Source organism: Diplotaxodon limnothrissa, linkage group LG2 (assembly GCF_057381915.1).
Source record: "Diplotaxodon limnothrissa isolate DT_005_m linkage group LG2, D_limnothrissa_male_GT1.1, whole genome shotgun sequence".
NCBI classification, from domain to species: Eukaryota; Metazoa; Chordata; class Actinopteri; order Cichliformes; family Cichlidae; genus Diplotaxodon; species Diplotaxodon limnothrissa.
This window is the reverse complement of record NC_140597.1, coordinates 39,887,352-39,959,440: the sequence shown is the minus strand read 5'-3', so window position 1 is coordinate 39,959,440 and position 72,089 is coordinate 39,887,352. Positions and strand designations below refer to the sequence as shown.

Here is a 72,089-nt window from a genome sequence, read left to right as displayed (position 1 = left end):
TCCAATTTTAGTGAGCCGTTGTGAATTGTAGCCTCAGTTTGCAGTGCAGGTATAGCACACGCTATGTTGTTTTGTGCTGCTGTAGCCCATCTGCTTCAAGGCCCATTCTCCTTTGACCTCTGGTATCAACAAGGCATTTTTGCCCAGAAAACAGCCCTTGACTGAATATTTTCTCTTTAAGCCCGGAAGACGATTGTGTAGTTGGGAAATCCCAGAAGAAAAGCAGTTTCTGAAATTCTCAAACCAGCTCATGTAGCACCAAAAACATGGCCATGGTTTGAAGTCATATTAAACCTATAACGCCCTTTGTATCATATTTGCTACATGAGTTTCTCCATCTCATCAACATGATCAATGACCAAGCAGCAAGGCATAAAGGTCACAGGTGTTCAATTAAAAAAAAAAGGGTTTTATTGACCCCAAAATATGAGAAGATATTTAACAAAGCCAAAAAAGACAAACTGACCTCCTGAAATGACACACAGAGGAACTTAAATACTGGTTTGGCAAAACCAAATGGAAAACCAAATGGCTGCCACATAGCCAACTAATACCAAACAATTAAACAAACTTGAAACACCCCCCAGGGAATGAAGCATGTGGTTTCATCCACTTAGGCTGTCAGTGGTACTTCAGCTCTCCCAGCCCTTTGCCACACCTTTTGCCAGACAGGAAGGAGAAGCCAAACCCCAGGTAACTCAAACAGAGAAGGATGTATTAATATAACATAAAACAGAACTTTGACCTTGCAGTGTTAATGTGTGCACGCCATATAAACATCAGAAGGTGTAATGGAAAAATAAATAAATTTAATATATTGGACAATAAGTAGAATATATTTAAAGTTGTGACTGCAAAGCAAACTAAAGCGAAGCCACTAATGGTGAGGTGTGGTGCTTACCCTGTGTGGCTTGCCATCACATCGCTATAATTTCAAAATATTACAGACAAAACTCTTTTTTTTTGTCTTAAATTAACATTGTTGTTAACAAAAAGTTGCCAAAACCACCAAATGTATCACATGCGATACAAAAAATATGTAATAAAAATATATCATACACAACATGATATAGCAAAAAACATTGTGGATTTTTTATAAGGGTTAATAAACATCTCAGTTCCAAAAAATCTGAATTTCCTGGCTATCTTTTGATGGGTTGGGTTTTACAGGATTAATCACCTTTTTTCGGCTTTCTGGTGTTTGGCTTAAATTTCAGCATCTTGTCCATGTCTACAGGCCTAAATTCTGCCATGTGATTGGCTGATTAGATATTTGGACAGTTGGAACAGTCGTACCTAACAAAGTAGTTGATGAATGCATACTTATATTTTACATCCAGTGTCAAAACTCTTTTTTTTTTTTTTTTTGTAATATCTCTTTGTAGACACTAATGTTTGGTAAGAGTAGAATTCCTCTCACAGTAACTGATGAGGTTTTGTTTTCCCTGCACACAGCCAGACTACGTGTTTCCCCATTTCCTATTTGTATTTAAGCACATTAGCCTTATAGAGTATCGACATACCTGTAATTGATACGAATCATCTCCTCTACGGCGAAGCAACAAAGTGTGTTAACTATCCCATCAAAACATTTTGGGTATGGCTAGAGAAAAATCATTATGTGTAGTAGTACTGTTTGCAATATAGCATACAGTAGTATAGGACTATAACACAATAGGAAATAATGCTGCTTTTTGTAACTCTAAACTGGCTCACTTTCCCATCGTCGCTCAACTCTTTGTGGTAACTTAAAGTTCTCCCTAATCATACCACATACATCCTAAATCCATATAATAAAAGGCTGGCTGGAATCAGGGATACCAAAACAAAAGGTTGACCTTTAGAAAAATCAGTATGAAGCTTGAGGAAAAACAATCCTCAATGAGTAGAAAACACACAGTGACAAAGACCACCAGAAAGCCGTCATCAAACGTCAAAAACTAGACTGATGAAGATCTACTGTTGGAGTCATAATTCAAGGCCAACAGCATGATAGATTTAACTTGACTTTAGGAACCTTGGAAATGATGCAGTGCAAATTTACCAACATAGGGGCCTTTTCTCATATTAGTGTTATATAGTAACTGACTGGAAACATTTACCAAATCTGAATGTTTTAGATCAGGGCTGCCCAATCCCAGTCCTCGAGAGCTACTATCCTGCAGCTTTTAGATGCATCCCAACTCCAACACAGCTGAATCAAATGGTTTGATTACCTCTTCAGCATGCCATCGTGTTTGGCAAAGGCCTGATAACAAGCCATTCATTTGATTTGGGTGTGTGGGAACAAGGATGCATCTAAAAGCTGCAGGACGGTAGCTCTCGAGGACCGGGATTGGGCACCCCTGTTTTAGATAAATGAAAACAGTACTAGAAATATGATAGAAGTACTTAGTAACTATGCAACATGCTAAAATTCAATGCATGGAAATAAATGGTTGGAGAAGAATCAAGAAATGACATTAACGTTAGTCTAAATAAGGTGCAAATTCCTGGAATTCTTAATGCTCTTGATGTGTTTGAGAACAATAACTTTACAGGAGAAAAACAGAATGCTGGCTGTATGCAAAGCAGGTGTAGAGCATGAAATTGAACACTCTGCAGCCTCTACATTTGGTTCTCACAAGATACATTGGCAATCAGCGGCTAACAGTGCAAACACCACTGCAATATCAATCTTGATTTGCACAAGAAGTGTCCTCTACCTTTCCTAAATTGTGCCCTGACTGGACCTGTTTGATGGAGTGCATATTGTGTTAGCAACAACTAGGCAGGTGGATTTGTTTCTCACCTTCACCACTTAATGGCATGTGAAGTAAGCTGATTCAATTCCCAGTACCCACGTCTAGCTGAGTACACCACAGAAGGACAGTGCTAAAAGATTTATTGGACAAGAGCGTGTTTGTGAAAGTTGTTGCTGTTGGCTTGATGTAAAACATTTAAGGCAAACTGTTAGAAAGTATGTAAAAGCGAAATACATTTAATATACGGTGATTATGTTTTAAGCTAAAAATGAGTCCATCTCTATGTGTGGGATGGGGTGGGGGTACTCATGACATTAAAGTCAGAAAAAGTGATGCAACACCTTCTTGTGAAGAAATATGGCTAATTTAGCATATTGGTACAACCTATTAACTTGGGACGAGTATTGCAGATCTGTGCTAAATTGGTAACAGTTTCAGGCTTCCAAAGGCAGTATTTATGCAGCGTTAATTTATTCTAACATAGATGGTGTTTTCACGTTGCTAACCTCCTTATTGTGAAAAAAAAATGTGCCAGTCATTAGGTGTGATGTTGATGATGAACTGTGTTGTGTGCTCTCAGTCATAGATGAAAGGGCAGGCTGTTTTAATGCAACGACTTTACTGCATGTAACTGCAGGTAAATTCAAAATATTGTTTGGGTTTTGGATCCAGCAACATGAGTTGCCACACAAGACTCTGGTTTAGGGAGACAATAGTTTGCATTTCATTTGGACCAACTACTTACTAATTGGTTAATTTTAGGGACAGACTCGTCAAGGACAAATTAAGCCTATCAAACTAGTAACGGCCCCATCTCACTTAAGCTGTAACAAATGCAAGACATCCCATCATGTTCTCAAGTGAGATACACCAGCGACTTTAGTAAATCCAGGCTGTTCTAATTCTTTGGGCATATAATAATAATAATAATAATAATAATAATAATAATAATAATAATTTTGTCAAAGTTAAACATAAGTGGTTTGATTTCAGGCCAACTTTGCACTTGCTGTCATTTTTATCAACAAGATTTTCCTCACGTTACAAAATCTTCCTGAAGCATAACACGCAAGGCAACATCAGTCAGATACAAGTTTAAATTACTAACTTAGTTACACGACTAGTTACTTCTATCAAAAGTAACTCAGTTACTTCAAGTTACTTGTTACTTTCAAAGTAACTAGCTACTAGGGAAAGTAACTTTAGTTTTACTGAGAATTCTCTTATTAATGTGTGGCTTCTCTAACTGAATGTACATATTCAGTCCGTCATCGACTGCCGCCATGATTCTAGCCTACGTCACAGCGTCACGTGCACTTTTTACATCCAACACGGAAACAGTTGTTGTGCTTTGATTGTATTTAGTAGTAACAAACGCAACACACAAAGTAACAAATAATGACCCTATATAAATCCCAGTAACAATAAACGCGTTCATAACAACTAGTTATGATAACATAACAACTATGCTCGTTACTACAATAATAACGTAGTTACTGTAACGCGTTAGTTAATAAGATGTTAGTCCCTACACTGTTTAGATCCAACACAATCACTATGTAAAAAACTAGACCAGAAAATAAAAGGAAGAAAAAGGTTTCTCAGGGCCGTCACGAATTTTGTTTCGAAAGATAAACCACTACTTAACTGAAGTGGAGTTAAGTTCTTTTAGGTATTAGGCACTCAAAACGACACTATAGCATAACAAGAACTGCTGTGAGGACGTTAGCTGAAGTTTATTCTTGAGCATTAATAGTGATCCAGTAACTAGATTTGAATTGCTCCAAGGTTGTTAATGCTTTCTGTAAGAGAGATTACCAGAGGGTTCAAGAGATCAAGAGACATGCATGTGGTTAAATTAATTAGTGATGTCAGTATGAATGGTTGTCTAGCTTAGCTATGCATTAGCCCTGCAAAAGTTGACGACCTGTCCAGAATGTAGCCTGCCTTTCCCTATGGTAGCTGCAATAGGCTTCAGCTACCTGCAACCCTGAAATGGCTAAATGGAAGAAATTGGACCGATGGAGATACCACAGATACAGACCAGAAACGCCCATGACCAAGCATCGTCATACCTGCTTGTCATTAAGATTAAGTGACCAATGGCAGAAGTTATTTTTCTTTTACACCAAAATGTTGAGTGTGCAGTAATATCAATAAAAGTATTCAGTAGTGCTGAAACCAATAGACAGCATCTGTTTTATTTTAAAACAATTACATCATACTTGGTGTTTCTCCAATAAAAATAAGAAAATTGCAAAACAAAACATTTCATGTTAATGATGAAGTACATAATTTATCAGCCTGTTTATTGTAAAATATACCATGTTTGTTGTTCCATGCACAAATTGTAATATTTACAGTTTCAAAAAATGCAATCCAATGATTTAAACAAAAGAAAATTCTCCACATGACTCTCTTTGCTCCACTTATTAATAACCAACATTAAGAAGCATTTAGAAGTAATTTATACTCTTTCTTCTATACAAATCAGACGAGTGAGAGAAATGACAGCAGCGGTTGAAATGTGCTTTGGGATGATTAACAGTCCTGATTCGAGGTGATGTCTTTGCCACAGTGTTGAACCCCCGGTTGCCATGTCTCATTATCCCCACCCTACTAATGGAAGGAGGAGACAAATAATTAATCTGCCCTGATGGTGACATAGAGCATACCAGGTCTCCCTGGGACAGACTGAGCAGCTTTTCAGCCGGAAGACCAAGGATTATAAAATAAGACTGACAGTAAAACGGTGGTTTAGTTCGCACTGCTGTATGGGGCCTTAAACTATTACAACCACTAACATATGAAATGAATAACACCGATTCATTTACTGTGTTTTGGTTAATCTGGTGATAGGTGCATATCACAGAGATGCAATATATTGCAATGTTGTATAAGAAAGACAATTTTTAAAATCTGATTTTAGAAAGTATAAAGAACAAGCCACTTTGGTGCATGCAAAAAATTTTCAGAATCACAACAATGGTCTGCATTGACTTTTATCATAGTTCCTGTAATATTCAACATCAACATCACTGTTTGTGCCATCCAAATATCTAAACGTCTAAAATTTGTCTGCATATGTAATAAAATTTGATTTAGAATTGAAACAGCAAAAAAAAAAAAAAGAAAAAAAAGAATTGATACAGCATTTTATTTGCCAAGTACACTTTCGGCAAATTCATAACTAGTCAATATTATTAGTCGATTCTCCCAAGTGTTGGACTGCAGGTAGATCTTACAGACTCTACATTAATAATAATAATAATAATGGATTGGATTTATATAGCGCTTTTCAAGGCACCCAAAGCGCTTTACAATGCCACTATTCATTCACTCTCACATTCACACACTGGTGGAGGCAGCTACAGTTGTAGCCACAGCTGCCCTGGGGCAGACTGACAGAAGCCAGGCTGCCATATCGCGCCATCGGCCCCTCTGGCCAACACCAGTAGGCAGTAGGGTAAAGTGTCTTGCCCAAGGACACAACGACCAGGACAGAGAGCCCAGGGATCGAACCGGCAACCTTCCGGTTACAGATACGCTTCCCAACCCCCTGAGCCACGGTCGCCAGTTCTCCACCTGCTGCATGATCTAATTATAGTGGGCTTCCAACCTGCTTCCACCAGCCACGGTGCAACACAGTGAAGTTAGAGAACATTTCAGATCCTTCTTGGAGAGGCCCAATGGTACTGATGAGTACCACAACAGAAATGTGTTTGTTGAGTGAGCCAGTAGCAAAGACCGGAGACAGGAAGGACCAGGGTCAGCTAGACTAGGAATGGAACTGAATGAGAGCAAGGAAAGTTTACACTAAATCAGTGATGGACTGAGTCCTTCTGTCAGACAGAAAAAAATGGAAAACCCCCAAACAAAAACATTAAAAACAATGACTTCATGATATATAGTGGGCAGAAATATTGCATTGTAACAGTGATTTCTGATAACTCCATTAGTCTGTAATGTTCTTCAATAACATCAACATGTCAAAAATAATAATGGCCAGACAACTGAGTGTTCAAAAATACTTGTGGGGTGCTTTAAATCAGCAGTCATGAGAACCTGAGAGTTGCTTGAAGAGACATTAACCATGAACCATCAGCAGTGAGTTGGGAGATAAGTCCGGAATAAACTTGATCCATGGTGGTTTCAACTTATAACTCCAAGGACTTAAAGGATCTGCTGCAAAACTCTAGGTCTGATATACCACATGGCACTTTCAGAGGTCTTCCCTATGCAGGTCTGAAGTGTTTTGATGACATGCAAAGCACATGCAGGATACTGTAGGCTCATCAGTTAAAGTTTTATCTGCATTTTTCATATACAAGTTTTATTTTGTTATTTTATTTTTACTATTAGAGGTTATGTGAAAAGTAGAGCTGTAGTACAATCTGCTGTGATATTGGACTCCACATATGCCTGTATGAAACTGCAAAGAAGCATCAACTGCAATAATTTATGCTGTTTCCTTAGTTCACTGTTGAATTTTGCAAATCTGCCAAACACGGGCTTCAGAAGGAACAGCTGGTACCTAGGCAGGAAATAGTGCTGAAACAAATAAATAATAAACTGGATGAAGTTGCAGCAGCTGTGAAACCATCTATGTCACAAGAACACACTGCAGGGGAGGAGGTTCAAAAAATTATCTTGCACAAATTTTAAACAGATCTCTATCTAGATTTTATATTTTTGGATCATTACTGATAAATATGCAAACTGCTGTTTTTATTTATTTAACCCTCTAGATGTTTTTGATACACCTGGATAAAGACCTGTAGTGGAAGACAACTAATCTCACAAGTGCAGTGTAACTGACACTGAAATCCTGCCTGTTACAAAAGCAAGAGCAGAGTGTTATTGACTTGCTGTCTGGAATATTGCAGTCTGTGGATCAAAACAGTTCAAAACTGGACACAGATTCATAAAACTGTACAAACTGCCCTGCTGTCAGATCTGTCCGCTGGAATAAGGGATGCAAGCATTCACCACTTCACTTTGTCAAAGTAAAAGTCAAGATAAATGTGGCTCCCTCTTTTCAACAGCTAATGTGTCAGAGCGTAAAGCAGAAAGAGGAAGACGCTTTAAAACAAACTCAGAATACAAAACATGGCCTCTCTAAATCGTACACTGTGAGAAAGAAGTTTAAGTGCTATCTTAAAGTTTAATAAAGACTGCAAACAAAAAAAATCCATGCTTTTTTGGGGGGAATATTTGTATTGATTTTGTAAACTTAAACATTTCCCAGACCTCCTCAGTTGCTTGTAACAGCACTTTGATGGATTCTTATTTAAAGAATGTCAAATGGCTCTCCACAAGAATACAAAGAATGTGACATTTAAACTCACTACCAGGCTCCTTGCGTCCACTACTAATGTCAACAAATGACAGGCTGGTACAGCAAAGGCACATAAGGACAGAAACACAAAAAGCGATGTGGCTCCAGAGAGTGGTTTGCAAGTGAGGAAGCAAATTAATGTTATACAGCTAGCTGCTGATTTATACTTAATTAAATAAATTATTTTAGCTCAAATTTAAAGATTTGCTGTTGTCCCAGTACATTTGCCTCAAAGAGAAGGCACATCGTACCGTACATCTTGGAGACAAATGTCTTTTGATGGAGATCAGAGTACAGAGAGATCACGGCACAGGAGTTCTTCTCAGAGCTGTTAAGGAACTATAGCAGGGGCCAAGGGAAACAGGGATTTTGTGTAGTTTCTGATCTGAAAGTAGCAAAATAGATGGGAGGGAGGTAGAGAGAAATTAGAGGATAAAACTGTGAATTTGTAAAGGTTTATGTAAAAGTTCTTAAACGATTTCAGGGCTCTATACCCGAGTATGTTCATGCCACTTTGAATAAGATGTAATTCACCATTTGCCACTTTTCAGATAGTATCCTCAAATAAACAGAACACCAATACACAAAAGGGCATCTCGGTGATCGCGCACCAAGCAAATGCAATTTCTCAGCGGTGTAATCGACTGTGTGAACAGCAAATAGTTAGCAGTGATTCTCGGTGGCTGACCTTTCGGGAATGATGAGTTGCTAATGCAGCGTTATGTACCCAACTTAAGTGTCAGACCTTCGTAAGCAAGAGATTATTCTACCTTTGTTCCCAAACCATTGCTGTGTGAAAACAGCATTGACTTGATAGAAGAAGGATGCACATGCTCTGCAGCTGAAGTGCTTCTCTCCTCACACTGAGAAAGTTTCCACCACTGAACGAGCTCATTTGTTTTCACAGGCTAAAAGACAATTGCCTCCTGAGCCCCGTGTCGGCTCGGTTGTTCTAAAGTATGTATGTGTGAGACTACATTCATATTTTTACATGCCATTGCATGCAGATCCTGTTTCTTGTATGCAGCAGTTTGTGCACCACCTGACAAAATATACATTTTGATCAATTTAAACAAAGCTCAGAAATTTTAAAAGAAAAATAAGATAAAAAAAAAAAACAACCTCTGTGACTCTTTTTGTAACAATAAAATAGTGACAGCATTTCAAACCTTAAATATTGAAATGTCATGAACTTTGTTATTGGGAAACACTTTTTTAATTGTGGCATGTGCTAAAGCTTCTATTTATGCACTAAAGCGTCAAGACTTCATTAATTAGGTCTTGGATTATTACCCCTTGTGAGGCAGGTCAGCATTTGTCAGAATAAACTGTCAGCTGTGGACAGTGTGCTTCTAAGCAACACACCAAGACTCTAAAATGAAGTTAATTGAAGCCTGCAAAAAAGAGAGTGAAGGCTATTAAAACATATAAAGTGCTTCCGCCTTGTTATTTCTGCTGTTCAAAATGCCATTAAGAAATGGGAGATATGTGAAAGTCAAGGCAAGACCTGGCAGCAAACATCATGCACAGCTTTATCACAAAACATCTAGTATAGAAAACAACATCTTGATAAGACATTTTCACCACAATGCTGTCACTGTCTAATAAAAACAAAAGCCATAGAAAAATCTTACATTTGACTGCAATCTGCAAAGATATATGTGAATAAAAACAGACCAGTGTTTAATGGAAACCACTGGCAAGCAGTCATTCTACTTTAAGGTTTGTGGCAGCCTGTGATACAGGTAACGCTGTACGCTGTACAAATAAAGTGGAGAGCGACATTAAATATCAAAAGACATATTCTGGATGAAAATGTCAGGTAGTTAATCAAGAAAGTGAGAAAGTGAAGAGGCTGAGCAATAATTCGAAGCAGAGTTCAAAATCGGTCCTTGACTTCAACATCCTTGAACATTTTTGGGGACATCTTAATGTTGCGCTACCAAGATGGTTTAAAATGTCTGAGTCCGAGTTAGAAAATACCGAATCCATTCCTTTTCTTTTCCTTTCAGCCTATCACTGCTAGCATAGAGCGAGAGGTAGGGTGCTCACTAATTTTAGACTCACCAATTAAGCTAGCATGCATGTGGGAGGAAGTCTGAGTACCTGGAGAATCAACGCGGGAGTTAGTTAGTAGTTACTGGTTGTTACATATTTTTGCCTCTCACCCTGATGACTATTCACAGCTCAAATATGTAGACAATGGCGTGCAAAGCCCTGCATAAGACCTACATACAACCCCGTCGGTCCTGTCAGAGGTGTGAGCCAACTTGAGCCTATGTCACAGTTATAATACATTTTCCATTTACGTTTTTATGTAATGCCCAAACTTGAATTTGTTGTTAATGAAGAAAATGTTTCCTTTAATATTACATTCTCTTTTTTTTTTTTTTGGCCTGTCCCGTTTGGCTCTTTTGCCATCAGAATTACAGGGCTAGACAGGAACCTCTGGAGATGTCCGGTGGTTTCTGGCACTCGGGTGCTGGCAGCGGAGCCTTTGGGTCCTGTGGGTTGCAGGGTGTGACCTTGGTGGATAGAGCTTGTTCTAGCACATCGTGTTCATGCTCGATCACCAGCTTAATGGCTTGTTCTCTGAGCAGGTTTTTGCAGCATGACAGGCAAATCATGTGCTGATTAGACTGCTGGGTTTGTCACTGCCATAGGGAGGTGTTTAATCTGCCACATTGTTTTTCCTTGATGCACTTCTTTTCTATCCATTCTTTCCTCTCACTCCCCCAACGAGGCACCAGACACGATTGCTCCTCTGAGCCTATTAATGCTACAGGTTTTTTCCTGATAAAAGAGATGTCTTCCCCTCAACAATACCAGTTGGTTCCTCATATGGGGTCACTGGGGTTCTTCCTACAGAGTCCCAAACTTACACTATCAAAACCTTCTGAAAGACCTTGAGAACTACTAGTGATCTATTCTGCAACACTTTAAAGAATAACTATAAAGTTTAAGTACTTTTCAGAATAACCCATTTACTGAGGGATCATTGAGACAAAACAGCCAGCCAAAGAAGAGCATGTTTGCACATTTCAACAAATCGCTGTACCCATCTCCCATTTTCTTAACAAGAAATCTGCTCAAGATTTTTGCACAGTCCTACACGTACCTCCATTCAAAACAAAAACAACCCCTTTTTGACCTGTTGGTATCTCATTAAGGAACATATTAGACATAAGGTGTCCTCTTTTCCTACATGAGCGGTGTTCTAACTAGGGCACAGCATGAGGTGTTTTAAGTCTTACCTCTCCTGTATTATCAGGGGAGACTTACCACACACTGCTGCACAACATTAAAAAAAATAAAATAAGAAGCATGAATCTGGTTATTTGGATTTGGGATGGATGTTTGGATAAGACGACAGAGGAGTTTAGTACCTGCAGGATAAAGAGATGAGGTTTGTCATGTCCCGCCTGTGGTGCTACTGCATGTGGCGATGGCTTTCACGCTAATTACACTGCATGTAATTCTCATGATAATAATAGGTGAGAGGCGTTTAAGGAATAAAACTGCTTTATCTCTCCTCTGAGACTAGAAAAGGTCTTGGGGAAATATTAAGAATTGAAGGATTGAAGATGTCTGTTCTTATAAAAACATCTGCGAGAAGAGATAAGAATAAATGCAAAGTGTGGCAGTGTGTGGAGAGAAGCTGTAATGAGATGGAGAAGCCCCGTCTAATAAAAGTTACATTCCCAATACAATTTATACAACAAATAAGTCTGGATGATTAAGATGTTTTAGGGTATAAGCATGGCACATATAGAAGAATGACAATGCATACATTTCCTGCACAAATATATTGCAATTATTTTACCACCAAAATATTCTTATCAGTTATAATTAAGCTCCACCCCCTCTGTAAGTATTATGAACTGGCCATGAGCCACATCTGTGCTGTGACCTCTGAAACCCTGTGTGTGTGTGTGTGTGTGTGTGTGTGTGTGTGTGTGTGTGTGTGTGTGTGTGTGTGTGTGTGTGTGTCAAACACATGATTGGAGCTGTTCAATTTGTATCATCCGTAACACAAAGTGCGTGTTAGCATTCAGAGTGTGTAGGTCCAGTTTAGGGAGGAGAAACACTGCCTGTGAGTGACCCTGTGGAAATAATGACTACAGACTTGTTTTTGATTTGCAGTGGTTGCCACCCTGCTTTAAACTCGGGGCTGAAACACAGCTTGTGTGTATTTTTAATAAGACAAATGGCCTTAGACACTTTACGCAGTGTCACAGTTTCTGTATTCCTGTGGCTTTATTTGCTGTATTTTGGCATGGACTGTAACTTCTCCCCACCATACACACTGCCTCCATAACACGAAATAATATAATCCTTCAAAAGAAGGGGGCATTACTGGTTTATGGACTTTTGAATGTAAGACTGCAAGACTGTAATAAACGGAGTCATATGCAGTGGATGTGTGTGGTCAGACTCAAAAGAAGAACACAACAACAAAAGCAACAAGAAAATTAAATCCGGAAGCAGATATAATTTGCTTTTTTCAAGTTCGGTGCAGAAGTGCTGTGCTCGGTGGAATTTCTGCAAGTTGTGGAATTAAATTGGCAAAAATGTTCTACTGTCCTTACAGTGACAAGTTCAATGACTATTCAATAACTCTTGGCCTAGTTAGAGTTTATTCAAAGAATAATACTAAAAATCTGTACTGTTGATGAGAATGAGAATTTGCAAACAGTTTCCAAACTCTTAATTGGAGCCCAGAGATGTAAAAGTACCTATTTTGGGCTGCTTTATGTCAGGAAACATGATGTACGGGAGGAGACACCAATCCCTTTGGATGCCCTTCCTGCTGAAACCCCAGAGTAAAAAAATAAATAAACACCTGCTATGATTGTTCCATATGAATAAGTGAGCAGCTGAAAGTAAACAACTATTGGAAACAGAAAAAATATGAAGAGAAAATTTTGAATCAGTTTGAAAAGCACATTTTCGCTGACCCCTGTGAGAATTTAGTTCACCATTTCCTCCAAATAAGCTCGCTGCAGGCATTTAAAAAACACATGACAGAAGTCCGGCACTAACTTCAAAATCTGGATTCAACTGGGTGACATCAGGGCGGCAATGTCTATCTATATGGGTGTAACCAGCTGCTTCCCAGTTACTCCACCTCTGCCATTACTGTCGCCTGAAAAGTTTTCCAGTAATAGAGAATCTGTTTTTCAGCCACACTAAGTTCAGCCTGACATGTTTTGTTTGTGTGTGTGTGTGTGTGTGTGTGTGTGTGTGTGTGTGTGTGTGTGTGTGTGTGTGTGTGCGTTTTACTGCACAGTGATGAAAGTTTGAAGGTTATTATTCTCTGTCAATATCCCAAGCCTTTGTGCCTCAAACATTCTCTGTAATTGTTTATTTTAAACATCACTATAGAAGATCTCACACAGCTGCTGCCAAACTGTATTTTTGTATTGATTTTTGCCTGTAATTGAGTTTAGATACACAATAGAGACAGAAAAATATCAAAAATATATAAAAACTGGGGAATTTGTTTTTCTTTGCAGAGTACAGTACAAACTCCGAGTGTCTAACAGCTACAGCTCCATAACGGCGTCTTACTATATGAGACATGAGAAGATATCCTACTTGTTTACCTTCATTTATTTATTTTATCAGTTTAAACTACACAACTTTCTGCACCGACTCCATTGTTCCAGCTCAGACTGTTCATTGTTACCCAAATAACAAGCCATGGGTGACTAAGGACATCAAAGCCCTCCTCAACAACCAGAAGAGGGCTTTCAGAGGGGGCAATAAAGAGGAGGTGAGGAAGGTCCAGGTGTTACTAAAGGACAAGATCAGAGAGGCTACGGACAATTACAGGAGGAAGCTGGAAACTCTAGCAGAACAGCATGAGAGAGGTGTGGAGGGGCATGAAGAAGGTGGTTGGATGCATCAGCAGGGATGATGAGACAGAGTACCGGGCTGTGGTCGACTCCTTTGTCACGTGTGTGAGCAGAATCATCTGCAGCTCAACGTGGCAAAGACCAAGGAACTGATCGTGGACTTCAGGAAGACCAGGAAACACTTGACCCCTGTTTCAATCCAGGGGGTCAGTGTTGACATTGTGGAGGACTATAAATACCTTGGAGTACACATTGACAATAAACTGGATTGGGCTAAAAACACCACAGCACTTTACAGGAAGGGCCAGAGTCGTCTCTATTTTTTTGAGGCGACTGAGGTCCTTCAACATCTGCCAGAAAATGCTGAGGATTTTCTATGAGTCTGTTGTGGCCAGTGCGATCCTCTATGCTGTTGCATGCTGGGGGAGCAGGCTGAGGGTCGCAGATGCCAACAGACTCGATAAACTGATTCGTAAGACCAGTGATGTTGTGGGGATGGAGCTGGACTCCCTCAAGGTGGTGTCGGAGAGGCGGATGCTGTCCAAGATAAAGACAATGTTGGATAACACCGCCCACCCACTCCATGACATGCTGGTCAGTCACAGGAGCTCGTTCAGTGAGAGACTGAGATTACCCATGATGCACCACTGAACGACACAGGAAATCATTCCTGCCTGTGGCTCCCTGTACAACTCCTCCACCTAACACACTGTTTACTGCTACAGCTACACCCTTCTTGCACATGTTCTTTTTCAGCTATTTATTAATAAGTGACTTATGTTATACACACACCCAGCACGCCCCTGCGGGCAGTTTATCCTTCAAACTCGGGTCGTGTGTGTGTGTGTGTGTGTGTGTGTGTGTGTGTGTGTGTGTGTGTGTGTATATATATATATCTATATCTCTCTATCTATCTATCTATCCGTGGTAATCGGAGCACTAGGTGCAGTGACTCCCAAGCTAGGCGAGTGGCTCCAGCAGATCCCGGGAATAACATCGGAGAACTCTGTCCAGAAGAGCGCAGTCCTGGGAACAGCTAAGATACTGCGCAGGACCCTCAAGCTCCCAGGCCTCTGGTAGAGGACCCGAGCTTGAAGGATAAACCGCCCGCAGGGGCGTGCTGGGTGTTTTGTTTTTTTTTTTATTAAAATATGCCTGTATATATGGTGCTATTCTTAGTTAGTGTCTTGTCTGTCTCTGTTAATGGTTGTTTATAATGGAGCACTGTAACGAAAATTTTTTTACCCCAGGGATCAATAAAGTATTCTGCTTCTGAAAATCTTCTTTTTGGTAAAAATGTCATGTCACACCACCAATTTCATTTTTCCCAGACTTATTTAGCCAAAGAAACAGCAGTCAACGTAACTCCAGCCGGGGGTACTCTTTACTTTGCTGGGCAGTCCGTGACTGCAAATAAAGCAAGCACATATCACTCAAAACAGAAGCCACCAGTAAGAAAGTGGTCTATGTGTAAGAAAATGTAAACCAATGTTTATGTACACGCTTGGAAACTGTGTCAAGACTCATGCTGAACTTTAAATTAATCATTGTGACTGGAAAAAAATACATACATCTAAGTTTTTCTTCATTTTCCAGCCATCTTTCAGATTAAGCGTCAAATGTTATTCTGCCACTGGGGCCTCTGAAGGTATCTGGATTGTGTGACAAGTATTTTGCCCCTACCTGCTTCCAAGCCACCTCTACAACCTGCTGCACTACTTAGTGACACAACTATAAAACTGCTGGAAGCTTCAGCTACTGAACTGTAGTTATTGATTGTTCAGGGACCACTGAAGGCCTGAGGTAGGTAATTGCATGATGGCCCCACGTGCCTGCAGGGACAGGCAGAGGCTAGGAAAGAAATGGTCACATTGTGTCCTTAATGAACACCAGCAGGATACCGCGAAACTTTGATAGCACGGAGTGGTGCCGTGCTGGACCTGCCTGCTTTGATAAGGGATTCAAAGAGCATATCCTGAATGTTTATTGGACCAAATAGAGTAAGACGTGTGTTTATCTTTCAGCAAGCAGTGAGACTTCAAACCTGGGTCACTGCCTTCAGGAAGAGAAATTAGATTTGAAGTGATATCAGCTGAGGATTTTGTTGCTGCAGGATGACAGTATACTCCAAAGATAATTGAATTTGGCATCTTCTCAAATGTTGTCAAAGTGCTGTCAAAAAGCTGCACTTCAAGCAAGACAGTACACTTAGTGTAACTTTGGTTTGTTTAGCAGTGCCTATGCCAAAAAAGAAGAGTCTGTGGCACAGGAGGAGATGTGCGAGCCAAAAAACCCCCCAAAACAACCACTTTTATAATACAGTCACATGACAGCAGTGACCCCATACAGGGAGCGATGTACAGAGCAGGCAGGGAGCTGTAAACTGTGGGAAATGATCAACAAGTTGGTCACTAAACAATCATTCACTCATGCAAATACAACCTTTAAAGCTATGCCAGTTGAAACGCTAATTAATCCAAGAGACAAGCAGCCAGGAAGACAGTGCTTTGTGTTTAGGGAGCCAAATACGCAAACAGCTCAATGCAAATGAATGAATGTTTTGCTTGCTTCATCTTCTTGACTTCATTCGTAATGACATCTAGTAAAAGACGCAGAGGTTCTTTTTTTAAGCTTCTTTCCTGCTAAGGAAACAGTTTTTGCACAGTTTTGCCATAACAAGCAGATTAGCTTTGTCCGTGGGGTAATTTTTCTTTCAAGTAATCTGCTTTGAAGGAAAAGAGAGGCAAGGCAAACTGCCACCTTTGCATTGTCTCTGTAGATATGAGGGGTTTTGTGGCCTTTGTCTCGTAAAAATGCTGAGCGAGTTAATGGGATGTGTCTTCCTGGGGGCTGAAGGTGGCCCATCCCGTCTCAAGGACTGGTCATACTGAGAGCTCGTCATTTATTTAGACCTTGAATTATGCTTTTAGTTCAGCAATGACCACCGTCATTAAGCAGAGGCAAAGTGATTAACCCTCTATTATAAAATCTGCTGTAGCAGACATGGGTAATATGAGTGATCTGTGGTTCTACTTAAGCTACGTTAAGGCTGCTTGAACTTTCCAGAACAGTTTTTTTAAACATTATTTAACTTTACCAAGAGCTATCCGACTGCCAGCACCCCGCCTCACCCCAGCACTGACATTTATCACATGTATCACCTGATAGTTTTTGAAACCAAAAACAAAGAATTTATTCATTATAAAAATGTTTTGTTTTTTAATTAAAAAACAAACAAAAATACTATTGTCGATCCTGGTTTTCATTAACAGATTCCAGTCCCATTAAATATTTTTGGGGTGACTGAATCCTGTGAGAACAGGAACAGCGCTGCAGGAGAAACATTTATTAGACTTCGATGTCATTGCAAGAGAAAAAAAAAAGGATTTCTGTCTGTGCTGAAAGGACCTACTGTAAATCACACAGTTTATTATATAATGAGATTAATTTCGTTATTTATGGAAAATATGACAAAAAAGAAACTAATATAACTGTATATAAGAGAAGTTATTATTTTTTGGTCAAATTATACTATTTCAAAATGTGTCATGGTTGGCTGTGTGGCAGGCAGGCAAGCAGGAGTGGTGGATTAGGGGTGGGTTTTTATAATCGATTTATCGATTAAAATCGATTCTAGCTTGGATAACGTAAAATCGATTCATTAAAATCCTGAATCGATTTTTTAATATTAATTTATTTTGCCCGAAATGCCAGAATCTCAGGTGAAAGATCACAAAATTTCAACAACCACCAAACAGCTAAGACAGTAAATGAGAGCAGGTGCACGGCTTCTGCACAAAGACGTAAACACACAGTGCCGACGGATCAGGATCAGTTAGATGTCGCTTTTCTCAGCTGACGGTCGGGGCTGAAAGCCGACAGCTCGCTGATTCTGATCCGCGGGTCCGCGCTGTGTGTTTACGCCCTTTTTGCGCTGATCATATGGCTGTTAGTTTTATCTCTCTCCAAACAATATTGACCGAACCAGCAGCAAAAGAAGATCCAAACCACGCTTCACATAAACATCGTCATGAATTCCCTCTGACTTTTGCTGACTTTTCAGGATAAAAATCACACTTCATGCACAGCTCTCTCTCTCTCTCTCTCTCTCTCTTTTCTGCATTATTCGCTTGCTTGTTACACACAAGTCTACCGTTGTTTACAGCGCTGTCGGCCGACGTTTTTTTTTCCCTTTTACTTACTTCCGAAAAGTAAACCTAATTTCTGCCGTTCAATATTGAACAAATTTAAACTTTTTAAAATTAAGCAAAATGCAAAACGCTGTGTCTCTAATAAAACCGCTGTAACTTCAGAGGTGATGTTCATATGTTGATTAATGGTTTTCTTTCGTTTTTGATGTACTGCAGAATATTTTTATAAAATCCCAGAACAGGAAAATCACCTTCATGTTTTTCTGTGTTTTATCTTCAGCTACTTTGACACAAAGGCATCTGCTGTGATGCTCACACCTTTGATAAAGTCTTGCGTGTGTCAGCTTCCTTTTTATAGATACAAAAATATGTAAATGTACTGATCTGAATTATAATATTTCTGACTGTCAAAATTTCCCAGAATCGAATCAAATTAAATCGAATCGTGGATCGAATCGGGACCTTGTGAATCGGAATTGAATCGATTCTAGAAATCAGTGACGATACCCAGCCCTATGGTGGATCCAAAATGCAGGACTGAGACACAGAAGTACAACTTAAAGCGCAGCTTTATTGCTGGAAAACCTCTTACTAAACTAAACTCATCAAAAGACAAACAAAAACACAGGTGGACTAAAACACTGTAGCAGAAATACTGAACTGGGGACAAACCACTGGAACCACAGAGGCAAAACACACAGCTTGTTGAGGGTACAACACAACACTGACTCAGAGAAACACAGGGTTTAAATACACTGGGTAAGTAACGAGGGGAATGAGACACAGAAGGAGAGCACAGCTGGGAGAAATCAGGACTGATGAGATAAGGAAGCAAACCGGACACATTCACACAAGACACGGACCTTCAAAGTAAAACAGGAAGTATGACACAGAGACGCGAACTTGACATGGTGGAGACAACCAGTAAGAAACACAGAGACATAACCAGTAAGGCAGAGGACTCGATGAACCAAAAGACAGAGGGAAACTCAACATGCAGACACAAACTTACACAGAACAGAGGGGACACAGAGAGACATGAAGGGCAAGGGATCGAAACTAGAAACCATAGAATAACTCACACAAGTACAATAATACAAAAATCACAAAGAACTAAACACGCTGGGTCAGGAGACCCAGGACCCTGATAAAATGAAAGTTTGTTCTTTTTAGTTATCAGGAGTTTGTTTCTGAAACAATTTCACTTCATGTTAGCAAAAGGAGGCAAGATCTCTACAGAAATTCCTTAACTTGCGCTACATAAGGATTGCTTAAGGGTGAGAGCAGGTCATCGATTCTATCCATAAGAAGGTTGTTGGTTCGATCCCTGGCTTCTCTGGTCCACATTGAAGTGTCTTTTGTGATAAAATACAGAGTAGACAGTGTGTGTGTGTACTAGCTTGTAGTGTTGTTTCTTGCAGTTTGACCTGGAAACTGTCAGCATGCTGCATAATCCAGTTTCCAGGCGCTTGGTCCATCTTGGCTGAAGTCAGTGGCGGCTCCTGAAAAAAATCTCAGGGGGGGCAATTTTTATGATATCGACTAAAATGACCCATTTAATGAGTACATCAAACAACACAATTTTAATTTAAATTTAAAATGAACAACCATATTCTGGCCATTTGTATAGATTTGTAAAAATGAACAACCATATTCTGGCCATTTGTATAGATTTGTAAAAATGAACATGAACAGATTTTTTTTTTTTTTTTTGAATGAATGAAAAATAACTATTGAAAACAACAACTGTAAACTGATTGGGGGGGTGGGCTAAAGAGAGAAAGAGAGAGGGATGGAGAAAGAGAGTAAATATGGTTAAGGGTTCTTATTTGTACAAGAACTTTGCTCGTCTGTCTTTCTGAGTGGCAAATTTCTCGATGACCCTGGTGTTGAAATCAGGAAGTTCTTGTGTGAGTTTTTTCTCTATGGACAGCATAGCCAGAGCGTTGAGCCGATCCTGAGCCATATTGTTTCTCAGGAAAGTTTTTATCCTCTTTAAAGTAGAGAAACACCTCTCCGATTCTGATGTTGTCATTGGTGTGGTGATGAGGATGTTAAGAAGACTTACAGTTTCGGTGAATGTGTCTTGAAGGTTGTTTTCCATCAGAACCTGATAGAGCGCCAGCGCACCACTACAACTCTGAAACTCCTCGTTGTCGTAGATCAGGGACAGTTCTGTTTTAAGTCTGGCTTTGTCCAATGAGGGATAGGCTTCCACTGTGGTTTGTAGTGCTGCATCTGGAAAATTTTTGCTGTGTTGTTGGAACAAGTCTCCTTGCAACAGAGTGGCGCTGACAAGGTGCTTGGTGAAAGAAAACCTCTCCTTGGCATGGCTCATAATGGTGTCGCACACCTATCCAATAATATATAATTGGTAAGAGTTAGATTCAGTGGTAAGACTTTGGCACATGTCTCATGTTAATCATTATTCTGAAAAAAAAAATCTGTCCATAACAAAACAAAACAGTCATGACCACTATATCAAATGACATCTGACAGCATCGTCATTAGATTTTATCTGATGATCCGATTTAAATCAGACCAAGCAGCTAGTGCTTACCTCCAGTGCCAAATGGTGTTGCCTGTCTTCCCCCAATGTTCTCCGTCTCTTTGTGGGTGGGTCTTGAACAGGTCCCCTGTACTCCTCATCCACAACCAGATTAGGAAGTGCCTCCCTGATCCAATACATAAGTTTCATTAATGGCTTCTGAAAACTGAATAGGGATATATTAACCAAACACAAACCAAACAAAGGTTGTGTTCTAATTACCGGGAATTACCGGATTTAATTAATAACCGGACCTGGTTTAATGGCTGGGGGAAAACCAGTGCAAGTAAATAAAGGCCCTGGCCATAATTTCAGGAAATAGCCTATGGTATAGGCTACATCAAATCATTACTGGGAATATACTTCATCAAATATACTTAATCAAATATTTTTCATAAAATTACTTCAAAGGCTGATATAAATCAAAATTATCTGAATTCCATTAAACATTTAAGTCACAGAACACAGAATATATGCAGAGAATTTGATAGAATCTATGCATAGATAATTAACATTTATTCTAGGTTACATATTTATGCTTTTATGCCTACCTGATAGCCTGCATGCGGCTGATGAATGTCTGGGTGATCCCTGCGATGGTGACAGAATCGATGTTTCTCTTCTGTAGGTGGTTATACAGCATGTCTACATGTGGCATTATCTTGTGAAACAAGGCCAGGAAAAAACAGAAAGCTTCGTCTTCCAGCATTCTCACGAAACCACCGGCATCTCTCTTTGTAGGGGCATCAAATCCTTCACTGTTACGGATGGTCTGAAAACACCTCACCAGATCGTCTTTATGTTCATACACTGTATTCACAGCACGACTGTTGAAGTTCCAACGGGTTGCCGATGCACTTGGAAGTCGGTGCGCCACCACCTCGTCAAGCACTGCAGTCCTCTTGCTCGATTTAGTAAAAAAAGAAGCGAATCCTGCTATGTCGGAAAAAAAGTGACTGATTTGAGGGATGTGGGAGGTTGCTTGTTGCATTACCAGGTTTAACTGATGGGCATAACAATGTACGTAGTGAGCGTTAGCATAAATGTCCTGTATCTTACGCTGCACTCCTCCAGTGGTACCCCTCATTACAGCGGCCCCATCGTAGGCCTGGGCGATCAACTTTCTCTCTTGTCCCTGGGGGAGGATGAAGCGCAGCCTCTCCGATAAGGCACTGGCTATTGCATCTGCACAAGCATTGGGTAGCTTGATGAATTCAAAAAAACGCTCTTGAATACGGTTTCGTTGGTCAATGTATCTTAGCACCATGACTAACTGACAGTGTGTAGAAATGTCAGTGGTTTCATCAGCTTGAATGGCTAAAAACTTCGCTGCCTTTACTTCTTCCACGATCCTTTCTCTCAGAACTGCCAACATGCAATCCAGGATCTCGTTCTGGACTGTTTTCGAGGTGCCTTTAAATACAGTAGCATTTTCAAGGTGTTGCCTCAAGTCGTGATCAATTGATGCCATCAAGTCGACTAAACCTCTAAAAATCCCTGGATTGTCTGAGGAATCACTTTCATCATGTCCCCGCATTGCTAGCTCAAAAGCACCACAAAACTTAATACAATCGATGATTTTAGATAAAATATGACGGTTTTTATCTACCTCTTCGTTGTGCCTTCTTAAAGCAATCCGATGTCCATCATCTAGCTGCGCCGCTATGCTAGTTTTCCCTAGCACAGCTAGCTTTACACTGTTGTCCATATGAACTCGTGAGCTTTCATGTTTCTTGATTCGTTCGGAGAGGTGCTTTAAGTCGGTTTGTCCAGATTGTGTCCACGTCAAATCACACTTGTCACTTTTGAACAGTATGCACGGGAAACAAAAAAGTGCATTAGCTGTTCCACAGCCTGTCAGCCACGACTTGCGCTGGAACCAACTCCGACAAAAAGTCCTGTTGTATGCTTTTGACTTCTCCTTCGTTGCCTGGGTTAGTTGAATTTCGGGCTTGTCAGGTCCCAACTCTTTAACTTGCAGTTTTTCTGCCATTGTCCTTCTGGCAAAAGGGTAGGTTAGAAGCGATCTAACCGAATTTGGGGGAGGCTGTGCCTCAACCGTTAACAATACCGCTGCCATCGTCTCTCTCTGACCTTATAGCTCACTTAGGCTACTGACTGAGGTAAAATTCTAGAACAGCAAATCTTCGCGCGTTTTCTGCAGGGGCGCAATTTTAAGCGCCCCCAAACCATTTAATTCAGCGACGCTGATAGGTCAAATATTTATTATTTTCCCCTGGCAACCATTTAATGATAGGCTATTTCGCTGCATATCAAGGGCGCTTTGACGAGCGCCCCAGAAGAAGAAAAACACCGTTTGTTGGTTGAACTTTAATGAGTCAGCTGGTGAAAATGTTAAAATACGCCTGGCTGTATATGGGCACACACATAGTAAAACTATCATTGATGAATTTTTTAAAAATATATATTTTTACTCCTCCACATTTGGGGGGGCGGAGCCCGAGCGCCCCCTATGGGCCAGCCGCCACTGGCTGAAGTCATTCCAGCTGCATCCCTTATAAGCTGTGTAGAAGCATTTTTAGAGGTATTTTTATTCATTTTGCACTTGCCGTAAACACATTACAAGATTTAATTTGCCTTTTTCATGGCCGGAAGCTCAAGCTTTCGTGCTCACGCTGTTTTACATCAGGTATATTTAATGTCTCTAGTCCACGATCAAAGATCGCTAATTTGTCTTGTGGGGCTTTTTGTCCAAGTCAAAAACAATCCAAGTTAAAACTGATCATTTTAGCAAAACAACCGATATAATTTCAGTAATACTAGAACAAAGTACTCATAGTTTACAATTTGTTTTGACTGCAGCCAAGAATAGAAGCCTCACTAAACTAATTGGCAAAGTCCATGATTAAAATCAGGTTTAATGCATACAGAGGCTACCCCCACGTTACATGATATGAAAGTAAAAGTTCAAGAACTGGGCAGGCCTCCAGCTGAGATGATTATCAGCTTCAGCTGGTCTGTTCACATAGCTTTAATCAGCAGCTCTCCCTTCAGTATTTTAAGCTAAATTTGGACAATTACTTGAGTTACTAAAATAGCAGACATATTTAAAAAACATCACTGAGGCTTTGATAACCAGAATATAGCTGCGCTACCAGAGAGAAAAAAGATAAAAAGATACTTCCAAACTGAAAAATGCTTGTTAACAAATGGAAATACTATAATACCTCAAAGCTTACAAAGGAGGCCTGAACTCTGGTTTGTGCCCCAGAATATCAATTTATCACTGACCCCGACAGAGCACACGCTCTGATGTCAGCAGGCGAGACAGATGGACTCTGAGAGTGGGGGATGTTTGACTGAAGTAAACTAACCTGCGATCTGGGATTTGATGGTTGAAAGGACTGTTGGCTCGAATCAGTCAGGAGAGAAGTTAACAGAGGCGTGAGCTGCAGGAGTAATAGAGTGGAAAATGTGAGTAGTTGACTACTGAACCACTGTGTTCAACAGAAACCCTCCACAGCGAGCTGAAGTTTCTCTGCCTTTAAAACAGAAGTTAAGCCATGTCATTTTTGTTTGTTGTTTTTAATCAATCAATAATCACAAGTTTGCCACTAGGGGGGCTTTACAGTCTGTTCAGGATACAGCTTCTTCTTTCTTTATATCATCCAAAATGAGACTGAAGGATGGCCGCTTATCAAAATTAATTTTCCACACAAAACAACCCGCATCGTTTGTATTGTCCTGTTAATCCTTATCCTGCTTCTTACAGATTATCAATCCCTGCCTTTAAATAGAAGTTTAGACTCTAATCTATGTACGAGTATCTCCCCATAAAGCCTTTTTAAGCATTTTTCAAAGAGAATCATAGACCAAACGTGACTGCATTTATGCTCTCAGACATTTAAAAACAGTTCATCTATATGCTTATGTACAAATACAATTGGATTGGATTATCCAAAAGAGAAGGACGCTCAGTAGTGACTAGTTCATTTTTTATAAAATAAATCCTATCAAACTGCACAAAGAGCAAAGTACAAAAACAAAACAAAACAAAAACAAAAAACTATGGCCATTTTGAGTTTCAAACTCATTTTCAGATTTTTTAAAAAAAACATATTCGCTTTAAAACTCATAGTTTATAAATTTGTTTAGGCTCTCTGCCATCAAACACAGAAAATGTTATGCAAAATAGTAAGCAACTAAGTCCACATCTGATACATTTAACTGGCGTTCAGACCTCTCTGAATCCCAGGGGATCACTCGTTCCCTGAGAGATAAACCAATCTCAGCAGAACACAGTGTCCTTACAGCTGATCTACAATAATAAAGAGCCAACTTTTACAGATTGTGCTGTACTATATTACAGAATTAAAATCTACCAAAGGTGGCGACAGAAAGAAACAGTAAAGGGAGAGCAACTACATTTCCTAATTATGGGGGCAAAGTTAGGTTGTTTTTTTATACCTGCCCTTTTTATGTCCTGTGGCCACTTAACGAAATTAAACTTAATGTTTTAAAGTGAGGCCAAAACAAGCCATTTCAAAATATCTCCCAAGTGACAAGGCTAATGTCTGAATTATTAACCTTCTATGTCAGTGTTTCCCAACCTTATGGAGCCACAGCACATATTTCACATTAGAAAAGTCACACGGCACACCACCAAACAAAAATGTCACAAAAAGCAAATTGATAATTTTCCCTCGCACACAGGGTAGAGCAGAACTGGCTCGGTTTGTCCCCAGTATACCTTTTTTGATTTCTTCTGACCACTACTCATGCTAGACCCTTCAACTGGGTCGGGATTTTCTCCAGCACTCAGGTCAGATTGACTACTTTTTCTTCTCGAATATTTATCTATTGCTATTACGCACTAGGGTGTCTCACACACAGCATGACTATTATGTAATTTCTTCTTCACCTTCTTCTGTTTTACTGGCATTTGGCAGCCCATTTAATTAGAGCAAGTAGTTGTACTGCCCTCTAGTGGAAGAGAATGTGTCACGGCATAGTCGTGGGGAAACGCTGTTCTTTGTAAGCCGATATGCAACATCTCAGGTCAAAGCAGCCAGCAGCAGCTGAATGGCATGCAAGGGTTAAGAAATGTTTCTGTTATGTTGCAAGTTACAATGTCAATTTCCCGCTGAAGCGCAATTCATGCATTACTACTGGGAGAATGTTTAGCATACCGAAGTCCTCCAAGTCCTGTAAGGTTTCTGGTATCACTTGGTTCATGTTTACTTTCTGTTGTACCTGCTCCTGGCACAGTGCCGGAGCAGTTTAAATGGTTTCATCCAACATTCTCTTTGAATGTGTGTCAATGCAAATGGCGGTCAGTAGGGAAGACCTGTAATCACTCATCTTCCTCCCTCCCAGTGTTTGGTTGCTAGTCTATTCTTTACATCACTTCCATTTTCCCCACGCTGTCAAACACAATGCTGCCATCATTATTCTAGTCCAGTCATTTTCTTGCTCACCCTCTGTGAGCCCTGTGCTTTAAATGACAGAGTTCTTCTGACATTTCATCTTTCAGACTCTCATTCGTGTAGCCCGCCTCACCCTGGTCAGTCAGATCCCCATCCAAGTCTCCAAATTCATCTTCACCACCACCAGCTGTGTCTAGACTCCAGGGGTCCTGCTCTAATTTCTATCACTGTTAGGATTTTGTTCTACTTTGATACTCATCAGTCTAATCACTAAGTAGCTTAATTGAATAATGTATCTTAACAAATCATTTTCATTAATTTTCTAAGTGATCTCTCCTTATTAGAATATTGTGATCTCCAGTCTACTTTGTGAATTATGCTTGTTAGATCTGTACACCTGTATGTTCTTTCTCACTCTTTATTACAGCATCTGTGAATTAGTAACCAAGCTAGCTAACCATTATGCTAACTGTCAAGCTAACACAACATTCGGGGAAGCTAGTAATTAGCTGATTAGCTCTACTGAATGTTTAGGAGAATTCCTTAGTGTCCTTGTCCAAAATGAGCTCAATGGCTGTGAAACATATGATTCAACACTGCTCAACTGAAAACTCTGGCTTGTATATTTTCCCATTAATGTACCAATTGGTTGTATTTCTTTTATTGTATTAAAGTCTAGGTAAATGCATTGTTCTTTTACTTATTCTTATACTTTTCTTCAATGAGCCAGAAGTGTCACTCATGGATTACGCTATGAAAGAACTTGTAAAGTCTTGTAACACTACTCTTGCATAGAGAACGCAATTTATATCTTACTTTAGGGCAAAGTCACCAAACTATGAGCTGTTTTGAATATGACTTGAATGGGGATTCGATTAACTATTAATCATTTGTTGGACAATGACACAAATGCTGTAGTTTTGCCTCAGAACACCACCACAGTGGATTTTAAACCAAACAATTAATATGTACTTTATTAATAGTGTAGACGTTCAGGTTTAATTTAAAGGGTTTTTTAAAAAACTGTTTTATGCAAATTCAAATTCAAATTTTATTTGTCACGTACACAGTCATACACAGTACGATATGTAGTGAAATGCTTGCATAGATTCCCTGTCAGCATGGGTTAGTGAGCAAAGCTAGTGAGTATGCTGTAAGGTAAAAATATTTGAGTTTTTAGTTACAATTTCATTTGCTTTGTCATATTCTAACATAACTGAAAAGTATGCATCTTTTCCAAACTTCGCTGCGGACACACACACACACACACACACACACACACACACACACACACACACACACACACACACACACACACACACGTTCAGCAAGACACAATATTAAACACAATAATGCACACTATTTTAACACAGGCACCACAATAAATTAAACCTCTAGCCTGTGACAGTGTGTCAGTGTGTACAGAGTGTAATAATTTTAACTTGTATGTCTGATCTTATTGTAAAGCACTTTGTGATTTTTATCTGTGAAATGTGCTATATAAATAAATTTTACTTACTTACTTACTATAATGCACACAGGTGAGTACATTCATTATGAAACTATTAAAGATTATGTCAGTCTTGCGACTACCAAAGTGTCTCAAGACACCACAGTTTTTGCATGTTTTATCTGGCCCCAAAAGTCTAATTTGCACAGCACACATCACTGCAGCAAGGCCAGTAGTGTCAAATTACTCATTGATAATAATGTTAAACTGCCTGGCTGAAGCTCATTATAGTCCAAAGTATTACCTTCATCCAGGTGCACAGATATAATATTCCAAATGTGACTTGGCACTGAGAGGTTTAGGCAATTTCTTCATGATTGGCACTGAAGAAATTGTTCAGAGTATTCAATATGTCTGTGAGGGCATTCATCAGGGACAGGTGTGTGAGTCTCTTCTGCTTCATGTTGGACCATAACCATGATTTGAATCGCAAGTCAGAAAATAATCATTCAGGTGAGGCCAACACAGGGAAAACTCTGGATACTCCATATTTTTACTCATATGTTACAACTTCCTATCATCCATTTCTTACATAAATGACAACACAACTAATTAACTGTTTAAACTGTGTACACACAGCTGCTATGTCAACTAAGCTTTCTGATTTATTCAAATAAGGGCTTCAAAATATCTCCGGAAGAAGCTGCCTGAGATGCTATAAAGTACAGAACTTGCTTCTTGTAGTAAGTTTAAGAAGGACTTTGATAGTTATCATTTTACTCTGTGTACAACATATTTTCTACAATACATCTCACTACCTTTTTTGTTAACAGTGCTATAATCCTGATTTTATGTTGTATGACTAATATTATTGAGCACTTAGAGTCTTTCACAAAGTAAAACAAGTGCTTTTCCTTTGCTTTAAACCTAAAATTCACTCACAGACCCCAATGCATCAGGGGCAACTTGTTTCACTATCTTTGACATGTAGACTAGAGGAGCTATCAACCTCCTGATTACTATCCACTCTACTTAACATGCAGCCTCACTTGTGCAGCTCTGTAAGGGAAATGTAACATAAAGTAGCATCTGTTCAGTAGCACTTTGGAAGAGTTCAAGGTTGCTTGTACCAAAGAGGCACTGCAGTATAGAGGCTGAAATGACCCAAAAGTCTTTGCATCAGACGCTGAAATCCTCACTGACAGGAAATAGAACACGGAGACGGCAGATGTGAGGCCGAAGGCAGGTGGAAACTGCAGTATGATCAGGCTCGGCCAGGTTTCCGGTTCAACGGTACAGCGAGGTAAAGAAAAACCACATTTTATCCTTCGAGAAGTAAGAGCAGGACTGAATGAGACATGAACGAGTAGAATGGCCAGCAGGAGCCAGCAGGAGGCTTGGATGAAGTAGGAGAGTGCAACTGAATGCAGGCTTACCTGGACTGGCATCTGGCAAACAGAGCTCCAATGTATTAAATTCTTCACACAAGCGGTGTACCCAGGCTATCAAACCTCCAGCTGTGGGGTACCTCTGAAACACCTTCCTGCCCTCTTTACTCTAGAAAAGGCATGTTCGAGCAGATATTGAGCAGCTGCTGGAAGACCATAGGTGGTGCCAAGGCCAGGTGCTGAAGGCAGTGACAGGGAGCATCATCTCATCAGTAACAACAAGCAGGCATCACTACCTTCCCCAGAAAGCAGATTTATTTATTTTTATAGAGGCAGGAGAGTAGGCAGAATAAAACACCTGCATGCATGTTCTCCACCTCACTGGCATCTTACTGGAAGCTAATGGTCAGTCTGAGCAAGCAAATCAAGTTTGTGGCACACATCGCAGTTACAGCATTGTGAGCAGTCATTGTTATTCTGTCATAGGTCTCAAAACAACTTGCCTTAATTGAATTGACTGTGCCCTGGGAAGATCACACGGGGAATGCTTTTGAAAGGAAGTGCGCAAAGTACCAGGGACTTGGTTAGGCAAGCAAAATGTCATCGTGCCGAGGTAGCCTACAGAGGACTCACCGGTCTATCACTCCACAGAGCTGGGTGTGAGGGAACCTCAAAGCCATCTAAGGCATCAGGACTGCAACACAGGCATCAGAGAGCTTCCAGATGGCTGTTGATAAGAGGGGTAGGCCAAGGCTCAAAGCTTCTAGGATGATAGTTAAGATTTGACCAAACCTTGGGCGCTCAGGTGAGGACGTATGATGTTACAAGAGCCAAAATACCCAGTGAATCTAGAAAAGATCAGTGATGATGCGCCCCAAGACATCTGTAGAATGTACTTTCATGTGTTCTCTACCATTTTTGATTTTATGAATCCATACTGCGCAGAGTTACCTATCTGCTTATCCTTGAAAAGTTCACAAATTCAAATGTAATCTTATAAAAATTCTTAAAAATCCAGACTTTAATGACAGATAACAGTTCATAAGACAGAAAAAGAAACATATTTATTAAGCTTTTTTTGTCATGTTTGGGTTTCTTCCCCACGTTTTTCTTTTTAAATTAACATCAAAAGACTAGATATACAGATTTTAGATGTACGAGTAGTAACCATGAACCAAACATCCCTTTTCATGCAATATTTTATCTGTATTTTGGAAACAAATCCCACACAGTTCAGATTAAACCTTTAAAGCAAAGGTTAAGTTCAGCCACGATTCTGAAGTCTGATACAGTACAGCTGAAAATGTTTTGAGGCAGGTAGTTAATATCCTTTGGAAAAGCAAATGAGGCAAAGTAACAACCATGTTAAGATGATCTCGACGTGAGATCCAGCCCACAGTCAGGGGCGACTATTATGTGCGGTTAAATGGTTTTGATAGATTTCCTCTCGCTCTCCACCTCTCATATCAGAGATTTCAGGAGTTGCACGGGTGCACGTGCATGAAAGCAGGAGCACTCGTACAGCCACCCTGAACCATTAACAGACACACAGAGACACCTGGGAGTCTGAGCTCTGTGCAGAAAGAAAAAGCATGTTATTATTCTAAAAATGGCATAAGCAAATCTAAACCACATGATAAGATCCAACTGGACAAGTGTGAACATTTCAAATGCTGCCATTACATTAAAAAAGCTTAGTTGAAAAGAGGTTGGCAGTGTACACCATGATGAGCATTCTTTATAAGTTATGGCTTCTTTGATTTTTGTAATAACTTTACAGTATATCTGACAATAATTTAGCTCACCTGAGAGTTTCAGGTCATAATACTATTGTTGTTTTTCTTAAACAGGCAGAGACTCAAGGCCCTCATGATGAAAAATTGGATGTAATTGTGCTGGCCAGTGTATCCACTCTCATAATGTGCTCTATCCTTGACACCTGATCTACGATATTCTCTGATGGGAGAGCCTGCGCAAGGACCTAATAAATCATACTCATCATTTCCCAAAGACACATAAAGTTAGAGGCCTCCGAGGGTTGACGACATGCTCCCTCTGGCCTTTGCTACAGTGCAAAGATGCACAACCTTAATGAGGTTTTTGAACTGGGTTTCTCAACCTTCTTGTTACATGTCTGTTACAGACAACAATCCCTACCTTTCTGACCTTATTGCTGATACTAGAAAATAATAAAAAGTTAAATCTATCATTTTTTAATACTGAGTGATGACTTAAGATTTTCTTTCTACAAAAATACACCAAATCAGTAAGCAATCATCCATGAGTACTAGTTTTATAATCTTAGACCCACAGGCTTCTTCGTTATGCAGTTAACTTCCAGTAGTCAAAGTTAATTATCGCCGGAAGCATAAAACTATGTGCACACCCAGCATTTGTTCTGTCCCTTCATTTTTGTCCAAACAGGAACACTGTGCCTCATCTCCTCACTGACAGTATGAGGTGACCACAAAGGGAGACTACTTTACTTAGCGATCATTTATGGCCGTCTTGTAACACAAGGCATTACAATAATTGGCTTTAATGTCTATTTAACATTTCATTATTTCCACAGAACAGTCCTGATTATTTTACATTTGTATTTTAAGTCCTGGTGTGTTTTCTGCTGCATCATCAACTGTTCACCGGAGTGAATTTCTCCTGAAACTGAGCTGCAGATGAGTGCACTAAACTTGAAGTGCATGCACCGTATTGATAGCTTGAAACATAGACTCACCCTTTTCCATCTCTTTTCTCATTCTGTCATGTTTTTACATATTTCGAATCACCCTGTTTGATAAAAAATGATTTTGGGAAATATTCAGTATCATTCTAGAAACTGCAATAAAAACAGGCATTTGTTCCAAGTAGAGGGGTTAATAAAACCGATATTCCTGTTGTGCTCAGAATTTTCTGACTATTTATTAATCTTCTGTCTGCAGGCTGTCTGTACCAACAGATGTGGGAAGAAAAGCCCTGGAGGAAATACTCCATCCTGACTGAATTACAGCACCTGCTGTATTTAAGATGGACGTTATTTGTCAGGAGAAAAGGTCTATGCGCTGCCAAAAAATGCCTCCACCTCATTTGTGCCGTCATGACTCACAAACTGACCCAACACTGTGGTCAAAGAAAAACCAAGGAGCGGCGAATGTCTTCCCACTGGCTAGTCTTTGCATGAGAATAACTTGTTCAGGCTGCCATCTGGTAAATTGTTATTTCCCGTACGCTGCTCGACGACTACAGACTACGACCTTCATCCCAGAATCCCAGCTGAATCGTGCCTGCACCTGTAATCCATACGTATAGTGTGGCCTGCTGAGAATGGATGGCATGAGCAGAGGAGTGCTTTTCACCTCATTGCACGATCTATTTAAAAACCAGAGAGCAGATGCTCCGGCAGGCTGATTAAATGATGGCTGATGTCCTCAGCCAATGTGCCTCCCTCCCATGACAAGGCACCAGAGCCACTGAGGGTTGCCACAAAGCAATATTCATCTTAAATTCTGCCCGGTTTGGTCTCCATGTGGGGGGGGGGATAGCTTTAGCAGCTCCACTGAGGACTAATGGTTCATACTGTGTGGACTCATCTGTCTGCCAAATATGATTTCTCAGACACTGGGTATTATTGCATTCAATTTATTTCCTTTTTTTCGAGGAGCAATTAAAACAAAGTATTTCTTTTGACTGTGAGAGAATATAATATTCATTCTAAACATGTTTTGGTTACAATGTGCCAAATTTCTCTTATTAGTCCAGAGTGTGATTTGATGGTATCATTTGGTCACTCACTTTGAAATCTATAAGCAACCTGTGACCGATGGACAGACAGACATATCTATCTAGTTAGTAGTGATCAGTTAGTGTATTTTCATACATTCCCGATCAATAAATACTTTTACGTTGACTTTATACTAAATTTCAAATGCTACCATGCTAACAAGCTAAAATCTGATTTAAAATCTTGGACAATTTTGGACCTTATACAAAAAACATTAGGTGGATTTTGGCCATTTTAACTGCATAAGACAAAATTTGTAGGATTTAGGCGGATAAGTAATTGAGATTACCTTGTACTGTTAAAAAAATGCAATGGTAAATATTAAATTACTGCCAAACACTTAGTAAATTTCACATGAATGTACACAGTGAGCTTCACTCCAAAGAAAGACATTAGTAATAAGTTCCTGATGTGTAGCTTTAAGATCTTAAAAGCTTAGTGACACAAAGTGCTGCCGGAGTAACATCACAGACGTGAACATTGAGCTGAAGTGATTAAAAAGCTGTTCTGTCTTCATCTCCCCAGAAACAGAAGTTTCTGAAGGAAAATCTCATTATTGTTTCCATTATGAGACACCAAAGCAGATGCTTCTTTGAGGAAATTATTGCCATTTAGAAAACTGGTTTTAATGGATAGACTGTCATCACTTCAGAGCAACTCTTTAGAGCACGATGGGAACAAGGCGGAGTGACGAACCCAATTAATCACACTCTGGCTTGTTCACCGCAGGCTCAAGATGGTGGCTTTGTACCTGGATGCTCGTTACAGCTTGCATCTTGATGTATGAAATGGAAACACTACCCTAAATGTTTAGGCCTTTGTTTATAGCTCCTCCGCGTTTAGCCATTCATCACGTTAATTGACTCACCACTTTGTTGTGCTGATTTGTGTTTTTAAAATCCATTTTCCATGTCATACCTGAACTACTCTAATAACATCCTGACTTGCAGTTTATAATGACAGAAAACACACTTTTTAAGGCACAGGAAGCGCAGGAAATTACTGGAAACAAAAAAATTACACAACAGACTTGACAGCTAATGGCAATGCAATTTTATGGATGATTAATGTACAAATACAAAATGAAACAACCTTTGTCACCTTAATGGCTGCCTGTGTCTCCCCTTTTTTCTCAAAGTAAGGCAGTACAAAACTTGCAGCAGACAAAAATAAATCTGTTAAATCTTCTGTTGTTTCGAACGAGAAATAAAAGAAATAAAATAAAATTAGCACTCCCACTCACTCCCACAAAATATTGAGCAGTTTCATTTGCACTAGTTTCTTTCGCGATTTCTCTCTTGTGCTGTCACCAAGTTTAAATCTATGGCTGTCACACGGATATTATCACACGGAGGATGACGCGGTTAAGTCATCTAAAACTAAAGATACACCGGCAAAGAACAGGCTCAAATAAGTGAGTCTGTCTGTTTCCACCAAAGGAAAAAAGAGTTCAAGAAAAACACTACCACTGAAATGCTACAATCGGTTGCGCATTTGTACATTTGTACAAATGATTTGTTTTAAGTAATAAGGCAGTTATCCTCACAGATTTGCAAGAATGTTTTCTGGCTTTAATGAATTCAGCCAACGAAGTGTTCCTCCTATGGTGCTGCACTGTTGAGCAGATGTTAGCTGTAGCCTCATTTGTTCCTGATGCATTCAGAGAGCTGCAGAAATGAAGTGAAACCCAGGTGTGACAGACTCACAGCTGTGCGTCAACATCAGCAGAACAGACACCAACAAACATGCTGCTTTGGTGTCATCTGGCACAGGGGAGGAAGCAGTGTTCACTGTCTCCATTAATAGATCTACTTTATTTAAAACCCCAGCTGCAACGAACCTTGGTGTCTAAAGCAAACCATGTTGTCTCGTTCAGACACGTTTTCCAGTGAAAGATGAAGAATGTGTGTTGAGTTTGACACTGGGAGGCTGCTTTCTGATTCATTTCAGAAGAAAATAGTTCTTTTGCAAGTTTGTGATGCATGGATACAAACATGGCTTGGTATTCAAATGAATTACATGTGCAAAAGCCTGAAACCACAGTGCTCATGCATTAGGAATGGTAATCACCATTAATCATAGCTTGTGCGAGGACGTAATGATTTCCATGGTAAAAATGTTGGTTTATACATTCGATTATTGCTATAATCATTGAAACTGACAAGCTGAACACGGTGCTTTAATTTACTGGGTTATTTCTTCCACAGAGCTGGAATAGTGGAGGGTGAAACAACCACAGCAACTAAACTCTACTCTGAAAAACAAAGATCCAGCTGTTGCAAGCAACTTTGGGTGAAGTGAACGCACATATAAAGGGCTTCAGGCTTTAAAACTGCTACTGAACTAAGATTTTGTTTGATACGAGCAATCCAAGTTAACATTGTTCCAGTACAGATAATAAAACTGATGCGAGGGCTAAATTTAAACCCTTTTACACACACTTTGTAAAATGAAAATGTAGAAATCAGTGACTAACAAAACCTGCCTATTTATTAACCTGTCTAGTGGGTGGATGGATTTTTCAAAGCCAATTTAACACTGTTTAAATCTGTCAATCTCATGGAAAAACACCACGTTTTTCATATCTCCAAAAATAAAACTGTCAGAATAATAAACCTGATCAGCATGTTTGGGAATGTGTAGGATGTGAAAAAAGAGAAGGTCAGTTTGCAGCCCACAGACAGATTTTAATGTCATTTATTTGGGATATGTGCTCTTTGGACTTGACAAACAGGACTACTTGCAACAGTCAAGACATGGTTTAACATGCAACACTCAATCAGTCGTGAAAGACTGTATTGTAAACACTGCAATTTCAAATTCCTGTGTATGATCTGTACGTCTGGTTTTTGACAATAAGAGTGACTACTTTCATTTTTTCTTTTTAATATAACCACCATAGATACATTTTATTTTATTTTTATGTTGTTGTTTTTTTTTTACTTTCCTGTGGAATAATGATATAAATAAGCATTAGATCCCTCCTCCCTCTGGAGTAATCCAACCACAAATGTGACTCATGAAGATCTTCCGAACTTAAAGGCCAACGATGAAAATAAAAGAACCGCTGACCTTCATACGGTGATATAATCCATTCTCATCCCTTTTGTCTGCAGTGCCTTATAGGCATTTCCCTTTACCGCTAATGTCCTTTAACACTAATGCCTGTTGTGTGATTTATTTGGTCTTTTTGCAGAAATAAAAACAGAAAAAAATTCAGAAAACACATTTGTTTATGCATTGGATTCAACATTTCTCTGTAATACCATTTTGTCCTTTACATCCTTTAAATAAGCTTTATTACAGACTCTGTAAAGTAAAGAGTCTCATTCATAAGAGTACCATGATGTGAAGATGATCCAGCCTTGGTAAACCAGAGGCGTTAAACCACAGCTCTGTGCAAAACCCTGGAGATACCTGTCAGATCAGATCTGTGTAAGACCATCAAGCTGTAACATGAGAATAGGAGCCTCTTATATGTGCATGAAGTCCACTAAAGGACCCTGATCTACCTTTTTTTCAAGCTATGGTATATTTCTCACTCAGGTCCTAAATAATTAAACACACTTAGTGTGTCAGCAGCCATTAAGGACCTGGCCCTCATTTAAACTGCCTGACTGAATCAGAAAGAAGCCTATGCAAGACTCTTCAGGAACTACAAAGACATGAGTTTGTAAGGCACAGGGCATCTTTTTGAAAATAACAAAATTGATATTTGGTACACAAGTTTGGCAGAAAGAATCCATCAACTTTGTGTAACAGCAACTATAAAATACTATCCATAAATAATTATTCACAGAGAGCAAACATTCTCACATTTAGTTTTTGTCAGAAAGACCTCCTGACAGAATCTGTTCTGCACCCAAAACACAGGTCACACACAGGCCAAAGGTTCACTACTGAACAGCAGCCCTGCATGCAAGCAGGGTGATACTGCTTGCAAGTCACACCTACAGCATGACTTTATCACTGTGCTGCTAGTTTCTATGTGAACATGTGGAGCAGGTCCCGTATGGCCAGTTTCATCTTACATAAACCCAAAAGATGGGGCACAAACTGAGCAAGACTAGTTAAAGTCATACTCTTAATTAATACTCGTAGTTAATTGTGGGCGTAAATCTCATACAGAGTAATCCACACTGATAAAGCACTGCTGTGATTTCAAACATCACTTCTGTTATTCGACAAAATAAAATAAAATCTTATAAGTCTTCTTATAAAAACTACAAAATTAGCTTTAAGACAAGGGTCTGTGCATTCTTATTTTCATAATGTCACTCTATATTTTTTATGGTCAAAAAAAGCAGACAGAAAAAACACACAGAAGGAAAATAATCCCTTAGTAAATGTAATGTAATCTGTTGTGCTTCATGAAGCATAAAACGTTTTCCATATGTATGTTTTTGATATAATTTCCCAAGAGGATGTAGTGTTTGAACTATATCATTGGCTGTACAGTGGGGCAAAAAAGTATTTAGTCAGCCACCGATTGTGCAAGTTCCCCCACCTAAAATGATGACAGAGGTCAGTAATTTGCACCAGAGGTACACTTCAACTGTGAGAGACAGAATGTGAAAAAAAATCCATGAATCCACATGGTAGGATTTGTAAAGAATTTATTCGTAAATCAGGGTGGAAAATAAGTATTTGGTCAATAACAAAAATACAACTCAATACTTTGTAACATAACCTTTGTTGGCAATAACAGAGGTCAAACGTTTACTATAGGTCTTTACCAGGTTTGCACACACAGTAGCTGGTATTTTGGCCCATTCCTCCATGCAGATCTTCTCGAGAGCAGTGATGTTTTGGGGCTGTTGCCGAGCAACACGGACTTTCAACTCCCGCCACAGATTTTCTATGGGGTTGAGGTCTGGAGACTGGCTAGGCCACTCCAGGACTTTCAAATGCTTCTTACGGAGCCACTCCTTTGTTGCCCGGGCGGTGTGTTTTGGATCATTGTCATGTTGGAAGACCCAGCCTCGTTTCATCTTCAAAGTTCTCACTGATGGAAGGAGGTTTTGGCTCAAAATCTCACGATACATGGCCCCATTCATTCTGTCCTTAACACGGATCAGTCGTCCTGTCCCCTTGGCAGAAAAACAGCCCCATAGCATGATGTTTCCACCCCCATGCTTCACAGTAGGTATGGTGTTCTTGGGATGCAACTCAGTATTCTTCTTCCTCCAAACACGACGAGTTGAGTTTATACCAAAAAGTTCTACTTTGGTTTCATCTGACCACATGACATTCTCCCAATCCTCTGCTGTATCATCCATGTGCTCTCTGGCAAACTTCAGACGGGCCTGGACATGCACTGGCTTCAGCAGCGGAACACGTCTGGCACTGCGGGATTTGATTCCCTGCCGTTGTAGTGTGTTACTGATGGTGACCTTTGTTACTTTGGTCCCAGCTCTCTGCAGGTCATTCACCAGGTCCCCCCGTGTGGTTCTGGGATCTTTGCTCACCGTTCTCATGATCATTTTGACCCCACGGGATGAGATCTTGCGTGGAGCCCCAGATCGAGGGAGATTATCAGTGGTCTTGTATGTCTTCCATTTTCTGATGATTGCTCCCACAGTTGATTTTTTCACACCAAGCTGCTTGCCTATTGTAGATTCACTCTTCCCAGTCTGGTGCAGGTCTACAATACTTTTCCTGGTGTCCTTCGAAAGCTCTTTGGTCTTGGCCATGGCGGAGTTTGGAGTCTGACTGTTTGAGGCTGTGGACAGGTGTCTTTTATACAGATGATGAGTTCAAACAGGTGCCATTCATACAGGTAACGAGTGGGGGACAGAAAAGCTTCTTACAGAAGACGTTACAGGTCTGTGAGAGCCAGAGATTTTCCTTGTTTGAGGTGACCAAATACTTATTTTCCACCCTGATTTACCAATAAATTCTTTACAAATCCTACCATGTGAATTCATGGATTTTTTTTTCACATTCTGTCTCTCACAGTTGAAGTGTACCTCTGGTGCAAATTACTGACCTCTGTCATCATTTTAAGTGGGGGAACTTGCACAATCGGTGGCTGACTAAATACTTTTTTGCCCCACTGTATTTGATAAAGACAAAAAGTGTTCACTACAGGGCTTTAAAAAAATCCATAACCGTATCCAAATTTTGCAACACAATTCTACACAAAATTTGGGTCAGAAAACGTCCTTGAGTGGCAAGAACAAGAAGAACAAGCCTCAATTTCAACATCGTGGAGTCAGTGTGGCATTGCACGAAGAAACAGAAGACACCAGAACAGTGGCATACTAACAACTAATATGTTGAGAACTGTGTGTCTGACAGAAGAATGTATGTGTGTGAGAGTGAAAGAATGAATTTGGGCTTGTACGGCCCCTCATATAAATATCCTCTAATGATCCAACAGTGCTTTTTATCATAACACCAAAATCCTGCTTGTAATAACTCTCCTGATGTCTCTCAGTTTGCTGCCTAAGTGACATGCTGATTCAGCAGATATTTGCACTTTAGTGCAGATATGCAGAGGGCAATCTGACCCGCTCCACCTGCTCTAATGCTGCTGCTGCTGTATCGATCCACCGAGCTGTTTGTGGATGGATTCTGTGCAATCGGTGCTTCAGCCAGACACATCCTATATACCCACCGCTACCACTGGTGATAAGAGCAGGTCCGTCTGTTTAGCTGATTGGTTGATCGGGCTGAAGATTACCTTCCTCCTCATAGTGTGGGACAGAATTTAAGTGGCAGCTGATTTTGAGGTGAGCTCTACTGACATGGGCATTAACTTGTTTTGCTCCTTGTGGCTGAAGAGGATTAGGAAAAACGATTGTTATCCAACAGTGTTGTTTTCCTGTGATCTGCTCTGATCTGAGTTTGACCTTCATTCCAGTAACCTCTCAACAAAATGAGTCTGAGAACATGTGGACTGAAATTTTAACACAAAACAAAGTCTTCACTATCTGCCTGTTCTATGCAGGCGATCTTCCTTCATGGTTTGTGAAAAAGTCATGTGCTGTAGCAAATGACAGACAACAACTGTGAGAGAAATTGGTGTCTGAGAATTAGTGACTTGTTTTAGGGGAAAAACATCAAATGTATTTTTCTAAGACAGCCTGAGATCTGTTGCTATTCATCGTATAATTCTAAGATGCATTTATAGCAATTAAACATGTATTTACATTAATGTCAAGCAGCCAGTCTGAATAGCAGAAATGATACTGTTGCCAAATGTTACACATTGTATGTACAATTTTAGCCACTGTAAATACAATCATGGTCAAAAATGTCACAGTAACAAGCGTTTAATGATTTGTTTGAACTTGTCTTTTTCCAGGGTAGCATGATTATTCAGCATACATGTTCAAGAACTTGAGAAAATGAGAACTGGGTGCACAAGTGTGGATTTATTTTGGATTGGATTTGGATCTTATCCATCTTCTCTAATACCACACAGGGTCAAAATGATACAGGCAGGCTCAAATATGTACATACACCCCCACTAATGTTTGGTTAGCAAGTCCCTTAGCGAGTTGCACCTTGGCCAGACACTTTTGGGAGATATGGACAAGCTTCTGACATAGTTTTTCCTGATCCTGCTTTTAAGCATAGTCCAAAAACTTTCAAATAGCTTGAGGTCGGGGCTCTGGGAAGGGTCCTTTGAATAAGTATGCATGAGGAAAAATCGTATGCAGTTTTCTTCCTAATGCTAACCGTTTTCTGTTTCCTTGTTCTGTCTGATAAAAATGTTTCCCCAAAACTGGTTTGCTCTGAAATATACTCCTGATTTAGACTGAGCAAAAGAAAACTGACCAAAACACAATGTGATGATAACAAGGCCATTTCAGAAGCTTAATGTTAGCCTGTTTTATCCTTTTCAAAACTAGTTCTGATGTTCGTTGGGATCATTGTCCTCCCTGAACACCCAGTCGTGTCTGTCCAACAGTCAGCTGCTGATTTGAGGTGTTCAAGAATTTGGTGGTAGTCCTTGATTTTTTCAAGTACCCTGAAACGCACCAGTGTCACTGGCAGTAGAAAAAACAGATTACTGATGCTACCACCATGCTTGACAGTCAGTACAGTGCTTTTATATTTTATGTTTTGTTTTTTAACTTCACGGTGATGCTGGTGTTCCAGCGGTTTCCAGTTAGTGGCAGACTTTAACCTTGGTGCTTTCCGGGTTGTTCCTAACCATCCTAACCACTTGCCAAAGCAAAACAACTTGTACTGACATATAGTTGTTTAAGGTTGTAATCCTGGAAGTTTTACTTGTTTAGAAAAGACTCACAACTTGTAAACATTTACAGTTCTCCCTCTTAGCAGTTTACTGACTTCCTTGGACTTTGCCATTATTCTGACTATTGGTCAGTCCAATGAGTGCTGTCAAACAAATCCTTTTTCATGCTAGCAAAGATAAACTACAAGTTTTAGCCAAGTATCATCACTAATGGGAAGTTAATAAGCCTTGGCGTTGTCAATTTAAAAGAACATGTAGAACTTTCAGCACCACCTACAATCAATCCACCAAGTTTGAAGAAATCATTAAAATGCCAAAAAATGACCATTATACCCATAATGAGTGCATGTAAACCTGACCACAGCTGAACACTAATTCTCTTTCCAGCATTAAAACAGTTATCCTTGCTTGTAATCCCCCACAAAATACTACATATACAATAATCCCAGGATACAGGATGAAAAAATCCATATTCTGGTAATCCCTTTCTCTGGAGAAGCTTTGAAGTGAAAACACAGCAGGGTGCATAAACTGTTTTTCTGTTTTCAAAGTTCAGGCTTACTTGTTCAGGTCAAATTGGAGTAAGAGAATATATAAAGGTCACATAACCTTGTAATAGACTTTATCACAAACGCTGTGAATTTACCAGGCAATTGAAATTGGCCTTTGAGCTTTTTGTGCTTGAGATGGATTAGGAATGCTTTTTGGCTTTCTTTTTTCTTTGTGTGTGTGTGTGTGTTTTCAGGTAAATAGTCAAAAGTGTGGGATTTTCATTGTGGAGTTTTGTGTGGTTCAGAGGTTTGCCCGAGGTCATGCACTGTTCAAAACTCTGTACAGACAAGCCTAACTGCATTTTAACTAAGAGCTGCTGCAGATGGAGTGAAAATAGTGCATGCCACTCAGGTCTAAAGTCCCAGGTCCCATATGTACATCTGTGCACGTCCAGCTGGGGCCACAGAATCAGGCCAACAACTCTGTAAGCAGCAAAATGTCCTCTTACACTGTGGTATATCAAATCTGTGCTACAAACCTCCACATTTTATTTTGTTCACAGCAGATGAGTGAGATCGCTTCTAAGCCTTGGCAGACTCTCAGAGACACAAAGAGAAATTTTAGTAAGCAAAAAACCATCAAATATCTGGCAAATAGTACCCTTCAGGACAAATGATATGTAATGCATTTCAAAAGCTGGAAAAAGGTGCTTAACCCTTTAAAGCCGGTCGGAGCAGGCACGCTCTGTTTTGCGTAACTATTTTTAAATCCCGGTAAAACTGCAACCACGTAAGCTAGCAATAATTTTTTTTTTTTGCAAATGAAACCGGAGGAGTTGTACTTAAATCTTATGCCATCAGCTTGTCCTCGGTCACGGTTTCCTTCCACATGGCTTTGCAAAAATTGCATAAAAAGCGCTTGCAGGAACAAAAACACAATATTCCTGAAACACACTTTGCCGATCCGATCAGCTGTTCGTAACTCTTCCTACGTTGGAAAAGACGTCAGCGAGAACTGTCGCATGTCCGCCATTACCTGCCCGAAACCGGAAGTGACATCATTTTCGCAGAAAATGTAGTTTTTTACTGATAGGCCTTATAAGCCTATACTGGTGTTTTTATAAGTCATGTTTGACTTTATGCTTTTCTGAATAGTTTCTGGGATGCTTAGAACTCAAATTGCACTGCTGGAGATAGTTTATTTTGATGCACATGCTGTTTTCTTTGCAAAATTGTATTGTAGGATTTATTTTTATTTTTTCTGTAGTATATAAAAATTGGTGTATTTCAAAAATAAAACTATGAAGACACTCAAAATAAATTTCCTGTGGTGGGAAACTATTTTTTGCAACTTTTGTGTATTTAAGGTTTTGAGGGATAAGCCTCTTGAATTTCTCTAAGTAGAAATATATGTTAAAAAACCAAAAACGATTTTAAATCTTTTTGTAGTTTATTGCACTTTTTTGCAATTTATGTAGTTACTATGGACTTAATGCATACATATTATTAAAATTTGGGCTATAACAGTTGTATTGATGTATAGCAACTTGAAATGCTCCCAAAAATGGCTCAACAGTAATAAAAGTACATTTAAAAGCACAGCATGCGAAAAAATAAGCACAGCATTTCTTAGGCAAGTTTCTTCTTATTGCAAACTGCTTCCTGCTTCTTTGCTCTGTCTCACAGAATACCCACACTATGTTCATTTTTAACAATCATAGTCATTATATTTAAAAACTATGAGTCAGAAAAGGAAAAAAAAGGCATGTTTTCCAAGAGCTGCTTTACTTCGAAGGCTACGCCTGGATTAGACTGACCAAAACACAATGTAACGATAATAATTCAAACTGAGCAAAGTCTGCAGCTGACCTGAAGAAGTTTTCCAAGCTGACAGAGAAACTTATGGCTGATTGAAACGATGTCATGGATGTAATTTGTTATTGACCAGCCATCTAAAGCCTAATCATTTCTTCTTAGGCCAAGTCAATTTATGTAGGTTTGCTGGAATGGGAAACTGCAATCAATAGGTTATTATAAATGGTCCAAATTATAATGATACAGTATATTAACTGTTTATTTTTTAAAATTCCTCCTTTGCAAAAAAAAAACCCACTTCTAATGAGTTCCTGATCAAAACTGCCCCCAAGTCAGAAATATAAATTTACTGCAATGTTGCTTATTCACTTATTTTTAAAAAGAAAAAAAGATTAAAGGAAGTTAACCTATGTCAGTGAAAGAATTTAGCATCCTTTGCTAAATAAAATCACCTCCAAACTCATGTGATTTGCTCTGTAATGATTCAGGGCTGCCACAAGATCAGATTTTCTACCGCTAAAACAATTAATGTTGGTGCCGATATCAACTTTCTTCTGCTTGTTCAATTTACGGTTACAAGCAGTGCCGGAGACTATCACTTTTTTTTAAATTCTCTATTTTTTAACATGTTTGATTTTATTTTCTGTTTATGCTATTTGAATATGTACAGCACTTTGTGAACCCTGTCCTTTATAAATAAAGGTGGTATGGTATGACAGCTGTCACGGGGCAGAAGCCAAGGTACATCCAATGCGTTCCTGAATAATCTGAAGTTAGTATTGAATCTGAAATGCCCTCTCAACTCAGATTTCCTACTCGTAAACTCCCACCAGCCTCAGCAACCTGAAGTTAACAATGCAAGATGGTGCCATTGAGCATAAACAATAGTAAAACTGTACTGCCATTTATGACTCACTAAATAAGACAAACAGAGAACTGTCCAGGCTCTATCCACGAACGTGCTGCAGCAGTGCTTTAAGCGCAGAAAATAAAACAAGTGTTATTATGTATTGCTACTGATGCATAAATCGCACTACCTAGCTTAAAAACCAAAACAAATCCTGTTTGTTTTTCAGTTTCACATTCTGAGGCGTCTGCAATGTGGCAAACCTGGAGAGGTTGCCAGTCTAGACATTCTCACATTTACACTACTGCCAATTAACTTAAGCCATGCATGTCTTTATAGAGAACCCACACAAGCATGGAGAGCACTTGCAATGTATTCTCTCTGTTCCTGCTGTAAACAATAAACAGTTTGCTTTGTCGTCAGGCCTGGCAGCTCCTCAGACTGCTCGATTCATACAAAGCTATTCACCTGCTTTTACAGTAATCACTGTTTAGGGGAAGAGTGGGCCTGCATGTGCAGACAAAAGCATGGATATAGTGAGATACTCGGACCCACTTTCAGCTGAATAGAAAATGTTATATAGATGCACAATTTGGTACGTTCCAGCCAACCTTGTTTACAGAGATTAGTGATTTAGTAGTACACTTGTAAAATGGCATGAAGTCATAACATTTGCCTGCTTTTCTAAACGTTTTTAAATGTTTTAAGTTGTTTTTAAAAGCATAAAAATGGTGAACATGAAGAGTAAGTGAGTGAGATCTATTTACAAACTACTTGGTTCTAGTGGGGGGGCCAATCCTGATCGGCTGCCAGCCTTGTAATACACTTTCGGAAAGCTTGGAGGTAGAAAGATACTCTGTAATAAAAATGCATATAAGGAACAATTTAACATTGTTTCTGCATTTCTCATTTATTGACAGTACTATGCTGAATGTATTTTACAGAGACTATTTGGTTTCAAAATGTCTCTGGGCATTTCCAGTCTTGCAGAAAAGCCTGATCATCAGGTCAATTGCAGGTTTAATTTCCATGGTGGCAGATTGTCAAGTAACATGTCACAGAAAGGTCTGATGGGGTGACGAGATTTCCACAATGATTTGACTTTATTCGTGCTGTCAACCCAGTGGCTTCCGTCATGATTTTTTTTCATGGTTTTATTGCAAACAGAGTCAGTTTTATTGAGAACATCTGCTTCTTCAATGTGTTTTCTATAAAAGACATAAATCCATGGAGCCCTCAAAACTTTCTAACAAGGTTTTTTCTTTAAAAGTAATTCTAACTGTATATCATGGTTAAATTGCTGTTCATCTTAGAGAAAAATGTTAAAAAATACCTCTCTGAAAGAGACGTAAACGGTGACAGCCTCTATTATTGCCTGACATGAGCAGATTACAAAATCCCACGAAGCTCAAATCAAAGCGCTGGCTTTGATAGACATCACATAAAAAGCAGGCAGCGACTTGGATCAGTATACAGTTCATGCTGAGGGTTCAGATTCCCTATAGCTAAAATCAGTACAACATGTATGTTTATGAGCAGTGAAGAAAGGGACTGGAACAGACAAGATTACAGCATGGGGTGATTTTAGACTCAAATTCCAACCTTATCAACAATCTGTCATTTTCAAAAACGCTATCTGCTAAGAAACCCCCCACCAGCCGGTGATGGAGTGATTCTGACACGTCAGGCAACCTTCACGAACCTGCCCTAACAGGATTTGGAAGCCTGCTGAGAGATCTCCTTCTAGTAAAGTCAAGTAAAGTTAGTGGAATTTAAAGAAAGCTCTTCAAAAGAAACAAAAACAAAACGCCTCATTTAGAAACTTTTTTATTCTGATACCTGCATCTGTTACGAATCAATACCAGAGTTAACATTCTCACTTTGACCAACCATGACTGTATTAATTTAAAAAAGCACTCTTAACACGCATAAGCATACCAGCAAATGTTTTGTAGCCCCAAGCATCTACCCTGACCTCCTCTCTTTGCTCACCCTGGTGCTTCATAACAACACAGCCTGTCTTGCTCATTTGCTTCTGACACCCAGATGCTGGCGATCTGTCACCAAACAGAAACAAACACCAAAATATCTTATTTTGTTTTTCTTGAGAAGAAAATCATGGGAGAAAAAAAAAATTCTTGCAGATATAAGTGGTGCTTATATCCCAGGAAATGTGTCATCTTTTAAGAGCAAGTATGAACACATAAAAGTGATTTTAAAAAAGAAGAAAAATGCATTTTTAATTGGCTACATCCGAGCGTTAACCAGTCACTGCTCTGCAAACACCTACACTGCCAATAATAGAACTAAAAACTATAAAGCAGAAACAGAAAGTGACAAGAGCAGAGAAAAGTAATCCGAGAACTCACAGCTTTCAGGGTCTCATCGGACCTGTTCTCCACATGTGTGTCTCTGATAAGGGTCCTGTTGAAAGGTTCACTCCCGTTCAGTCCCAGCAGGCTGCAAAGCACTTCTGACAGCCACAAACACACATAAAAAACCCACAGCTACAGTTATACAGATGTACACTAAATACACACCTATATACACCAAAGCCGCTCTAACTGATATATTTAGTTTGCAATTAGCATCATTTTTTGGTGAAGAGTGAGATCCATTTACAGAAGAGCGAAGAGGTTCTCAGTGAAGAGAGAATCCACAATTCATCTGCTTCTTCGAAGATAATAAGCTTTAACTAGCCAATATTTTGCAGGACTTAATCACGTCACATAAATGCTTGAAAGCACACTGAACGCAAAGGTGAACTACTACATACAATACACCATCATTGTCCAGCTTCTGTCTTTGCAGTTCTGACTACTTGAGGAATGGACAGGGTAGAGAGGTCCTGTAGTATCTGGAAATATTCAGAAATTCACATTCCAGGATTGAAGAGGAAATATTTTTGCCTTAAATGCTTTCAATGACATACTGAAAAGAGATACTTCAAGCGAATGAGTCCTTCAACATCTTTTGATATTTTTTTTTCATTCAATAATATTTTAAGTGCAAGGCACCAACAGAAAACGCTAACAGATTCAATCCGAGGCCAGACCAGATTTAAAAACATCATGAAAGCTGAAATGCTCGAGTATGAACACATGTTACATCTTTCCTAGGCAGACAGAAAGGGTACGACATATTTCCTCTGATCATCTAGTTGAGCGGAGACTTGGCACGAGTTGCTTTGCCCTCAGGGTAGGATTATTTCAAAACAGGATCTCAGTTCTTAACGCTTCGCTTCCTCTTTACAGAGAAGTTGGATGACGATCACTCAAAGGTATATATCCCAAAAAACATTATTGTTTATGTTGCACCTACAAGGTTGCAAACAGGATAAAGGATAGACTAATTTGCTATGAAATAACAATGATTACATACATTTTATTTCCTGAGGTTGACAACTGAGGTAAGTATCCGCTATCAGCCTCAGGTCAAATTCAGAGAGACTTCCTGTTTGATCAGACAAATCGTAATCTCTGAAATGAAACGTGAAAAAAAGGAAAAAAAATGGGCATCAACATCAATTAATCTCTTTACGTTGAAAGAGTATGGATAATAGATTTACTGTGCAACACATCAGACACAGGCAGCCATGTAAAACATAAATGTGGAGCTTAAAGGTGGAACATGATTGTTGAGATGATTAAGAACATAATTTAGCCGCAACCCTGATTGGACCAGTCAAGGTCAACCACCATATAAAAATCATTAAATATGTAATGTGGGTTCATAAATCTTCAGATGCACTGCATCCACATTTTGTCGTGTTATAGCTTTATTCCAAATGGATTGAATGTATTTTTTCATTTTATAACCATAATATTCTGCACACAATTTAATGGCATAGTGAAAAAAAGTTTGCTTGAAATTCTTGGAAATGTATTAAAAATAACAAAAACAAAAATAGAACATGTACACATACAAAATATAACTTTGTTGAAGAAGCTTAGACATTGCAGCCTCATAATGCTACCTTGACATGATCTGACATATTACATTAACCAAAACTAACCTTTCAAACCTTTCCATTAAGTGTTGTGGCTACATCATAGAAATGTGCCGAAATCAAGGAGAAAACTTTGTTGTCAGCAAACACCAAAGGTAATGTAACAAGTAAAGTGTGTGTTCTGCTGTTGCTTAGTAACCGTAGTATTTCAACTTTCAAGAGCTAGAATTATTGTAAATATGCTGCCCAGTGTCCTCAGTGAACCTGTAGACACAAGTCATTCTGTTTGGTTTGCAATAAAAGGACACAATATTTCAGTGATAAGCTTCCTAAAGTTTGTGGTTCTTCTTCAGATTGAATCCTATTCAGAGCTCCAACAGCTTCATCCTTCTGCTTCAACTGAGCTGAATGTTCAGCCTAATGCTCAGCTATGTTGATGAACAAGTATAGAGGTAATGTGAAATAACAAAGACACTGGACCTCATTCACAAACAAGGTGTGCCTGAAAATTTATAGGCTTCAACTTCAGCTTCAAAAATATTCTTATAGCATTACTGTATTCATTTAGTTATTCATTCATCTTTTATTCATTCATTTAAAATATCTACTTATGCTTGCTGGATGCTATCATAGTTTCTTGGCACCATCCCACAGATGCTGGAGAATATGGATGGCTTCTCTATTACTGCAGTTTGTTTCTCATCCTCGGCTGGCAGATCAGAGGGTGCAGCTTGTCCTCCACCTGCTTTCTTCTCTTTTTAATGGTTTGTTAGGCTTTGCTTTCATGTTTCAAATCTGATGCCGTTGCTTTTTTCCTTTTGGGTTTCTTTTTTGTTTTGTTTTTTATAAGGGGAGCATCTCTGTAGAGAAAAGGACATGACAGCATGATGACTGCAAGTAGCCAGCAGAAACCCACCGATGAATGATCGTGATTTACTAATGTATGCATGGTGGTAAGAATAAAATTAGTCATTGTGCATGTTTCATAAATCTGATGGTAATTTTGCACGTTTTCTTATGCAGGGTAACAACATATCAACATATGTATATATTAGTGAATGAAGCTCAAAGCCTTTTAGAGGATGAAAAATTCAGATATATGAATAATATGGTGTACATTCTGTACTGAAAAAGGTACTTTGATGCAAAATGGAATAAATAATAAATAAATAATATTATATAATCTATTCTTCTGTTAACCAGAGTCAAGTGTAAAGTGTTTCCAACAAATTAATGTAAATCAATTCACACCTTTCACACACTGGACCCAGCTTTTCCTGTTTGTCTCGCATTTCCAAGAATCTAAAGTCAACATGGAGAATGAGTGGAACATTGACTGGTCAATAACAAGTGGACGAAATAAGACAAAGAGGCAACTGTTGTTTCAACAGTATGGGAAGCCATTAAAATACAGACAGGAAACACACTGACAGTCCACCTCTGCCAATCGAAACTTTAATCATTACAACCATTTCCTCTGTGAGGAATTACTGTGGTGAAAAACAAATTAGGAGTCAAGCAAGTTGTAATCATAAAAAAGGAAAGCATTTACTGGTGTGTAAAAGTACTGTCTCGTCTACTTCAATGTCTTAAGAAAGGACATGTGTGACCTCTGGTTTGACCTCATTAGTGGGACTCATATTGTTTTTTTAAAGATGGATAAGTTTCTATTTGTTTCCCTATCGCCCTTTTCTGTTTTCCCCACAGCGCCTAACGGCATACTGATTGACTTGTTTTGTTAGCTGCAGGTGTGAGTAAACAAATTCAATAAGTAGTAAAACTTACTTTCACAGGCTTTAAAGTTAGTGTTACGTGAACATGAGCTCAAGCCATTAAGGACACCTTGAAAACACTCTCTCCTGTCCCCGCTTTTGCTCTTAGTGCTTAGAGTATAAATAACACTGTGACTGTGTTATTTAATGGTTTACAGTCTGCCACCATGGGGATATGAGATACAATAATGTGCTAGAGGTGTTTCCATTAGTCAAGATGCATCTGTGGTGAAAAGCTTGATACGGTGAGCCCACTTTACTTGGAGAGGAAACGGAGGCTCATCTGTGCTGTACCTTGACCCTGCGTCAGAGGACACAGTGTGAGATATAATGTAATCACTCAAACAGATCTGAAACAAAAAGAGAGCCATCACTCCCACTGTGCACAGATTTCTAAAGCTGAGAGCAATAATTCACTTTCTCTTTTCATTTACAGAGGCTTTGAGGATGGATGTGTTTTTGTGGAAAATAGAAAACTGTTTTTAAAGACACATTTCAAAGTCACTGCAGTAAGAACAGGTTGAACTCTAGTGAATCCTAACTGTACCCTCTGAGAGGTCTGAGAGAAAAGGCAAACCAATAAAATAAAGAAATAAGCCCATACATTTAAAAATGTATTGTGTGTAGTAAAAGTAAGGAAGCCAGGCTATGCACAGGATAGGTGTTCACTATTATAACATCCTTTGGTGAAGTCCAAACAAGGGGAGGAAGCTAACACTATCCAAGAAAAATCAGAGTTGCTGTGTAGACGCACACAAAGCTGAGACAAGGAAGTTGCAAAGTGGAAGAATTTCCCGTCTGATTTATTCTCAGGAAGTATTAGAAAGTTAACTGGATAATTTGACATAGTTTGGGGATTCAAAAATTTGTCTTCACAGTGAGGAGCCGACAAATCACACCATATTAGCAGCATTTTACAGGAACAGATTGGAAACCTATTACAGGCACCTAATTGTTAAGACTTTAGTACAAGTGAAAAAATGAATCTCTATACTGCTTATAGAGAACTTCCCACATTTAGACTTGACTGGTGCCAAGGGCCCAAGTGTATCTGATAACTCATTTAAAAGTTTAGTATGTTTTTTGGTCCTAGCGTGGAACTCCATAATTAACCTTTCTGTGTGAAGAGGACTCTCCATTTACACGAACAATTGGAGTCTGTTAGATAAAAAATAGCTCAGTAGCTTTAATACCAACAGCAGGCTGTAATCACTGTAATAAAATATTATGGTCAATAGTATCAAACTCTGCACTGAGGTCTGCTAGGAGAGCACAGAGATGAGTTTACTGTCGTAGGTCATTAGAAGATCATTTCACCAGTGTTGTCTCTGTGCTGTGATGAGCTCTGAAACTTGACTGAAACTCTTCAAATAAACCAGTCCTGTGCAGATTAGTTAGTTGTTTTACAACTACTCGTTACTATTGAGTAATGGTTTAACTACCGCCAGCTTGAAGGCCTGTGGATTGAGAAGGATTGATCATATTGAAGATTGAAGCAATAGTAGGACTTTTTGAGCAGTCTTGTAGGAATGGGGTCTAAAAGACACCTCAATGGTTTAAAGGAAGTTATTAATTCATTCTGCAGTAATACAGTAATTTTAATTATTATTAAGTTAACTCAGAAAGATCAATAGGGGGAAAACAATATCAGTGGTACTGAAAGTAGCTGTACGTAATGTTAAGTCTGTGAGATGTTTATAAGGAATTTTTTCTTTGGTGGTTAAAATGTTATTTGTGAAAAAATTAATTTCGTCACTTGCTCACAGAGACGCAGCTCTGATTTTTTGTCTGGCTACAGTGTTGTTCTTGTTTTTCTTCAATCAGTGACTTTCATGAGTGATTAAGCAGACAATTGCTATATCATTGGAAAATTTCACGAGGATGCAGTTGTCGGTGTTGTGCTGGAAGTATAGATGGGAAACAGGAATGGGGTCGGAACAGTTTGCTCAGTATGGCACTAAAGACAGGTCTGCAGACACAAAAACTGTGGTCTGCAGGACAGACAGTTCAAACACTACTGACCTCATCTAGATCATATTAGGCACTAGGGAAGTCAAAAAATGTGAACCTCGGAAATGCATCACAGAGTGAGCATCCAGCTGTGCATGAAATGCTTCAGATTCCACCTGATATTCAGAGATCCACATTCCTGATCACCTTTTTTTAAGTTGTTGATGGAAAGTAGAGAAAGTGAACATGTACAGGGAATTGAATGATCAAAAGTTTGACTGAGTCTCTTCATCATCTCCATTTCACTAATACTTTGCAATGCAGTGGACAAAATGTACAGTTTCTAGCCCCTCTTTAATTGTATTTTTTTTCTAACCTGGAAGCGAGTTAATGGCTTACAGACTTGGAAATGAGGGGCCTTCTGAAAAGAAGGTGTTGCATTCTGCCATTTTCCTAAAGATCAAACAAAGACGACTCATCACCAAGATGTCTCCTGCTTCAACCAGGAGAAAGCTCAGGAATCTTTTAATCTGATTTAAAAAAGGGTCTTTTTTAGTCTGTGTGATCTTTCCTGGAATCATTAGTGGGTGTAGGGCAGTGCTGATGAGAAACGTTTCCTCTTCTCAAAAACCGAATCTTTCTCTTCCAGACTTTATGTCCACCTTCTGGACGTTAATGGTTCGTTAATGAGAGGTCATCTTGTGCCGAACTTATTTGTTTGTTGAAACCTAAGTAATTAGAGCAGGTGTTGTTTGCTTGACCTGCTTACTATTAAAAAAAAAGATAGAGAGGAGGTGACGTAAAGGTATTGTGAGATATTTTCACATTTTCCTCCTGATGAAGACTGATCATGATAAAATCATTTGCAGCCCTCCAACAGCCCAACAGCAACATCAACAGCAGAGAACAACAAGATGAAGTTTAGCCTAGATTAAATAACATTGATCTGGGCTATGCAGCAAATTAAAATCAGGGCACACTGCAAAATGTCCAAGGTGAAACTAAAAACTAAAAAACATTTTCATTATATCAGCTAAGCCAGCATCATGGTACTCAAACATGAGGATCGTTTTCCAGTAAAACAGGTTTTGATGAATGACCTTTGGGGTCCCAAATATTTTAAGAGACATGATCACATAAATGTAATACATAAACAAGCTAATATGTGTACATGCGTTAGCAGTTTATATCTGAAGTTAAGTATATAGATATATAGTAAAATGGTAAAAAGTGTTAAGAAGGTAAGAAGTTATAGAAAAGACAAAGAGGTAAAAAAAAAAAAAAAGGTCCAACTCACTAAAAAATGAAAAAAGCTTTTCCCTCTCTGACTAAAAGCAAATGGAATATTAAAGTTGGATTTCATTACACTGGAATGGGCTTTCTGAATAGAAAAAGGTGGGGTGCTAGTAATTATTATAATTGCCTATTTATGCAGTATTTCATTACTGATATTACCCTCACCACACTGGGGCAGAGATTTGATGGATAAAAGTGAAGTGATAGAGCAAAATGTTCTGTTCCCAAAAGAACTGAAAAACTCCTCAAAGTGCTTCTTTGGTTCAGTAGAGATCATAAAAGTGCTGTAAATGCATCCATTTCCAGCATTACTGCAATTTCACAAAATTTAAGTTGAAGTTCTATATATGAGGTGTAACATTTTTAACATACATGCATGCAAAGAATTTTCTGTGTGATTATCTGCAGGAATGATGTTATCCTTAGCAAATAATAAACTGGGTAGCTGGTCCTGAGGAGTGCAATATGAACATATTCAGTTTTTCTTTGTGTCAGCAGCTTCACAAAACCTATAACCTCTCAGAAAAGGTATCACACTGGTGGTTTTCAACTTCTTTTGTCAACCCAGGCTTTTTGCTGTGTGTGCTCACATAAAAGAAGGCATTTGATGCATTGTTTGACACATTTTCTGCACAAAATGGACCAACTGATTGCTGACAAATTCACGAAGAGACATAAGCAAAGGAACAGATGACACAAATCTAAAGAATAGGCTAAAGTGTTGCTGCAAGAAAAGGCAAGGGACAAACTGGCAGTTAATTTGTTGGATTGTTAACCTGGGAATCAATATGTTTGCATCCGTTTTTCCACTTAGTGTAGTCTCACTAGAAACTTTAAGGTCCGACACTGTCTCAAAGCCCAGCGTAGGAGATGTGGAAATAAGATGAGTTTTTCTTTCCAGATTAAAGTTAAATTAAATTTATTGATTTAATATTCTCGGTGATAAATGCCCTACAAAATGGGTCGAATCTGTGCTCCATTCGCTACAATTCCTGCAATATAAAACAGACTTGGCACCTAATTATTAGCATTAAGCATAAAAACATTTATACATTTTCTGCATTTTAACCGACTGGATTCCTGAGACCATGTAGCACATGTGTTTGCCCTGCTGTAACTTCATCCTTCTTCAGTGGTGCTATTAAGGGAAAGCTCAAACATGTTGCAAATACAATTTAAATTGCTACAGCACTTTGTGCAATACTGAGTCCATGTAACCACTTTTATTTATTTATTTATTTATTTATTTATTTATTTATTTATTTATTGCCTGTCCCATTTGGTTCTTTAGCCATCAGAATTGTTGTCTGAAGACCAACAAGGATACCCAATGGATTTACTTTGCCAAATGGATCATCGTGGCATTGCCGTATTGGTCCATTTGATCGACCTTTGTTTTTATTATTTATTATATTTTATTTTCAGATGTTACAGACGGGACAGACATGAGTGAGGGATAGGAAAGGGAGAAAGAAAGAGGAAGGAAAAGAAAAACAGAAGGGGAGAGGGACAGTGAGAAAGGGGGGGAGAAAAAAAATCTCCTGGATCACCTGTTGAGAGAAGAATAGAAAACAAGCAAAAAAAACAAAACAAAGCAACATACTAAACACAACACCATCGCATTAATCTAGCTAAGTGTAAACAGCAGTAAATACTAAATATTCAATGTTGTTGTGCAGCACGCAGGACAGACAGCGCACAATGTGCTTTGAAGTAGCAGCCAAGAAAGGTGTAATTTAAGTCTACGAGCAGTGAACATCCGTGTGCATACCTGTGTGGATCAGCGCGCTTGTATTCAAATGGTTTCCACATGTAATGGTCTGCAAGAGGATGTAACGAGCCATAGCCCCGTCCCCCAGGGCATGAAGCAGGCATGGAGGAGATCCAGGCCCCAGACACCCAGAGGCCCCAACCACTTTTAAACTGATCACACCCTCAGTTATTCAAGTTCCTGTTATAACGAATCAGGTAAAGAGAGAGGTGCTTCATTAGACTGAAAACTCTCACTTTAGGTCCCTTCCATAGGTAATGCATCCAAATCCCGCACTATATTCATACAGACAGTAAAGCATAACATCCCACACTGCATTGTAAAAAGCAAGAACACATCAAACTGGAATGTCCAGTTTTAAATGACTTGAATGAATTTCTTCAAACAAAGAAACCTAATTCTTCACTTAGAAAAAAAAGAAAAATGTATCCAAAGAGAGGGATAAAACCATGACAAGTCCAGGCTGACTCTGGCTTTGTTTTGGTCTAAAATACCGGTCCTCACATGTGACAACCGCTGCTCCAGTATACACAGTAAAGCGCCTTTAAAGCTGTTTAGCATGTGTGCACCACACTGCCTCTGTGACTGGCTGCATGTCTTTTGTTGACACTTTAATTACAGGTTTATACACCGGTGACTGTTTGGTCATGCAACTTGAGAACAAGCACAGCTATAATGGACATTAAATAAAACTTGCTCTCCCAGGTGTATGTAATGAGGTCAGCTGAGCACAACATCAAAGCACATTAAATCCATATTCCAGTGCACTGAAGCATGGTTGGGGCTGCAAAATATAATCTTAAGAAAACACACCTGGTGAGTCATTTTCTACAGCTAGTGACAATGAAGCTGACAGTTGCGGGATTTATTGCGAGCTCAGTAAAATGAAAAGTTTCTGCTTTCTCACTTTTAGCTGTTTGAGCTTACACAGACAGTGATTATAACATTAAGTAGTTCCAGTAACAGTTTGTCTTCTAACAAAGAGATACAGTCTTCTGTGAACAGATGGCAGCATCCCAGGCGATACACTGCAGAAGTACTGCAGCTTGTGTGCAACCTGTTTAGTGGTGCCTCTCCAAGGAGACAAATGAGCATGTGTCATGTAAAATTCTTCATGTTGTGTCGCACACTTATTAGGTTTACTGTGTAGCACAGCTTACCCATTTCAAGTTTTTAAATACAACATGTTGGTATTTCTGATTTATAGCCACAGATATTTGGTGATTCCATGTAAACTGTCATCCCATATTGGGGTTTTTTGTAATGAGGGGGATTTTCAAGCCTTTCCTGAGCAGTTTGTGTTTAAATAGCTGGAAGGAATATGGAGTTTTTAAATAGGTGCAAGTTCAACATAAAATTTAGAGAGTTTAAATTTGCTTAAAAAAAAAAACCAAAAACACCAACACACAACGTTATTTTGATATTCCCCCCAAAAATGGAATAATAAATGGTCATGCTGGGGATTATCTTAAAATGATATGGCATTTTTGTTTATAAAATGGACAGATATAACATGCAAATGTGTAGATTTCTAGCAAAAAGGAACCAAGACTCATTAACTTTACTGTACACAGATGAATCATACTTATAAGGTACTGTAAAAGGTAAAACTGGCTAGATGCACCTGTTCTATTTTGTTCATGATGACTAAGAATATAATGTGTACAAGAAAGGCATTGCTTCTGATATAGTTCAGCATTAATCATGGCTAAATACTTCAACTGTCAAGTACTTTAAGTTAAATAAAGGAATACAACAAGCTCCCTCTGCGGCGAGTCTCTCGCTATAATTTCTCTCCCCACTGTCTTGGACTTTAAGTGGCTATCGTGTTGCTTGCTTTGCTCTGATCTGCTCTGGGTGAGCTCAGTGCAGTAGTACATGATATAGTTCCACCTGCTGCAGTCTCAGGTTTCAGTGACCCTTCAGTTTGCAGGAGATTTATAGAGAAGAACAAAGGCGATGGTTTTAATATGCAAGTTCTGAGGTCTGAGCGGCAGCTGAATGATGCTGACAACTTCCAGTTGGGAAACGTGACAGGCGGGGCTTGGGTTAGGTGGTTACAGGCTGACTTTTAAAATAACAGCGATTAATCTAGCAACAAATGGCATTCTCCTTCCAGCCTCTCTAGAATACATCTGTGTGTTTTTCATAAGTTTATAGTGTCAAGTGTTTTCTAGTTTTGATGCAGCAGTTTACTATTCAAAGATGACTTTCTCCTGTAGGAGACAATGTCCTTTTCATTTGATATATCTGGGTCAGCGAGTTTAATCCAAGTTGTATAAACACAGTCATTCATACACAAATAAATCTTCTAAGTTTATTTATTTATTTGTTGTAATGTGTCTATACAGATGACTCCTTATTTAAAATCATAATCAACATACAATTTATAAATCTCTCAAATATCAGTGTCTACATCTGCCTTCAAAATCAGCTAAAGCAGTCTGTCAACCTCGCTCTATTGTACGGAGCTTTAATTGGTATATTTGTGGAGGACAATAGCCTGAACCAGCTTGTGTTTAAGCTGTCAACCATAGAGCTGTCTTTTATCTGTAACAGCCACATTCTGTATTTCTTGCCGTTCTTCATTTCATGACTTTCTACAGATTTCTGGACTGAACTTAAACACAAAGAAACCCTTAATAATAAACATTCAAGAAAACAACAAAAATCCTTGGATCCCCAAACAGTGGTTTTTGCAGAAACTTTGAAATTGTCACGGTCCTGGGTCTCCTGACCCAGCGTTTTTAGTTCTTTGTGATTTTCGTATTATTGTACTTGTGTGTGACTTATTCTATGGCTTCTAGTTTTGATCCCTTGCCCTTCATGTCTCCCTGTGTGCCCCTCTGTGTATCTGTGAGCCCTCGTCTCTCCTTATGTTTTATTCCATGCTTCCCCTGCCCATTATGTCTAAGTTCTCCCCGTGCTCTCTTCCCCCTGTGTGCCCTCTATGTATTTATGAGCCCTCGTCCCCTTTCGTGTTTATTCCATGTCTCCCCTGCCTGTTACGTTGGTGTTCTACTCGTGCTCTCTCTCCTCCTGTACTTCCTGTTTCACCTCTCCCGTCAGTGTTCAGTTCACCCCGCCCTGTCTCGTTATGATTATCAGTGTCACCTGTGTTCCCCGTGTGTTCCCACTTCCCTCGTTAACCCTCTGTGTATTTCTGTCTGCGTCTCCCTCTGTTCAGTGTGACGTCGCCCCTCATGTTGTGTGGATCTCCCTGTGTCTCTTCGCGTATGTTAGTTTACTTTTCCCAGTTTAGTTTTGTATTTCCTATGTTCGGCCATTCCAGCATTAAAGCTGTGATTTTGAGTTCATCCCCGTGTCTGTGAGTTTTGCGTTTGGGTCCTCCTCCTGCCTGCCACACAGCCGAGCCTTGACAGTACGACGTCACCAGATATGGACCCAGCAGCACTCAACCCACCAGAAGAACTGCGTCTGGACATAATCTACTCCGTGGAGAGACTCCTGCATCTGTGGCTAGAACATGAGGGGAAGGAATTTCGCCGTGCTGTGGAAACCAGACTACAGCGCTTGTTCTGTGGTCTTCCCTGGCTACTCAGTGCGCTCCACCCACTCGAACAGGATTTAATCCGCAACGAGCTCCACCTTCATCCCCCAGCTGCTACTACCCACCTGCCTGAAGGGCCGGATGTGGAGCCGCTCGGCCCGTCAGAGCCATCATCAAAAAAGAAACGGCATTCACGCCGCCGACGCGCCACCCCACAGCCGGACATTCGGCCTTCTAATTCACCTTCTGTGCTGCCAGAAGCTCCGTTAGCTCCCTCGCCGCCACCCGCAGCTCAGTTAGCTCCCTCGCCGCCACCCGCAGCTCAGTTAGCTCCCTCGCCGCCACCCGCAGCTCAGTTAGCTCCCTCGCCGCCACCCGCAGCTCAGTTAGCTCCCTCGCCGCCACCCGCAGCTCAGTTAGCTCCCTCGCCGCCACCCGCAGCTCAGTTAGCTCCCTCGCCGCCACCCGCAGCTCAGTTAGCTCCCTCGCCGCCACCCGCAGCTCAGTTAGCTCCCTCGCCGCCACCCGCAGCTCAGTTAGCTCCCTCGCCGCCACCCGCAGCTCAGTCTCCTGTGTCCCCGCTAGCTCAGCCGTTAACTCCACCACAAGCTCCATTTTCACCTCTACCATCGCTTCAGTCATCAGTTCGGTCTGCCACTCAGTCGCCCTTAGCTCCATCACCCACACTACCACCTGTTTCTCTTCCACCACAACCGTCACTACACCCAGCCATTCAGGCTGCTACTCAGTCAGACATTCAACCCATAGCCCTGCCGTTACTATACTCTGTAGCTGAGCCACTAGCCGCCCGACCCACAGCCACTTCAGCCACTCCTCCACCCGTCACACCTCCACTACAACCATCACTGCAGTCTCCAGTGTCCCCAGTGCAGTCTCCAGTGTCCCCAGTGCAGTCTCCAGTGTCCCCAGTGCAGTCTCCAGTGTCCCCAGTGCAGTCTCCAGTGTCCCCAGTGCAGTCTCCTTTAGCACAGTCACCCACTCAACCACCAGCACCACAACCGTCACTACCTCTAGTTCTTTCCCCTGTGAAGTCATTAATTCCACCACCTACTCCACTCTCACCACCACCGTTACTACAGACATCAGTTCAGTCCCCTGTGCAGTCATTTACTTCTCCACCGTTAGCAGCTCAGGTCCCCGTGTGTCCAGCAGCTCAGGTCCCCGTGTGTCCAGCAGCTCAGGTCCCCGTGTGTCCAGCAGCTCAGGTCCCACTCTCATCCGCATCTCCAGTAGCTCAGCTCGCACCTGAACCATTGGCCCAGTCCCCGATAGCAATACGGTCTTCTGTTCGGCTTAACATTCAGCCAGGGGTCCCAAACCTCTCTGGCTCTACATCAACTCCTGCTGGAAGCTCGGATGAGCTCATCCAGGACTCCGTGGCTCCCACGCCGCCATCTACCTCATCCGCTGGGGGTTCCAGTGAGCCCGGCCAGCACCTCCTCGTCTCCGCTGGAGGGTCCGAGGGGCCCGTTCAGCCTCCTGTCTCCGCTGGAGGGTCCGAGGGGCCCGTTCAGCCTCCTGTCTCCGCTGGAGGGTCCGAGGGGCCCGTTCAGCCTCCTGTCTCCGCTGGAGGGTCCGAGGGGCCCGTTCAGCCTCCTGTCTCCGCTGGAGGGTCCGAGGGGCCCGTTCAGCCTCCTGTCTCCGCTGGAGGGTCCGAGGGGCCCGTTCAGCCTCACGCCGCATCAGCTGGAGGGCCCGAGGAGCCTGTCCAGCCGCCATCTGCGACCGCCTCGTCATCACCTGGCCCGGCTACATCCGCCTGTGCTTCTGCTACGCCTGGCCCGGCCTCCGAGCCTTCGCCTGGCCCGGCCTCCGAGCCTTCGTCTGCCGCAGCCTCCTCTTCAGAGCCCTCGTCTGCCCCAGCCTCCTCTTCAGAGCCCTCGTCTGCCCCAGCCTCCTCTTCAGCTGCCTCGTCTGCCCCAGCCTCCTCTTCAGCTGCCTCGTCTGCCCCAGCCTCCTCTTCAGCTGCCTCGTCTGCCCCAGCCTCCTCTTCAGCTGCCTCGTCTGGCCTTGCGCCCACCGGGCCATGGCCTCCTGAACTGCTCTGTGTTTTGGGTTGTTTTCTTGGGCTCCGGTGTTTTCTGTGCTCTTTGTTTTCTGTTCCAAGCCCTCCGTCCTGGGCCCCCGCCGCCCGCCCTGGGTTGTTTTCTGTTTGGTTTTGTTTTTCTGTGTTTGGGCTGTCTGGAGCCAGCCCTTGAGGGGGGGGTACTGTCACGGTCCTGGGTCTCCTGACCCAGCGTTTTTAGTTCTTTGTGATTTTCGTATTATTGTACTTGTGTGTGACTTATTCTATGGCTTCTAGTTTTGATCCCTTGCCCTTCATGTCTCCCTGTGTGCCCCTCTGTGTATCTGTGAGCCCTCGTCTCTCCTTATGTTTTATTCCATGCTTCCCCTGCCCATTATGTCTAAGTTCTCCCCGTGCTCTCTTCCCCCTGTGTGCCCTCTATGTATTTATGAGCCCTCGTCCCCTTTCGTGTTTATTCCATGTCTCCCCTGCCTGTTACGTTGGTGTTCTACTCGTGCTCTCTCTCCTCCTGTACTTCCTGTTTCACCTCTCCCGTCAGTGTTCAGTTCACCCCGCCCTGTCTCGTTATGATTATCAGTGTCACCTGTGTTCCCCGTGTGTTCCCACTTCCCTCGTTAACCCTCTGTGTATTTCTGTCTGCGTCTCCCTCTGTTCAGTGTGACGTCGCCCCTCATGTTGTGTGGATCTCCCTGTGTCTCTTCGCGTATGTTAGTTTACTTTTCCCAGTTTAGTTTTGTATTTCCTATGTTCGGCCATTCCAGCATTAAAGCTGTGATTTTGAGTTCATCCCCGTGTCTGTGAGTTTTGCGTTTGGGTCCTCCTCCTGCCTGCCACACAGCCGAGCCTTGACAGTACGACGTCACCAGATATGGACCCAGCAGCACTCAACCCACCAGAAGAACTGCGTCTGGACATAATCTACTCCGTGGAGAGACTCCTGCATCTGTGGCTAGAACATGAGGGGAAGGAATTTCGCCGTGCTGTGGAAACCAGACTACAGCGCTTGTTCTGTGGTCTTCCCTGGCTACTCAGTGCGCTCCACCCACTCGAACAGGATTTAATCCGCAACGAGCTCCACCTTCATCCCCCAGCTGCTACTACCCACCTGCCTGAAGGGCCGGATGTGGAGCCGCTCGGCCCGTCAGAGCCATCATCAAAAAAGAAACGGCATTCACGCCGCCGACGCGCCACCCCACAGCCGGACATTCGGCCTTCTAATTCACCTTCTGTGCTGCCAGAAGCTCCGTTAGCTCCCTCGCCGCCACCCGCAGCTCAGTTAGCTCCCTCGCCGCCACCCGCAGCTCAGTTAGCTCCCTCGCCGCCACCCGCAGCTCAGTTAGCTCCCTCGCCGCCACCCGCAGCTCAGTTAGCTCCCTCGCCGCCACCCGCAGCTCAGTCTCCTGTGTCCCCGCTAGCTCAGCCGTTAACTCCACCACAAGCTCCATTTTCACCTCTACCATCGCTTCAGTCATCAGTTCGGTCTGCCACTCAGTCGCCCTTAGCTCCATCACCCACACTACCACCTGTTTCTCTTCCACCACAACCGTCACTACACCCAGCCATTCAGGCTGCTACTCAGTCAGACATTCAACCCATAGCCCTGCCGTTACTATACTCTGTAGCTGAGCCACTAGCCGCCCGACCCACAGCCACTTCAGCCACTCCTCCACCCGTCACACCTCCACTACAACCATCACTGCAGTCTCCAGTGTCCCCAGTGCAGTCTCCAGTGTCCCCAGTGCAGTCTCCAGTGTCCCCAGTGCAGTCTCCAGTGTCCCCAGTGCAGTCTCCAGTGTCCCCAGTGCAGTCTCCTTTAGCACAGTCACCCACTCAACCACCAGCACCACAACCGTCACTACCTCTAGTTCTTTCCCCTGTGAAGTCATTAATTCCACCACCTACTCCACTCTCACCACCACCGTTACTACAGACATCAGTTCAGTCCCCTGTGCAGTCATTTACTTCTCCACCGTTAGCAGCTCAGGTCCCCGTGTGTCCAGCAGCTCAGGTCCCCGTGTGTCCAGCAGCTCAGGTCCCCGTGTGTCCAGCAGCTCAGGTCCCACTCTCATCCGCATCTCCAGTAGCTCAGCTCGCACCTGAACCATTGGCCCAGTCCCCGATAGCAATACGGTCTTCTGTTCGGCTTAACATTCAGCCAGGGGTCCCAAACCTCTCTGGCTCTACATCAACTCCTGCTGGAAGCTCGGATGAGCTCATCCAGGACTCCGTGGCTCCCACGCCGCCATCTACCTCATCCGCTGGGGGTTCCAGTGAGCCCGGCCAGCACCTCCTCGTCTCCGCTGGAGGGTCCGAGGGGCCCGTTCAGCCTCCCGTCTCCGCTGGAGGGTCCGAGAGGCCCGTTCAGCCTCCCGTCTCCGCTGGAGGGTCCGAGAGGCCCGTTCAGCCTCCCGTCTCCGCTGGAGGGTCCGAGGGGCCCGTTCAGCCTCCCGTCTCCGCTGGAGGGTCCGAGGGGCCCGTTCAGCCTCCTGTCTCCGCTGGAGGGTCCGAGGGGCCCGTTCAGCCTCCTGTCTCCGCTGGAGGGTCCGAGGGGCCCGTTCAGCCTCCTGTCTCCGCTGGAGGGTCCGAGGGGCCCGTTCAGCCTCACGCCGCATCAGCTGGAGGGCCCGAGGAGCCTGTCCAGCCGCCATCTGCGACCGCCTCGTCATCACCTGGCCCGGCTACATCCGCCTGTGCTTCTGCTACGCCTGGCCCGGCCTCCGAGCCTTCGCCTGGCCCGGCCTCCGAGCCTTCGTCTGCCGCAGCCTCCTCTTCAGAGCCCTCGTCTGCCCCAGCCTCCTCTTCAGAGCCCTCGTCTGCCCCAGCCTCCTCTTCAGCTGCCTCGTCTGCCCCAGCCTCCTCTTCAGCTGCCTCGTCTGCCCCAGCCTCCTCTTCAGCTGCCTCGTCTGCCCCAGCCTCCTCTTCAGCTGCCTCGTCTGCCCCAGCCTCCTCTTCAGCTGCCTCGTCTGGCCTTGCGCCCACCGGGCCATGGCCTCCTGAACTGCTCTGTGTTTTGGGTTGTTTTCTTGGGCTCCGGTGTTTTCTGTGCTCTTTGTTTTCTGTTCCAAGCCCTCCGTCCTGGGCCCCCGCCGCCCGCCCTGGGTTGTTTTCTGTTTGGTTTTGTTTTTCTGTGTTTGGGCTGTCTGGAGCCAGCCCTTGAGGGGGGGGTACTGTCACGGTCCTGGGTCTCCTGACCCAGCGTTTTTAGTTCTTTGTGATTTTCGTATTATTGTACTTGTGTGTGACTTATTCTATGGCTTCTAGTTTTGATCCCTTGCCCTTCATGTCTCCCTGTGTGCCCCTCTGTGTATCTGTGAGCCCTCGTCTCTCCTTATGTTTTATTCCATGCTTCCCCTGCCCATTATGTCTAAGTTCTCCCCGTGCTCTCTTCCCCCTGTGTGCCCTCTATGTATTTATGAGCCCTCGTCCCCTTTCGTGTTTATTCCATGTCTCCCCTGCCTGTTACGTTGGTGTTCTACTCGTGCTCTCTCTCCTCCTGTACTTCCTGTTTCACCTCTCCCGTCAGTGTTCAGTTCACCCCGCCCTGTCTCGTTATGATTATCAGTGTCACCTGTGTTCCCCGTGTGTTCCCACTTCCCTCGTTAACCCTCTGTGTATTTCTGTCTGCGTCTCCCTCTGTTCAGTGTGACGTCGCCCCTCATGTTGTGTGGATCTCCCTGTGTCTCTTCGCGTATGTTAGTTTACTTTTCCCAGTTTAGTTTTGTATTTCCTATGTTCGGCCATTCCAGCATTAAAGCTGTGATTTTGAGTTCATCCCCGTGTCTGTGAGTTTTGCGTTTGGGTCCTCCTCCTGCCTGCCACACAGCCGAGCCTTGACAGAAATGCTGTAATCAACTTGTCTTGCAGTTGTCAACTAAAACTACTGAGTATAGCTGACGACTTCTTGGCTGACATTCCAGCAACTTGAGTGAGTTCAGATAAGTTGTTAATCATGTTGCCTGCAGTTTGATTGCAGGGTCGGTGCTGCATGTCAGGACCGTACAGTGTAACTGTTCCCACATCTGTTTAGCAGATCAGGGAGTGTGTGTGTGTGTGTGTGTGTGCACGCACGCGTTGACCAAAAGAAAAGCCTGTCCATCCTCATTTGGGAAACCAACAGTGGCCGAGTGGTGTTAAAAATGTCTTTCCTGCAGGTTGTAAACACAACATCAAGAGTTCAGACAATACAAACAAGAAAGATTTCCTGATCGTGCTGTGACAGCGAACATTTGCACATAGAAAAGCCGCTTGAACTAATTTTTGGACATGTTTTCCCAGTAAATTAAACATTTGGTGATAAGTGTGTCTGTGCATGTGAGTGTGCTTTGTTTTTCTTCCCCCATTCACACAAAGGCTGCACTCTGTTGCAATAATATTTTCAGATTTCTGAGGAAATACGTTGTTTAAAAGGATTCAAAGATTTGAAATATACAAAGAATAAATATTTGGTTATAGTTACTGTGTTTGTTGGACATGCAGAGGAGAGTTGTCCAAATGCAGGACTGAGTAATGAGAAAACATGTAATGGTGCCCAAACTAAATAAATTCTGAGGATAATGTGATTTGTAGGGTGTGGTTTCTCTTTCATTTTTGGTAATTAGTGAAGCTATAAAACTTGAATGATATAAATTTACATTAGAGGCATGAAAAGGTGATAAAACCTGTACTTGGTGTTTTGTTGACTGGAATAAAAGAACTGCATGCATCTGAGATATTTCTTAGATAATCCTTCCAGTGACCTTCAGTCTTTTCACATCTATTTTTGAAAGCAAAGGCTTATCAAATACTGCAAATTATTGTGACATTCACATCATTAATAAGTGCTCTTTGATAGCTTACAAAATAAACAGCACGCTATATATAATTCAACGGTCCTATCAAAGATTTTTTTATGCCCCACATGATTTATGTCCATCTTTCTCAACAAACAATCACAGAGCATTGAGCCATGGTTCATTGCAGGTTTTTTTAAGCTCCCTTTGGAGAGATGTAATATTCCTAAAAACAGCAAGCAATTATTCCTGTGCTGTAAAAGTTTATAGTCTAACACATCCTTAATCACAGCGACAAGCAGTGCAGCTCGTAAAAACACAGTGTGCCCTCCTGTGCATAAAAAGAGCTGTTTTATATCAACATCTACAATAAACAGACTTATGATCACACTTTCACAATATTTATCAACGCTCTGATTTAAAACCCGGACCATTCGTCTGTGATATGCCTCAAAGCTGAAACAAATTACGGCCAGACGCAGGCGTGTATCAGCTAATGCAGACATGAGGGCATTAGGGTATCGTTCACACAGTTACTGCTGGTCTCTGAGCAGCAAGAGCCTCCCGCTGTTGAGAAAATGACTCTTCCCCCATTTGTGTAGCCACATAACCACATCTTTCTAAAACACTACCGTATCAAATGATCCATAATCCCTTTATCTTCCAAGTGAGGAAATGGCTACCTCTGTGGAGAACACTGAATTGTTCTGTAGTTACCTGTTTGCTCTCCAGCAGCTTTCGCCTTCTTGCTGGGTTTCCTGTTATTTCGCATCTCTCGGATGAGAGCACAGAAACTGCTCACTCACACTAATTAGGTTTTTCATTATATCCATTTACACATACGGATTACACTGATCAGCAAGCATTTTGCTTTTGGGATTTTTAGCTTACCATAAAAAATGTCACTTGCTGACAGCAAATCTGAAACCTGTTTTCGTCTAGCAGGTCAAATTGTTTTAGTTATCATGGCCAAAGTACTGGACGAATAGGATGATTGGACAGAAAGAGAGATGCATGTCAAGTAAAATGTCCAGTCTGAAGCTTGAGTTATGCAGCAATGATCAGAAACACAGCAGAAAGTCCACTTTGGATGGCTCAAAAAACAAAGTGAAGGTTTTGGAGTGACCTAGTCAAAGTTCGAACTTAACTCCTGTTAACGTTAAATAGGTTATTTAGTCTTTAAAATGCTGCGATGTGGCTGAATAAAAATAATTCTGCAAAGAAGAGCAAAATTCCTTGACAGAAATGTGAAAGACTAACTGTCAGCACTTGTTGCCAAGGGGTTGCACAACCAGTTGTTAGGCTTAGGGGGAAATACTTTTTAGCACAGGTGGGTTGGGATAACTTTTTAAAAAAATCTTTAATAAATGAAATAACAATTTTTTAAAAACTGCATTTTGTATATTAACATGTTTTGGATGGTCTGACCCACATAAGTGTGACAAATATGCAAACAAACTAAGAAATCAAGAGGGGCGCAAATGCTTCGCAGTACGGTATAACACATGAATCCCAGTTATTACCACATGATCCTGATACCAAATCTATTTTCAGACATGATGCATGAAAACAAAGCTGCAATAAATAAATGGTGTTGTTTATTCAAACCCACATCATTAGCCAAGTATTAAGTAAATCTAAGAAAAAGGAACGCAGTTAAAGGTTACAGGCCTGCAAAAATGACGCACCTTCTTAAACATAAGAAAGAAAAAGCAGATTTAATTTGTGCTCCTTCTGGATGATGATGTGTATTAATATAGGCACTTTGTATTTAACATACCTTGAAGCACCTGAATCACTGGAAGCCTAATTTTTTGACAAAATAAATCTTTCATCTTTCTAAATTATAGATGAGCTGTGCAGAGTGATGATGTGGATGTGTGCTGGGCGGCGTTGATTGAAGGACATCACAGATCAGCTAGTTACTCCACTCGCTGGTGCACAACTCTCCCCACTGTGCAATTATGCACCATTTCAGGTTTGGATGAGTCTCTGTCTGAAATTAGCAACTAATGTCTTGCAGCTTAGGCTATAATGACAAAGTTCTGTTGTAAATGAGCAGGAAAACACCTGAGGCAACAATGGAAAGCTAATTTATCATTTCTTGCCCATTGCCCACAGAGTGCACCTCTAAGCAATGACATATGTCATTTTGTCCCCAGTGCCAAATGATTTCACCTCTTGTCATCATGGGTGCTTGTTTGGAAGCGGCAAACAGATTCTACAAGTGCAGCACCTCTGTCAGTGCGCCCCAGGGTGGCTGTGGCTACAATGTAGCTTGCCATCACCAGTGTGTGAATGTGTGTGTGAATGGGTGGATGACTGGATATGTAAAGCGCTTTGGGGTCCTTAGGGACTAGTAAAGCGCTATATAAATACAGGCCATTTACCATTTACCACATGTTGAATGTTGAGTAGTCAAAGTGTTTACCTAGAAACTGCTAACTGCAATTTGCAAACAACCTGCTATTTTGATGTTGTTTTGGTCTTAAAGTGGTGCTTAGAAATCTGAAAAGGCATTTCTCCATCCTGTTTTTCTGTGTGCAGTTACAGACAGAATCAGTCGGTAATGCTGTGGAAATGACTGCTTTGATTTGACAAGCATGTTGAAAGAAAGAAAGATTGAATGTTCAAAACAGGGATGATGATTAAAGATGATGGCGATAGCGATGATGATGATGATAATAATAGTGAAGGTGATGATGAGAGTAATTACAGACTGTGGTGGCGGATGAGAAGAAAAGCAACTGTTGACATTTCAGAGTGAGCTGTCAGCAAAATTGAGTAAAGCTGATTTGATGCCCGTGGACAAGCCCTCAGCAGGAGGATCCAAACTGAAAGCCCCAGTGTTGCCGCCTCTCACAGAAAAAACTGGGGCAAGAAGAAAGGGACAATGACTGAGATGAAAAGAGTGGATTGAAGGAGAGAGCACAAAGCCCAAGAGTTTGAAGAAGAGATAAAAAAAAAAAAGGCGAGAAAAAGAAAAACACAGGCCGGCTAAGAAACAGAGCCACTCAGCCGAACACCACTGTGAAAACCGCTGCTCAGCCAAAATCCGCCCTTTTGATCCTATTCCACATATATCATCCGTCTATGAAACTACATTCGCTGGGCATCCAAACCTCCACCACCACCACCATCATCCTCCCTTGAGACAACTTTTCCAAATCCCTGGATGCCCGGGTGAAGGATTGTACACCCCCTCTGAGCTGTGATTATTTAGCGGGGGCGCTGCCATATCAAACCCTGGCCAGCTAAACATTCCAAGAGGAAGAAGCAGAGCGGGAAAAGAAAGAGATCTGCACCACCACCCACCTGTGCAGGGCAGAGATAGGAACAAACCAAATGGCACCCCACTGGATACTGCAATCTGCAAGTGGTCACCCCTCAAAGACACCATCACAAGGTTTACATTTTTCCATAAACTGCAGCGCCGCAACCTAACTGAGATCAGGTCGTTTATTCTGCTTCTGCAGCCTGCTCTAATCTCTCGGACAGGGTGGCCGCACACTGTACAGGGACCATATGAGCTGCTTGAAGGAGAGCGTTTTTCATGCCCTTTGTATGTCGAGGTTGATGAGGTCAACCAAGGTCCCGAGGACTGCAAGATGAGGAGTTTTCACAGAATTGGTTTGGAAGTGTGGAGCTGCTTTTACGTTCACCTCTTATCACTCATGTCTGTACACTGTAACACACTTAAAGACATAAAACTCGGAGGAAGGAACATTTTTCTTTACCCACATATTTGATAGATGTTTTCAAAACTACTTTCTTTCACCAAAATAGCTTCTTTCAGTCTGAATTGGAACTCTTGTAGTGTAACAATATTGTTTGGATAAAATACTGTTTGGGTTCAAATAAACAGTGCAAGTTCAGTTTAAATAAGACGGTGTTGTTTCCTCCTCATAAACTTGGAGAGATTGCCAGTTTAATCCACAGAATGTGTATGATAGATGAACATAGCCACCATAGTGTGGCCCATTGGTTAGTCACGTTGTGAAGCCTTAAGCTGAGCATTTGCACTGTCATCATGACATTTTGATGTCACGAGTGAACGTCAGATCTGCAGAAGACACTTTTCCCTGATACAAGACCTGCCCTAAAACAAACCCTTATTTTAAACTTGTTTTCAAATCTAATTCTGTCAATTATTCACCTTAAACTAACGGCTGAGACTATAGTTCTGATAGTTATCTATCAGCAAATTGTTTACCGAGGGCAGAAAGCAAGGAAGCCAAGGTATCCTGGACTTCATTGTGCAATCAAAGGATTGACCCCACGATGGCCATTAGCGCAGCTCATCTGCAGTGTGTCTCTTTGCGAGTCAGTTCAACTGGGTAGCGAGTAATTATATTCTCGTTAAATCACTGTAAAAAACAAAAAAACAAGGGAAAAGTTGATGAGTGCCTATGTCCTGCAGGTAAATCACCATCCTGCACACAGTCCCAAAAATCTTGGTCATGCTGCGGTCTCCAACCACTGTTTTTCCCAGTGTGACTGGGGAATAAGGTATTCTTTAGTTCCCATTGTAATAACAGCTCATTAGAGTTAGTAGAACTATTAAGTATGAAGCCAGGAGACATTTTAAACCTAATACCACTTTAACTTCAATTGTTCACCTGACATCTGTTCATCAAAGTAGATTTTACCATGATTCATCACCATGTGAATAAGGTTATAGTAGTAAGCTCACACGATGGTACATTCTGTATTACTTTCTATTCATGCTGACAGTTGGAAATAAATTCCCCGGTGCTTTAGCAGTGGGCAAGCACAGAAGAAGTAGCAGATGGAAAGTGCTTTGTTAACCAAGCAAAATAGCAGAAACCCTGGAAACACTACTCACGCTCAATTTAAATCTAATGAATGACACCTCATGACCTAACAAAATAATGCAGAACATGCCGTATCCAACATTACCTCCTGTGGCTCACAGCAAGATCCGCTAACACATCAAGTTGATAGACCAAGCGAAGATTAGGGTTTTGTTTGGTTTTAACATTAAGCATCAAGTTTGTAATACTTGAGAAAATAAAATTGAGAATTGTGTTATTTCAATATGCAGTTTAAACATCTTCTCAGCATCAGCAACATAATTATATCCTAGCTGTGTGCAATTTGCTGCTGCTGTAAATATTTTCAAACTGCTCATAGGGGATCACAGGATTGTTATGGCTTCCTCTCTAATATCGTAGGGTCTTTACCTTGTGATAATAACGTGCCTTGAGATGCCTCAATATGAAATGGCCCCTGTGGATTGAATAAACATAAGAATGTACGATACTGTGCAAAAGTCTTGAGCCACTCCTCATTTCTTTATATTACTTTACGTACACCCAAAAAAAAAGAAAAAAAGAAATTCTAGTACTGTTTAAGTGGTTTAAGGTTTTCCAGGATGATTGCTGCTCTTCTACCTATTTTTAGTTCACTTTTTGTATATTTCCATTTTCGAGACGCTTTCTTCTTTGCTTGCTTTGTGAGCTACTTAACCCTGACCTATGAATCATTCAAACATAAAATAAATTCACCTAACTCAAGAAATGAACCAGTGTTGTCTTTATATAGAGGCAATTTTAATTTGCATTTTTAGGTTAATAAATCACAAAAAACATCTGAAATTGAACAAGTGGAGGACAAAAGAAAAGGCAGGCCTAACAATCTTCGAGGGATAGGTCAAGTAAGGTCTCCTATTGGTTTAGAAATACAAACAACCATTTATTTTCCATAATATTTACATCATTTTAAAGCTCGAAGGCTTATGTATTTTCCTACATAATCGCCATTTTGGCCGATGCATTTTTGTAGACGCTGTGGCAGCATTCTCCACGACACTGCGCGTCCACACGTTGCTCGTCAAACTGTCGCTCTCCTGTGAACTATATCCCCGACCCACCCTACAGTCGGACTCCGCACCCAGTGACTACCACCTGTTCCCAAAGTTAAAAGAACATTTGTCTGGAAGGCGATTCTGCGGCAGCGCGGGTATGACATGGGCATTGTAAAACTGCCACAGCATCTACAAAAATGCATCGACCAAAACAGCGATTATGTAGGAAAATAAGTCTTCTAATATGATGTGAATATTATGGAAAATAAACGGTTGTTTGTGTTAGTGTAGAGGCAGAGAAATCTCATCCATCTGAAGGTTCAACTGTTATTATCTGACAGTGAAATTATCTCAACTTATTCACAGTTTGTCATGTGTTAATGAAAGGCTGAAAGGAAAATTAACTTGCTTGGAAACTATGAGCTCAACAGTGTTACAAGCAGTGTTGGTCAAGTTACTTGAAAAAAGTAATCAGTAACTAATTACCGATTACTTCCCCAAAAAAGTAATCCCGTTACTTTACTGATTACTTATTTTCAAAAGTAATTAATTACTTAGTTACTTTTTAAAAACACGATTTACACCCTGAATAGGTGATAAAGCGATAGATCTTTCAGCCCAATTCTACTTTTTCTGCATAATCTATCATACAGAATGTAATCAAATGGAAAAGTCTCTTTTTAAAACTTGTTTTATTAGTTTTAATCTTTTAACTTTATGCATCAAGCAAAAATTGAATTATATGCAACATTCTCTGACTGGAAGAAATTAGTTTAACATTTAAACCTATTTTCTGCAGATTCCAGCACATAAAATAAAATATTTTGTGTGTTTACACTCAGTCTTTCAAATAGATGCAAGTAAAACACAGCAGAAAATAAATAAAGTCAAAGACTCAGCGGTCCTGTTGCTCTATTTTCACCTGTAAAGCAGGAGTGGGGTAGGCGGAGGTTTACCCTGGTGCAGGTGAGCCGCAGCGGTCAGTGGAAGAATCAGTGAGTTTCTCTATGAGTTTCCCATTACGTCGTAGCTACTCGGTGCTTGCTTGGAAGTTTAGGGGTTTTTTTCGCTGTAAAAAGAAGTTTTCTTCCCACGCACAGCGGACACTAATGTTTTTGTCACTTTTTATGGAATCAAACTCAAAGTAAGGTCAGTACTTCCACGCTTTAAACACTGTTGATCTGCACACAGCT

At 40.9% G+C, this 72,089-nt stretch overlaps 3 protein-coding genes across 3 annotated transcripts; 2 read left to right on the top strand and 1 right to left on the bottom strand.

The window, feature by feature from the left end:
* Positions 1–19,843: 19,843 nt before the first annotated feature.
* LOC146639149 (zinc finger MYM-type protein 1-like) lies at positions 19,844–22,249 on the bottom strand. Its single transcript, XM_085373586.1, has 3 exons — positions 21,191–22,249; positions 20,652–20,766; positions 19,844–20,444 (listed from the first exon to the last, which is right to left on the bottom strand). The coding sequence occupies exons 1-3, from the start codon at positions 22,174–22,176 to the stop codon at positions 19,917–19,919; spliced, it is 1,629 nt and encodes a 542-aa protein (XP_085229712.1). The 5' UTR covers positions 22,177–22,249; the 3' UTR covers positions 19,844–19,916.
* A 35,892-nt stretch (positions 22,250–58,141) lies between these two features.
* On the top strand, positions 58,142–60,034 carry LOC146639148 (uncharacterized; the record flags this gene model as incomplete). The annotated part of the gene is made up of 4 exons (XM_085365218.1): positions 58,142–58,518; positions 58,575–58,698; positions 58,820–59,479; positions 59,513–60,034. Coding segments are annotated over exons 1-4 (1,683 nt in total), but the record flags the coding sequence as incomplete, so codon positions are not given.
* Positions 60,035–61,168: 1,134 nt separating this feature from the next.
* On the top strand, positions 61,169–64,516 carry LOC146639147 (uncharacterized). The gene is made up of 3 exons (XM_085365206.1): positions 61,169–62,356; positions 62,390–62,990; positions 64,452–64,516. The coding sequence occupies exons 1-3, from the start codon at positions 61,169–61,171 to the stop codon at positions 64,514–64,516; spliced, it is 1,854 nt and encodes a 617-aa protein (XP_085221332.1).
* Positions 64,517–72,089: the final 7,573 nt, after the last annotated feature.

Excerpts from the sequence above, each read along its gene's own strand:
- LOC146639149 (XM_085373586.1), bottom strand. The coding sequence starts at position 22,176 with ATGCGGGGACATGATGAAAGTGATTCCTCAGACAATCCAGGGATTTTT. Across the intron at positions 20,767-21,190 it reads AGCCGCATGCAGGCTATCAG|GGAGGCACTTCCTAATCTGG; the intron begins GTAGGCATAAAA and ends GTATTGGATCAG. Across the intron at positions 20,445-20,651 it reads AACACCATTTGGCACTGGAG|GTGTGCGACACCATTATGAG; the intron begins GTAAGCACTAGC and ends ATTATTGGATAG.
- LOC146639147 (XM_085365206.1), top strand. The coding sequence starts at position 61,169 with ATGGACCCAGCAGCACTCAACCCACCAGAAGAACTGCGTCTGGACATA. Across the intron at positions 62,357-62,389 it reads CCGTGTGTCCAGCAGCTCAG|CTCGCACCTGAACCATTGGC; the intron begins GTCCCACTCTCA and ends CCAGTAGCTCAG. Across the intron at positions 62,991-64,451 it reads TGGCCCGGCTACATCCGCCT|GTTGTAAACACAACATCAAG; the intron begins GTGCTTCTGCTA and ends TCTTTCCTGCAG.